This window comes from Diadema setosum, chromosome 3 (genome assembly GCF_964275005.1).
Source record: "Diadema setosum chromosome 3, eeDiaSeto1, whole genome shotgun sequence".
In the NCBI taxonomy this organism is placed as follows: Eukaryota; Metazoa; Echinodermata; class Echinoidea; order Diadematoida; family Diadematidae; genus Diadema; species Diadema setosum.
Window position 1 is genome coordinate 135,791 of NC_092687.1, and position 72,089 is coordinate 207,879.

The 72,089-nt window shown below is 37.3% G+C and overlaps 2 protein-coding genes across 3 annotated transcripts in view; both read right to left on the minus strand.

Annotated features, from left to right (window-relative positions):
* Positions 1-2,580, minus strand: part of LOC140226637 (uncharacterized) — a 5,700-nt gene extending 3,120 nt beyond the window's left edge. The window contains exon 1 of the mRNA XM_072307081.1: positions 1-2,580. This exon is cut by the window's left edge and continues 3,120 nt beyond it. Within this exon, the coding sequence (XP_072163182.1) occupies positions 1-2,580 (2,580 nt within the window).
* A 15,646-nt stretch (positions 2,581-18,226) lies between these two features.
* LOC140246956 (C3 and PZP-like alpha-2-macroglobulin domain-containing protein 8) lies at positions 18,227-58,172 on the minus strand. 2 transcript variants are annotated; one of them, XM_072326270.1, is made up of 6 exons: positions 58,138-58,172; positions 25,729-25,815; positions 23,480-23,664; positions 22,586-22,684; positions 21,653-21,826; positions 18,227-18,846 (listed from the first exon to the last, which is right to left on the minus strand). In XM_072326270.1, the coding sequence occupies exons 3-6, from the start codon at positions 23,571-23,573 to the stop codon at positions 18,545-18,547; spliced, it is 669 nt and encodes a 222-aa protein (XP_072182371.1). In that variant the 5' UTR covers positions 23,574-23,664; positions 25,729-25,815; positions 58,138-58,172; the 3' UTR covers positions 18,227-18,544. The 2 variants fall into 2 exon arrangements, with proteins under 2 accessions (XP_072182371.1, XP_072182370.1); XM_072326269.1 differs by having other exon boundaries at positions 23,480-23,671.
* Positions 58,173-72,089: the final 13,917 nt, after the last annotated feature.

Sequence of the window (72,089 nt, forward strand, 5' to 3'; positions counted from 1 at the left end):
CTGCCGATTATCTGGTAAGTGTGGGGGAGCGTGCTTCCATGGCAGACCTACTTCGTAATGACCTTTGGAGAAGTTCACAGTTGCGTCCATCGTAGCCTTGGCTCGCTGATCTTGAATGGACTCCCCTAGACTGTGGTTCCCTCCAACATCGTGGTCAAGCTGCCAGAACCTTTTCAGTTGGTGTTCAAGGGCATCATCTCCTTTGATGAAATTTGCTTGGTAGGAGGTTTGATCAGTAGAGGACTTCGTTGGCCCTAATACGGTCCACCCTAGGATTGTTTTCACTGCGTAGGGTTCCTTCCGGTTGCCGCGCCTTTGCTCCAGCATCCAGAAGGCCTCTGGCGTGTCTCCTCCTATCAGCAGTTGAACTTCCTCGCCTGTGATGTTGGGTAGTTCCAGCCCTTCTAGATGTCGCCAGCCTTTCAGGTCTTCCGGTGTTGGTATGCAGCTGGAAGATATGTTTAGGTTGCGTACCGTCCATACCTTTGGTAGTCGGATGCCTTCCCCGTCTTCGATGTTCTTCACTGTCAGCTTCACCTCAAGCCCTTTCTTCGCTGCTCCGGTGTTACCAACAGTAGACAGCTGGATATTTCTTTCCACTCCCTGTATGCCAAGCTGCCTGACCAGTTTTTCGTCACAGAGGGAGACATCGCTACCATCGTCTAGTAATGCCCATGTTCGGACCTCCCCACCATTACCACTAACCCTCACCGGTACTACGCGTAGACATACTTTCTTACGTGCCGAACTGGTACTGTGGCACTGACCGTCTTCTGGGGTTAGTTTAGCGCCGGCCCCAGTCGCTTCACTTGCCTCTGTCGAAGCCGTCCTTGCTTCAGTCGTGGTTACACTTTCGTGGTGTCCTTTGGCGGGTTTCTCTGTGTGACGATGTAACAACGTGTGGTGCCTCCATTTACAGCCGTCCACCTTGCAGTTGCTTTTCTGCTTGCAATTTGTCGCAAAGTGGAACGGCTTGAAGCAATTGTCACACAGCTTAGCGTCCCTCACTGTACGGAGTCGTTCGTCTCGTGACTTTTGTTTGAACTGTTTACATACGTCCAGGTTGTGCATTTGTGAACAGCAAGGGCATTTTGTTTGCAATCTTTGACCTTGAGGCTGGGCTTGCGTAGATAGTGCTGTGCGTCTGGTCGTACCTGTTTTGTGGTCCCTTTGGGTGGTACCCTTGCCGCTGCCGATATTTCGCCCAAACATGTTATTAGCGAGCTGAGCACATTCCTCTACGTAGTCGGCCATCATGTTGAAGGTCGGTGTTATCCCTCGCTTCATCATATTGTGAGCACGTTTTGCCCACTCTGTCTGCATGTAAACTGGCATGAGTTGTTGGATTTGGAGCAAGTTACCGGAACTATCCATGTCTGCACGATAACCCATGTGGGACAGGACCATCTCACACCTCCTCATAGCACGTGCTAGGTCCCAGAGCGCATTTCCATCATTAGGGCGTATTTGTTGACGATTCAACACCTTTTTCATGTGGGCAGTGGTCACTTGGAAGGATTGCCCGAACTGGTCATGTAGGATTTGTCTAGCCCTTTGATAGCCTTCAGAGCCGAGAAACGTACAATTTTCAATGCTTTCTCGTGCCTTACCAACACAAAACTGAATCAAGTACATCAATTTCACCTTATTGTCTACTGGCTTACATTCAATGGTGGCTTCAAATTTGTTCATGAAACCACAATAGTCAAGTGGGTTGCCGTCAAATTTTGTCACCTCTGGTTTGGGCATACTCATAGCCAAATCTACAACAGAAAAAACATCAGTAACTTTCGGCTCTGTACTTATTTTAGTTGCAACCTCATTAGAGCTTACATCTACTTGGTTACTTACGAACACAGGCGCATTTGTATTCAATTCTTTCTTAACACCTTTGCCTACAGATCGCGACACACTCACCTCACTTGCGGGTGATTCATTTTCAATCTCTTCTTGGAGGACACGTATCTCTACTTCGGCTTGCTGCATTTCATTTGCAGCCTCTATTGTCGCAAGTTCTTTTTCTATTTGCATTTGTTTCATTCTCAGTTCTTGCGTCTTCTTTACGTGTTCAACTTTAAGCCTAGCTTGCTCGGCCTTGATGCGGGCATCTCTCAGCATCGTGCTGGACGTCGTGCTCGTTGAACGCCGCGATGATCTGCTACTCCGGGATGCTGAAGACCTTAGCGACACGTTGTCATCATCTCCACGTGATCCCGGCTGCACCATCATCTCCTGTGCGCTCTCCTTCGCTTTCACCATCCAGCTCCGAAGCCTCGCGTCAAATTCTTCTTTGTTTCTTTGTCGCCCTTTAAAGTCGTCCATGGCGGAGTCAGCTTCCTGGCCAGTCAGTCTCTCGTGATATTCATAGAAGCGTTCCTCGTATGAATTGAATGTCTTGTCTAACTGGTCAGCCTTCTCAACAACGGTATCATAGTTATCCACGCTTAACATGCAGCTCTCTAGTTCCCTGAACTTCCTTGTGAGACTGCCAGCATAAGCGCGACACGACTGTTTCAGAGTCGTGACGTCATCATTATCACCACTTTCATTCGTAGCATCGGTTCGCGGAATGTTCTCCATAATCGCGTTTCCAAATCACAAGTTTCCAAGCATGAAATTTAAACGAATCGTGAGCGTATGATTTGGAATGGGATTTAAAGCAATCGTGAACTTAATGTAGCTTCTTCCTTCGTTTCCTTAAAGCTACATGAGGTATAATCGGAACGCACTCGATCATAATAAAACTTCGTAAACGTTCGGTCGTAAAGTTAACAGTCCAATTTATTCATCATTGAGTGTTATCACCGTTGACTGTGGCGAAACATCAGATAAACATCGTACAGCGTATGAGTTGGCGTAGAGTGAAGTGTAAAACATAGAGTGAAATGCGTAGATAACGTAGAGTTAACGTAGAGTGGCTATCGTAAAGTGGAACGACGAGTGGATAACGTGGAGTGGAGAGTGGTTCACTGAAATACAATAAATATACAGTCATGATGAGAATAATGATAAAGAAAACATATGCACATTATAAATGAACATAGATTTGCTACACTCCGGAATTCTATTCCATCCAGTATTCCATCAGTTATAATTAGCTATTACTTACTACTACATAATTAACTACTAGTACATTACTTATATATTCCTATGACCACTATTAACTGATAACATGTATGCATATCATACTTATACTACATCATAATATATACTTAATCTTGTATTTAATCCCAAACTATATCAGTACTAACTTTAATCCGAACACAACAGCTTAAACTACAGTGTGAACAAGCCTTCACTGCTCAGAAGGCCGTCCCCATGGCAACGCTATCAATTCTTGTCACTACGAAAATACAGGGCAGCGCAAACGCACCGTGAAACAAAGAACCTTCAATCTCTAGCCCTAAACACAATGTGCGTGGTACACACAAACAAGTCAAGAGAGGCTACAAATTCTACCTTTTCCTGAACTAACTTTCAACATTAAACACAGTGTTTGTACATAATATTATATACAGTGGCGAATGCTGAGGTAAATATTTCCTCCTCCCTCTACATTATCATCACACAGCAGCATTACTTTTACAACAGAAAACTTTGGCATACAGTTCACTACTGATGTGTCTTTCCCTGTCTTTCACAGCACTCTCTACAGCACACACACACACATACTCTCTCTCTCTCTCTCTCTCTCCGGAGAGTGCATCTCCAATGGGTCATCTACGTATTGGGTGTGCAGTGTACTTGACCGTACGTACACAATGTTTGCCAAACTTTCCCAAAGCTAGAAACTTCCTCAACTTTCTTGGGTCTATAGCTAACAAGTGACAGTTATATACATGGTTATACATTACACACAAATGCAAGCATTGAATATATAGTGAAATATTTGACATACCGATTGTTTGGCCTCTAGAAATCTCCAATTTTGCAGAACATTCCAAGACAGTGGTGGGATAAATGTGCTTTACCGTTGAACTTCCTTTGGCTTTGTGATGCCCTGCAAGGTGAAGCTTGGCATCTCCCTTCTGCCTTGGAGCTGATTTACATGTTTGCCCAAAGTCTTAGCCAATAGGTAAACTGTTGCTATGCCCCATCAAACTTGCTGGGGTGAAACTGACCAGCCACAGGTCATATCATTATCAGCTGGATTGTTACTAGGGGAAAGTGGGTTTCTTTGACCAACCAGTATTGTCTTAATTTTAATACATGCACATATTAATTAAACTGTCAAACTGATAGTCTTGATTTTCAGCACTTATGCCGCAACATATATATATATATATATATATATATATATATATATATATGAAGAGTTTCTTTGCAAAAACCGATAAGTCCATTTTTGAAGATTTTGAAGTAAGATCTCTATCATAAAGTACAAAAAAAATACCTTTTAAATGATATATTGGTCACTACATATAAAGATACATTTTTGAAGTTATGGTCTAAAGAAGCAAAAAATTTCTTATTATTCTCTTTATTTTTCTTGACCTTTAATCGCAAATATCTCCATTTGACAAATATGGACTTATCGGTTTTTGCAAACAAACTTTTCATATATATATATATATATACACACACATATGCACATAATATTTGTTATTTTTCCCTCAACCTCAAGACTAGTTTATTCAGGTTTCTTTATAAATAGAAATTTATGATGTTATATACGTGCCCATTTTTGCAACATTTACATTTACTCAAGAATAGTCGTGATCATTATAATAATGATGATGATAATAATAATAATAATAATGATAATACATATATGTGTGAATATATATATATATATATATACATATACATTATATATACACACACACACATATATATATATATATATATATATATATATATATATATATATATATATACATTAGGGAGCTGAATCTACAGCTCCCTAATGTATAAGTGATCTTGCCACACTTTGATATATATATATATATATATATATATATATATATATATATATATATAAAGTGTGGCAAGATCACTTATACATTAGGGAGCAGTAGATTCAGGTTTCTTTATAGGTAGAAATAATAATTTAGGTTTTATTGGGTCTTTACGGTTTCCTCGCATTCTACGTTATTCATAATCGCTTATATTTTTTCAATAATATGATAGGAATAACGTAGGATATACTATTTCATATGATTTCACATTCTATTTGATTTCAAGAGAAAAGTACACGACAGTGTGGTGTATTTACTACAACATAACCTTTTGCACTGCAAAAAGTCCTGTGTTTAATATGAAACACCGAGCTGGTGCTAAATTTTCGGTGCTCTCTTATTGTTTTACATTAACACCTCCGAGTGTCACATTGCAATATATAACTATATTAATAGTTATTAAGTTACTATTCTTCCCGTTGATTTTGATCATGAATTAGACGATTAAGAATTTCCGATAAAGAAGTAGATTAAAAAAAGAAAGGAAGGACTGGTGTGAACGCACTTACGCCACGGTAACACCAGTTGGTGTGGTCTTTTATTGAAACAGAGCGGGTGTTATAGTCGCCATCAGCATTAGGGTCCCATCACAACATACAGTCTTCGCCGGTGGGTATGGTCTTCTATTGACACTTGATCGGTGTTAGATCTAACATCCATGGTGTTAAATGTTTTTTGTAGTGTAACATTCATGTTACATTATCACACTTTGATCTTGCCACACTTTACCTACAGCAATGTTATTTGAGCAGGTTTTTAAATTCTCAGAAGCGTGCAATGAAAATTAAACAAACTAAAACACATTCGCAGTCTACCCGTCTGTTCGGAAAGTCAAATTTCCTGAAAATATTTCATATAAATAACTGTCAAACTGTTTGTTTCATTCATTCGTCAAGAAATAGTACGATACCATTTTTTATCATAATCTTTCAAAAGAAGAGGTAGATATACACTGTGCAAGACAGATTGAAAATCATACTAGATATGACTTTCCCAATGCACAATATCAAAGATTATATGCACCTTTTTTTGTGGAATAGTCTAAATATGTTATTATCAAAGCAATGTGATTAGATATGAAGAGATCCTTTCAAACTTGTGCTAACTCTACTTTAATGGTAGTGTAAGGAGAAAAATCTTTGCTTTTATTTAACCTTTGTTGTTTTCATGCAATGAATTGAATATTCCGTAGAAGTACCTCATGATAGGATTCCATTACATTTTCATTTCATTTTATTTCGTCATGGTACTGGACTAATTTTTCGGCCAGCCCGTGAATGAAAAGCAGATGCATAAAACACAATAAAATTACATAGTTGACATATAAACACTGAAACATGGAATAATACATGCATAAAAGTCACGCTCATACATAGAGAGAAAGGAGTAGAAAAAGAACAAGACAAACAAACAAAATATTAAAGGACATTCCACCTTTGTATACAAAGTGGGTTGAGTGAATGCAGCAAAATTAGTAGAATACATCAGTGAGAATTTGAGGAAAATCGGACAATCCGTTCAAAAGTTATGGGTTTTTTAAAATATCTGCATGTGCAGTCACTGCCCTGCCCTACTTTGGCAAAGGGAAGCAAGTGACATCGAATATAAATGCTACAAATGAAGAAAATATGTTTTGGGGTACGCCCTTCAACATGGAAATTTGTGATGAGAAAAAAAATGTCAGTATTCGTGCAAGTCATATGGTGATGCATTTAAGAGATTCGAAGAATTTTCATTTTCCCATAGGAACTGATTAATATGTTACTTGCTTCCTTTTGCCAAAGTATTATAGATGTGTAGCAAACATGAAAAATCTGGCAAAAGGAAGCATGTGATAATCATAATCATAAGGATGTCACTTGTTCCCTTTTTCCGAAGAATTGGATTGTGTGCAAATGTAAATAATTTGATCTGATTTTGATTTTGATTAGATTTAATTTATTTCTGCTTAATTCTGTTACATCAGATATGATTATGTACAAGTTTGGCAAAAGGAAACAAGTGACCGTCATATCATGAAGATGTAATTGAGTATTATGAATATAATAACGACCCAAGTCCATGGAAGTCCACTTCGAGTAAACTTAAAAACAACTTCATATCTCTTTTATTTGTCCAATAATATTCTATTCAATTGTGATGGGAAAGCAACATTGTATATACAAATTAGAACATATATTATTATGAAAATTAACATTTACATTAATTGTGGAGAGGGCATTTTGTGTGATGGACTTGGGTCGTTCTTTGAATCATATACATGATATTCTGCTATAGAGATAAGAGAAGGATGAGAAGGGGCGCTATGTCTATATGAATGTAAGAATGACCCAAGTCCTTCATTTTTACATTCATATAAGATTTAACTCATTAATTTCAGGAACTTCCGGGGGTAATTAGGATTTATCATTTATACACAAGATGAGTCTATGTATAGGCTACAATACTATTTCCCATGTCAAACTGAATTCGGCCAAAAACTGGACTTGGGTCGTTCTTATATTCAGGTTTTCAATTTGCTTCTTTGTGCAAACATGAAAAATCTGACAAAAGGAAGCAAGTGACAATCATATCATGAGTAGGTCCCTACAAATGTATGTTACTTCCTTCCTTTTGCCAAGTATTATAGATTTGTAGCAAACATAAAAAAAAATAAAAATGGCAAAAGGAAGCAAGTGATAATCATAATTATCATAAGGATGTCACTTGCTTCCTTTTGCTACCCAAATATCTCAGAAATGGGCCAAAATTGTAACTTTTGGATTTTTCAGTTAAATAGAGCATACCTCAAATATGTTAAATCAATAACCAAAAAAGGTCAATATCTATAGAAATGTCACTTGCTTCCTTTTGTCAAAGTAGGGCAGTACTACAATGTGTGATGTCACATGCGTACAATGTAAGGAAAATAAAAAGAGAATTTTACAAAACTTTACTTTTTAAATAAAGTACACATTTCTTCGACTTGTTGCTGACATATGTAAAGAGTAATCATTCCCTTTGTCTTCTAAAAGAGAGAAGTCGAGTGTTCTTTTGATATGGGAGAGAAAAGGAAGTTTTATGTTAAGTTTTCTTTATTCTTTCTTTTTATCGTTGTACACATGCGACATCACAAGCTATAGTAGTCTTCTTATCCAACCGTTAATGAGCAGATATTCGTAACTTTTGAACGGATTTTCCGATTTTCCTCAAACTGTCATTGATGTGTTCTACTAATATTGCTGTATTCACTCAACCCACATGTCTACATGAAGGTGAACTTGTCCTTTAGCATCAAAATGACAACAAAACAAAACAAAGAAACAAGCAAACAATCAAAACAAACCAGAGAAAAGAAAAAAAAATCCAATTAAACTCTTCTAAAACCTGAAAAGTTGGCAGTTAGAGAGAGAGAGAAAAAAAATACCGAATGATACCCCTCAGAAACCTGAAATGCTGGCAGTTGCGACAGAATTTACAAGATTCCTCTCCTTAATACAAATAACGTTTGTTGAAAACAAAACACAATAACTTTGCACAAGACCTTATATAATGACATAATACATAGTTCAAAAAAGAAAATAATTATGTTGAATTGTTTGGGTGCTTATAAGTTTGAAGTCACCTACTTTGCTTCTCTGCCGGTCGTCAATTATTGTAAGGAAAGAGAGGAAGAGGCATAGAAAAAAGGGAGAGAGAGGGAGAGAGAGAGAAAAAAAAATGAAAGCAAGCTGTGACTCTTTCATAGGCAATAAGGTCGTTAACCCACAAACAGTGAAAATTCCATGAAGTTTTATCAACATGAAATTGCAATGACATTTTCTTCACCTATTTCATTCATAACTTAACTGTATCCATGTTGATGTTTATTTTTTACTGTTTGCTTCACATTAAATGAATTAACACATAATCTTCCCCGTACGATTTTTTTTTCCTTTTCAATCACTATACAAGGGCAACTTAATTCTTCTTTTATTTTCTTTGAAAGTTTCTGGAACCCTATCGGTTAAAACGGGAAATAATCATTGCCAATGGCATGTTGCATGGTGTGGAACGCTGACTCTCCCTAGCGGAGAGACGGTTGCCTTGGTACCCAGGTTGATGCCAGATGAGGAGATGGCGATATTTCAGCTCCATCCTACGCTGAAAGGAACAAGGAATTACATCTTTTGTATCCCACGTAAGTCATATGCCGATCTGCATCACAAGGCACCTAAACGTGAAGTTTTATATCAAGCAGTTACACGATCTTCCTCAGCAGCTTAGGATTATCAATCATTAGTCAAAGACTTTACCGTTAAAAATGGTAAGGACTCAATTTAATCATTTATTTTCGACATAATACGCATGATTTGTCACATTACCACTCATTGCTTCATTTATTTTATCCTCTGAGCGATTACGATGGAATGGTGGAGAATATCTAACTGTAACTAGGTTTTGTAAAATGAAGCGCCTTGTGGATGAGCCGAATATGACGAAAGTGTGTATAGATAATTGAACTATTTTTAAATATGATTTGAATTAATAGTGTAATTGCGTTGTGTTTTTGTTTCCTTTTTTGTCATCTGTTTGTTACTCAATTCAGCCTGTGCGTCGGCCCCGTGTCAAAACGGTGGTACGTGTAACGAGACTGAAACTGGCTACAAGTGTGCATGTACAGATGATTATTTTGGACCACAATGTGGTATGTTTCTCCTCCTCTCTCCATCTTTCATTATATGCTTATTTTCTTCTATACTATTCTCTCCCATTGCGATTAGGGGACTTTTTAAATCAGACTCCACCAAGCGTTTGTTAATAAGATACAAAATGGTAAATAAAACATAAATGTTATTAAGTCTGCAGTTTACAAAAGCCTATATCATTACGTTAATCAGTACAAGTATGTATTCATAATTGTACATAACCGACCGTCTGATGACATTTTATGCCTTAAGAAAACAGTATCTCGGTCCTGTCCTTCATTGCCTATACACAGAACTTTTAGAAAACAAACTACAGTAATTACATTTTTCTTTTTTGGGGGGATTGTGAACTCCTGATGATATTCCCCTTGCTTTACAATCATAGCCTGCCCAGTGATTTACACTGAGGATTCTGGGGGACCACATAAGGAGCTCGCTTTTCTCGATGTCGAACTGTCTGGAAGTGTGCTGGTCGTCGATTTTGAGGTCAGCGCCAACCACGATGCGAATATTGCCTTGTCCAGTGAGAGCAAAAATCTACAAAAGATGTACCGCATTGGTAAGTGTAAACCGTTTTCTCTATATTTCTTTGGGCAAATAGTTTGCTTCTGCTTTGGTGAAGTCATGGGCGGGGCGAGCAGGCGCTTTTCTTCCATGACATAGCGAAAATACCTAATACAATCAAATAATAATAATCACAAAGTTTATCTCAATCGCCCTATTGAGAGTGATGACATCATGAAATCAAGATCTCGTGTTCATGAATGTTGATGAATGAAGAGAGAATACAGGGATATCTAATATACAGTCAGCATCAGAAAGGGCTATCGCGTGCAAAGTTTTGAGATTGCAGAGAAACGGAGGAATCAATTTCCATGAAAAAAAAAAAGGGTGGGTGCATTCATAAGCAATGTTCAAATATGGATATAGGGTGCAATAGCGTCTTTGTAGTTTTAACTTTTAATGATATACTGAAAATGAACATAAATCAAAATTGACACCATGATTATTGTAGAGGACATCGACGATACCCCCGATATCCCCGAAATTGCGATAGAGCCCTTATTGGTCTCATCCGACCATACATGCAAATGAGTGTGGAGCTCTAGAATTTAAAAAGGAATTAAAATAAGTACAAAATGAGAAGGTAATCCGTGATCACACGCAGATCGCCTAAATAAATGTGTTATCTTTAATAAATCATTATCTTCCATCCTTCACCCATCATACTTGTTAGTTTGTGTTGTTGAAGATGTACTTCCTCTTCTTTTATTTTCACACTCTGTGGAAGCAGTTATCGGCGCACACAAGAAACGGGTAATTGTACAGCGAGAATGTCCAACACCGTACTCAACTGCATGCACCGTCGACATAGCTGCATCTTTTTCCGACTCCGTTCTAACTGGCATTCCGACGTACGACCATTTCTGGTTGACCTTTGACGAGGGCCGTCTCATGATTGGTCGCCATGGCAACCAAGTCGCCTTCATCAACTGGACGGACCCGGATCCTTTTCCAGTCAACCACATCGGGGTGTGGACCGGGTGGACCTCAGAAGGATACTGGAAATTTCACTCGTTTTGCTGATATTTTCAAATCTATTGTGTGAATGCAATCACCATGATCAAAGGTCCTACATGTGTCCACATGTATCACAAAACCAACAACAAGCCGCAGGCTAAGATTGTACGTTCAAATCTATTTCACTCACAATAGCTTTAGTTCATATAGTTCAAAGTTTATATCATTTTTCGACAAAACATATGTGACCCGCTACCACAAAAGGATCCTAAAGTCGAGTTTGAAGTCACGTCATCAAAATTGCTCAAAACAATCAGATTTCTGTACTTGGCATGATTTTGTAGTCTAATGTTTTGTTCATCAACTGCCGACATTTCGAAGCTATTAGCAGAAATTAGCGTTTTTACTGGGCAATGATTTTCCGACTTTCAGTGTAAGAGAAACGTGTCCGAAGATTTGGATTTAGCGCCGCAGCTAGACTCCGCTCCTAGCAACGAGTGAGTGATCTTATTGGTCAGTGCGTGGCATCCTGATTACCGATTGGTCGTGCGTAGACCGCTGGCGCTAAGCTTGACTGAACATGGCGGAGGTCGCTAGGAGCGCGCCTTCAATTGTCAAGCGGTGAAAACTGTCTAGCCTCCCCAGCGTCGGAAGGACAACTTTGAAGGCGTTTTTCTCGAAACTCTGATTTCCTCAAACACTTGACATGCACTGATAAAATCATAAAGGAGACTTTGACCACCTTCGCAATCCACTGCGTCTACTACCATGGAACTCCCTCTTAGATGCTTCAAACACTGGTTTATGTTGCAATACATTCACTGATATTTTCCATTCTGCTGCGAAAGACGCGATTCCGTCAAATCTCGTTGTTCACCGTGGATCGCATCTGATCTTGCAAAACTGATACGAAAGAAGCATATGCTGTTCAGAATTGCTAAGAAAACAAAGAAAACTGTTGACTGGAATAATTATAAGTCTGTCGGTAATAAAGTCAAATCTGAAACTGGTAAAGCTTACTGGGCATATGTTATTAATAAACTGTTTGTATCTGATGATAACAGACGTAGCTTTTTTGCATTTGTACGTAGCCGTAAGCAGTCACCACCTCCTCCTTGGTTTCATCACAATGGCAAATTGATGACAAAGCCCAATTACATAGCTTCTGCATTCAGTTCTTACTTTTCTTCAGTCTTTGCTCATTCCACCTGTGACACCACCTCTTCCTGATGCTCCCCCATGTTCTCTTCCTATTCCAGAAGTCTCTCAAGTGTCTGTGTCCAGAGCTGAGGTTTATCGTGCACTTCTACAGCTGCGGAAAAACAAATCTCCGGGACCAGATGCCATTTTGTCTCTCATTCTAACTGAGGTAGCCATTGAGGATTCATATCCCTTAACCATTTTGTTTAATGCCTCCCTTTCCACAGGAAATGTACCAGCATAGTGGAAGCAGGCACACGTCACTCCCATTTTCAAGCATGGTGATCGCTCCTCAATAACTAACTACCGTCCAGTTGCACTCACATCTGTGTTGTGCAAGATGCTGGACGGCTTTGTTACCAAGGCAATTCAACACCACATTAAATACATATGGTCTGTTTAACATGCAGCAACGTGGCTTCGCCAAAGGACGGAGTTGTGTAACCCAACTTGTTAACGTTCTTCGTTCCTGGCAATCCATCCTTGATAGGCCCCGTCCACCACGTATAGATGCAGTGTTTTTGGACATGAATAAAAAGGCATTTGACAAAATGCCCGATCACATTTTTGCTTGCCAAGTTTGCAACTAATTTCAATATCCTTGGTTCCCTTTGGAAATGGATTTCTTCATTTCTGACTAACCGTACTCAAAAAAGTTCTCTTCCTTGGTCATGCTTCCTCCCGGACCTGACGTTTCTTCCGGTGTACCGCAGGGCAGTGTACTAGGTCCTCAATTGTTCAATCTTTTCATATAATCTTGACATATCTTCCTTTGTATCATCACATACTGCATTGTTTGAAGATGACATGGTTTTATTCAGACAGATTGACTCCTCAGAAGATGAAAACCAAGTTCAGGGGGACTTGGAGGCCTTGCTCCGTTGGTCTCGTTTGAATGGAATGTCCTTCAATCCTACCAAAAGCAAGGTCATGCACATTACCAGAAAACGCAAGTTTCACTCTCCGATTTATCACCTAGGTGATGTTCCACTTAGCTCAGAATCTATGTTTCGGTATCTTGGAGTAGTAATCAGCTCAAACTTAACCTGGAATTCTCATATTTCTTCAGTTGTCTCTCGTGCCAATCGTCTTTTCGGGTTCATTAGAACTATAGCCCGAGGGGCATCTACTAATGCCTTCTTTTCACTGTACAAAGCCTTGGTGTTGCCAATACTCGAGTATGGCATCCACGCTTGGTTTCCCACAACATCGTCTCAGTCCCTGATGATCGAACGCGTCCAACGGACTGCTACTCGAATAGCACTCAAACAAGTGCGAGGTGAAATGTCTTATGCAGAGCGTCTTGAGGTCCTTCATTGGTCTACCCTGTCCTCGAGGAGAGAATATCTTCTCTGTTCCTTGTCGGTTAAGTGTCTGTCTGGTGTTTGTAATTGTCCCAATCTTGCTGAGAACATAATGATCAATCCACGTCACTCAGAAACCTTAACTTTACGTCACCTTCCTTCTAGAACTCAAGCTTTCTTCTTCTCCCCCTCCCGTCTTCTTCCTAGAATATGGAACACACTGCCAGCAACCGTCAAGGACGCTGCTGTGCTTTCACCTCTTTCCTCTTTTCTAAACTCATTGAAATCAGCCATATTTTCCGTTCATAGAAATTTATTCCTTCGCCAATTTCTTTCTACATTCACATAGATCCTTTCTTCAGTCTTTAAGCATTTAGCTTGAAATTTGGAGCATGTGACCGCTGTGGTGCGTAGATGTGTAATTTTTTTTTTAATTATTGTTTAGCAATGTGTTACTATGGTAACAGTTTTTTGTTGTTGTTGTTTTTCTACCAAAAAGCATACAAAATTATTGTGGATTAGGCTCGCTCCCAGTTTTCGAGTATTTGGCTTGAAATTTGATACATGTGACCGTTACAGTACAAAGAATGATGTGCAAACGTAATTAATCGTTTGGTATTGTTGAATAGTGTGTTTCAATGATAATTGCTTATTTCGAACAAAAAACTCGGATAAGAGTATTGTGGATTTAGCTAGCTCACTGAGCTTTTGAGCGTTTTGGGGTATTGGTTTGAGATTTGGCACATGTGACCGCTGTAGTACATATGCACATGCGCAAATTTATTTATTCTTTTTCGTCATTGTTGAACAAAGTGTTGCCATGATATCAGTATGTTTTGGATGAGGATTATACAACAATTTTGGTTTGGCTAACTCTCTCAGTTTTTGTTTTTGTTTTTGTTTTGTTTTTGTTTTGTTTTTTTTAGTATTTGGTTTTGGATTTGATATGTGTGATCATTATATTACCTACATGTGAAAGATTTGATTCGATTTTTTTTTTATTGTTGGGAAATGTGTTTCATGGTAACTCCATATTTTGAATGATAATCATATGATAATGTGATTTTAGTTTATTTTTTCAGATTTTTGGGCAATTGATTTGAAATTCGGCATATGTGACTGTTATGATATGTGGGTGTTCAAAATTCATCATTGTAATTTTGTTCACGTTGAACATTGAGTTGTTGTGGTAACAGTATACAAATTATTGTTAGCTGAGTTTACATTCTCGGTATTTGATGGGGTATTAATCACATTGAGTAATAGCTTTAGTTTTAATTTGTACATATGTGCTTCATTTTTATTTTTATGCTGACGACAATGATGATTATGTTTAAAGAGGTTAGAGGCTTAGGGTTAGGGGTCGTGTGGAAATCCAGGAATCTCCTACATTTATGTTGACGTATTTTTTCAGTTTTTGAAATTAATGTATGAATATAAATGAAGTCAAGGGTTGGATGATTATATTGGAATTGTATAGTGTGTTTTATGATTTGAAGTTTGATAAGGATTATGGGTTGGGGATCAGGGGTTGAGTGATAATTTTTTAATTATTGTTAAATGTTTCTTAGGGGCAACATGTGTGGGTTCACATGCCTACGGGCAATAGTAAATGTATTTACTTTTATGTGCCCTGACCCTCATGTAGTCTCCATTCATTTCATTTTCATTTTGTGTAACGTGTACAGTACAGTGTATCCTTTGTAATGTTCATTCTGGTTTTTGTTTCATGTCTGTGATGTTAATGATATGTATCCTATATTCTTTACCTGGTCGAATAAGTAATAACAATGATAATAATAATCGATATCTCTGCAACCGAGTATTATTATGAGTTGTGTTATATATGAAATTAAAGTAGAAAAATACGGGAATATCATGCCATTTTCAGAAAATTGTCCTCCCCCGACTTTCGGATTCTTTTGTTGTAGTGGGACATGTTTAACTTCCTATGATAACAGAGAATAGGTAAACAGAACGTTGTGACATGAAGACTGTACAACAATATATATATATATATATATATATATATATATATATATATATATGAAGAGTTTGTTTGCAAAAACCGATAAGTCCATATTTGTCAAATGGAGATATTTGCGATTAAAGGTCAAGAAAAATAAAGAGAATAACAATTTTTGCTTCTTTTGACCATAAATTCAAAAATATACCTTTATATGTAGTGACCAATATATCATTTAAAAGGTATTATTTTGTACTCTATGACAGAGACCATACTTCAAAATCCTCAAAAATGGACTTATCGGTTTTTGCAAACAAACTCTTCATATATATACATATAGTTACGTGATATATATATATATATATATATATATATATATATATGTGACCCACTACAACAAAAGGGTCCTAAAGTCGCGCACTGTCGAAGCCGTGAAAATCGAGTTTGAAGTCAGACCATCAAAATTGGTCAAAACTTACGATTTTCTGATTTTGACATATTATTGTAGTCTGACATATATTCTATCATCTGTTGAAATTTTGAAGCAAAATGGTGAAAGGAAGGACCAAAAAAATAGCGTTTTTCAGGGCCATATTTTTTGGCGTTTCAACGAAGCAGAAACTGGTTCCAAAATTTGGATTGAGCGCCACAGATAGGCTCCGACCCTAACAACGACCAGAGTGATCTCATTGGTCAGTTTGCTGCTTGCCGTTAACCGAAGCGTGAAGCTCACACACTGCCCAGTCGACTGGTGTGTGCAGGGGGGGGGGGGTGCGCTATGCCCAGCCGCTTCTCCTGGCATCCTGGTCACTGATTGGTCGGTGAGGAGACCGCCGACGCTGTGCTTGAATGAGCATTTCGGGAGTTGCTAGGGCTTGCCTTCTATTGTCCGGAGGTGAAAACTGACTTGCGTGTCCCTTGATCGCGATTGATCGCTTGATCGCGCTTGATCGCAAGGAAAACTTTTAGGGTGCTTTTCTCGAAACAGTGATTTCCCAGACGTCTCGACATGCTCTCTTTTAAACATCGATATCTCCGCAGCCAATTATTTTCATAAGATGTGTTATATATCAATTTTAAAGCAAAAAGATTAGGAAATTATGCATTGCAATTTTCAAATAATTGACCTCGCCCGACATTAGGATCATTTTGTTGTAGCGGGTCATATATATATATATATATATATATATATAATTATATACATACATATATATGAACCAGCATCACAAAACTAACAAAGAGTTGTCAGACGTGCATTTATAGCATAATGGCAGATTCTGAAAAGGCGGATTCTCAGCTTCATGATGTATATCTTAATACGATTGAATTAATCTAGCCTAAATAGCCTAAATAATGATAAGAATCACAATTTGAAAAAAAAAGAATACTAAGAAAAGAGGGGCAGAAGTTTCACTTCTAATGACGTGCTAAATCACACCAAACTTCACTTTGTGCGATTTCTAGAATCAAACCAAGGACGTAAACCTCTTCAGCAAACACAATGAAGAGATGATTGCATTAAGTTGCTAATGTTCTTACTTCTCCGGACAATTCTATCCATGAAACCAACTTCCAAAGCAGTACAATCATCCAGATTTCAAGAGTTGCATCCTATTTAATCATACCAAGAAGCGTTTTAGAAAAAAAAAGAAGAAAAAAAAAACAATTTCCAATATATTCATGATCCAAAGTATAAGGATTAGTCAGACGAAGATTTGTTCTTTCATAGATAATGAAATATGAAAAATGACAAGTCTGACCCTTTTCACCTATTTTGAGTCCTCACTCAAAACAGTTATTTTTTCGTTTTTTTTTTTTTGTGGCTTTGTGATGCACAGTCGAAGGCATGTTGAACTTGAATATTTATGAATTTCGACGAAAATGTCTGTCTTACGTCTGATTTCGTTGCAAGGGTTTTTATTGGTTATTTTCCTTTCTCTTTAATTCCATATATTATTTAAGCCATCTGGGATGCGATTTGTCCCTCACTTCAGGCTCTGAAGAATTCCATTGCAAAACGAAGGTAATCCACTGTTTACAATGTATGCTACTTATTAAATCTCCAAATAGAAAAAAAAAAAGTTTAGACAATAACGTGCACTATTTCTAACAATAACTTTATTATTAGAGGAAATTGATAACTTTATATTAAGAGGAAATTAATAACTTTATTATTAGAGGAAATTTAGCAAGTTGAAAGAGATTTTATTTTCCAATGGTTAGCTTAATTTGAAATGAATATGGCGTTACAACCGTTTCGCAGTCATGGCATCTTTCACATCCATCGCGGATATAAACTCAACTCGATTATCTATTCAATGCCAAGATCCTTTTCATCACACATCAAAAACAGATTGGTAAGTTCAGAACAGTTTCGAATCTTTCACGTTTTTCACATTTTCACCGATATTCAGATCGACTTTCCCATTCACAACACACACATTCACAAACTAAATCTATTTCAAGTCATTTGTTATACGTGGACCCACGGAAGACAAGAAGGACAGTATAATTTGCTCTATAGCGTCTTTAATGTGCGTGACATTGTCTTGATTATTCACAAACACGCCCAGAAAATTTGCACGATTTGGACACATAATTACCTTTGTCACTAAAAATGTTCCAGCAAAAAAAGAAAAGAAAAAAACAATGCGTGTTTTTTTTTTTCCTTGTACGAATCGTACTAACTTTAATTGAAGGTAGGCTTGTTATCTCTCGTCCGTTGACTAATCGCTGTTTTTCACAACATTAATCTATGTTTTCCTTGCAAAATATTCCGTGGATAGATAGATGAAACGTTACTAGAATGTGTAGAGTTAAACAAAAAAAAAATCTTCACTCTAACTTACAAAAAGATAAGGAAATAATTGCTGGGTATCACTGTGCTAAAACCTTTCCCAAAAGGTGCCGAGTATAAGACCATCCATGTCAACAAAGCGATTTAAACTTCCAGTAACCGTCAGAGCCCCATCCCGTCCAGACCCCTGCGAACTGTATAGGGAGAGGGTTTGGGTCTGTCCATTTCATGAAGGGAACAGAGTTGCCATAGCGACCGACCTCGATACACCCGCCGTTGAATGTCACCCAGAAGTGGTCGTATGCCGGCATCGTTGTTAGCTTGGCTTCAATCGCAGTCGTTGAAGCAGCAGTAGAACATGCGAAATCGTCACCGATAGCTGATGAGCAATCTCGCTGGACGAAGAAAATCGTGTTTCCGCCTGCTCCAAAAACTATATTTTGCATTCAATATCCGGGAAAAAAAAAAGAATTTCATGAAGGACAAGGTCACCGTTCATGTACATAACTGTTGGCAAATTGCAGTGATGTTAGTACAAGACATTTGTGACAGTTGAAGGAACTGCTCGTAAATCAACCCACTGGCTTCAAAATAAAAAAGGTCTGATTTGAGTACAAATTGATTGACACCTTTTGATGACGGAGTCTTTCTGCGCATGTATGCATTGCATCACAAAGCCAACAGAAAGTCGCAACAGTTAATTTTACGTAAGGATTGAAATTTATATATATATATATATATATATATATATATATACATAAAAGTAAAAACAGGTCAACAAAGTCGATCTTAATTTTTTTTTTTTTTTTTTTTTTTTTTTTTTTTTTTTTTTTTAAGAGCTACCAGTATTCTTCGTCTACATTATTCTTAACTTTGGGAAGATAAAATTAAGTTGAAATATGTTTCTGGCAGAAGTGTGACTCAGGCGCGGTGGAGCACCCCAATTATCTCGCAGAAATCCATCGGCAGCCGAGCCTCATTTGCATAAAGTAAACAACATGTACTCGCGTAGTTGAGAAAAAGTAAACAACTTCTCAAGCTAATAACAATTTCAGGAAACCTATTTTCGGATTAAAATTGAGTTAGTTTGAATTTGAAAACATGTCCGAATATGCACATATAACATATTAAAGGATTTGACAATGATAAAATGTGAAATTTTAGCGAAAACCTGGCGAGGAAAATTACCAAAAATATGCCTCGAAAATCATCCTAAAATTCACGAAGTGTGATTGCGGAACAAAAGCGCCATTCAAACAAAGTACACCGAAATTTATTTATCTGCTTGCATTTTAAATTTCATACCATAATATTCCCGGCCATGGTTGTGTCGGAAAAAAACAGAAGGTGATGTCAAAAATGACACGAACGCAAAGCGTACAGGTCGGTCCCATGTATAATTAATCGCGTCACTGTGGCGTTGCATGTCACAGCACACACAACGCATTGCTGCATGCAGCGTGCGCGGCAGCAGCTCAGCAATCACCGCCGTGCGACACTCAGCAAAATTGACTGCGTCACATGCAAACCAACAATGAGCACGAAATCCTGAATCTCACGTACCACGCATGCCCAATATTACGGGAAAAGAAATGACGTCATTTTCTAATTGTTTCGCCGACTACAATTTTCTATTCCAAACCCTGTAGAAACAAGTTGATTTCTCAAAAAGTACAGGTGGTACAAAGCGAAAACTTTCACCATATATGGATTGAGGCCTGATGAACTTATATTGCCAGTTTCGGACACATTGGAGCCCGGCCATAGTCCAGTCGGAAAAAAACAGAGAGCATGTTTTGCGAGAGGTGATTTTCAAAACGCTTTAATATCTCAGGTTCTAGTGCAGCAAATTTCATAATTTTTTCATCAAAAGGAAGGTTTTTAAAAAATTAGATAGTGTGGGAAGTTTGAGTTTACTAGCGGCACGCATAGCGGCACAAGGAGAAGGTAAAGATTTGACTTTTTCATGCACACAGTTTCGGGCAGCCGTGGATGCCCGTTGGAAATTCAAATAGAACGGGGCGATAATGAGATGCAAATTGGGGTGCTCCACCGCGCCTGGACTAGGTATGTCCAAGAAGCCACTTTTCATTTCTTAAAAATCATTTGCACACTCTTCACTTTTAACTCTAAAAAAAAATTAAATGAAAAATGTTCCCGCTTTGAAACTTTACAGTAACCAATGGACAGAATGTGTTGATATAGCATGATCAAGACCGCTTGATCAAATAATTCCTTCACTGCTGTCGATGCAGTGGATAGCGTTTCGAAATGTTAAGTGTCGATTTGAATGAGTTATCGTTTTATAGTTTAGGGTCTATTCTCTCAATGTTTGTGACCGTGCATCACAAAACCAACAAAAGGTCGCACCCCTTGATTTTACATGAGAACTCAAAAGATATTAAACGTGTCAAGCAAGTAATTTTTTTTTTTCATATTTTCTGAACGAGTTATTCTTCTTCTCCAAATGAGAGGGAAAATGAAAGGGAAAGTGTGTTTTGAACAATTTTTCTACAACTTTTTTTTTTTTTGGTACAGTAGTGAGATCAGTGTCTTGGAGGGTCCTTATCATATCTTGAAATTCATTTTCACACTCTTCATTTTCAAAACTGCTTGGAAAGTTGGCATTTATAATGAACAGAATGTGTTTATAGAGCATGGTCAATTTCAGCTTAATCTTAGCTTAACTAATATCCATGCGTGATGATATTTTTGTTGGTTTTGTGATGCAGTGTCATTGATTATGTACGAATATTGTGATCAGTTCAGTTCAGTTTATTTAAACCAAATCAAACATAACAAAAGTACAAGACGTAATCTGCAAAAGTTCAGAATGATACATTTGGGACCCCAGTGAAGCACAGCTTGTGGTCGGGGCCCCTTTACACAATATACTACAGTATATGGCAAGGTGTAACATATTTACATGGAGTATAACATATGTACAAATTATACAACATAATAAATGCAGACAAGTACACGTATACCACTTCCCCCATACACAACACATTACACACACTCACACACACACACACACACACACACACATGCATGCACACTTCACACATGGCTACCTCATCTCATTTTCTACATTCATATGTTGTTTTCGTTTTTACTGGTGATGAACGGCTTCATGTCCTTAGGCGTAATTAAGTTATGATACACACACACACACACACACACACACACACACACACAAAGGGAAACAAGACAAATGGAATGGGGTCGATTAGTAATACCTAATCGGTACATAAATCTCTCCGCCGCGTTTATACCGGACAGGGCGAGGTGTGCGTCGTGGTTAGCGCTGACCTCAAACTCCACGCGAGATGTACTTCCGGTCAGGTCGATACCCGGAAATAAGAAATACCTCAGAGGAGATCCCCCATCCGGCGTGTATATAAGCGGGCATGCTACATTTTGCAAGTCAAGTTGATAGGTGAATACACTTTTAATAACTTCACTTACTAAATTGACGTCAAGGTAAAATCAAGAAGAGCAATGCATGCAAGGCTTAAAGACAATATAAAGTTTTGGTACCTCAAAAGTTTCCCTGAATTTCCTTGTCTTAGTTTGTGTTTCAGGTTAAAGTACCTTTCATATAACTAACACTGTGAAACTTACTCGCCCCAAAGTGCTCTCATGTCTTAGTAATCATGCAATAATGGTTTCGTACCAAACTAAGACTAAAACTAAGACAAGGAAATTCAGGGAAACTTTTGAGGTACCCAAACTTTATATTATCTTTAAACATTCACAAAGTAACTAAGTCAATTGACTGACAGAGACAGACAGGAGGAATCAAGAAAATTATTGGACAATAATGATGTATCTCAATAGAAACTATTTTCAATTAACGAAATTACTACGTACAAGGGTAATCCAATCAATTTGTATGCAGTTGTTCTTTAAAATGTACTTTCTCATTTTGATAGAGATAAATCTGATTTGGGGTTTGACGAGTAGTGACCTTTAGGTGGCGCCGGATATTGACAAGGTCGAGGGACTGGCTTGGGAAACTTCATTCCTTCTGTGTCCTTGGTGTTATAATTGCAGCTGATCAAGAACGCAGTGACAATTGAAATATACCATTAGTATTCGGTGTACTTTTTGTACAACTTCTCGGTGAATTGAAAAAAAAAAAGAAAAAAAAAAGATGGTGAACAACGTACAGCATTGGGGTCCGTAGTAGTCAGTGGTGCACATACACTCGTAGCCGGTTTCGGTTTCCATACACGATCCGCGATTCTGACATGGCGCCGAGGTACAGGCTTATGTCGGCCGACAGAAGCAAACAAACAAACAAAATCACAGATAATATCACACGGGAACAACAACTAAAACAGCAAAAACAATATCTGTATTATTGAAGTCATCATGTCATTTATTTCCATAGCTTTTGCTTGACGTGAAAACGATGCGAAAGCTCTGCTGTAGATTGATTTCTGCAGAATATTTAAAAATCAAAATAATGAATCTACTTTGCTAAAACATGTTTAATGAAGTGACAGTACATCTTTGAAAATGATGCGTTGAATGTTCATATCTGATTTCTAATACATAACTAAGTGTTACCGGTTTCTTCTGCGACAGACAATATACGCCTGCAATGAAAATATGAGTTGTCCCTTATTTACCATAAGACAACGTCTGCAAAAACAGTAAGTGTTTTCTGGCTTAACATAACATCCTTATAAATGATGTACGTCTCCTGTATCTAACTTGATACTCGGAGCAGATAAGCAGACACTCGACTCAAAATAAAAGGGACAACACTTATTTATGCTGAGTAGAAAACAACGACATCTACAAACTCCCCCATCCAGAGGAATAAGTGTTCATATACTCGGGGTTCACCCTGCTCCGTTGTTTATTTATATGCCAGAGGATCATACTTGGAATTTCAGGCAAGAATCTTTTGTTGACGCGAACAACTTCTTCTTTTAAATATATACATAGTCTCGGCAATATTTCGATTAACGAACATCATGACTTCAATAGCATTTTTTTTTTCTTACAGTTATAACGTGTCATTAGATTTAGAAGTACACGTGAATGGAATTTACCTGGAACTACGCAGATGTACCGTCTTTTCCCCATCAACATTGGATGATCAATCACCTTAGCGATGTCTGCATCCTGCATCAACTTATAAACCATGGCAACCGTCTCCCCGCTAGGTAGAGTATGAGTTCCGCAGCTGATGCTAGCAGCCGGACAAGTTTCCCCACAATCCGAAATCGGTGAGACCCTTGAGACTTGCCAAAAAAAATAATAATAAAAGTGATATGCCCTAATCACTAATAAATATGTCAAATTTGCCCTCACTGAAGCTGCTAGGCAAAGGTTGCAAGGAAACTGATTACTGTACTTCCACAAAGAGGTTTAAATTTTTGAAATAACAATTATGATGTTTAATAGTGGTGTGATGTCTATACATTGTAGATGATCTTATATAACGTTCGTACCTTTTCCATCATGTTAACCGGGCGGAAAATCATTCACACCATCAGAAGTATACTAACTTCCCTTTCGTGTCAGTCAGTGTCAATTTTGCAGTCAGTAATTGAAGAGTTTGTTCGCAAAAACCGATAAGTCCATTTTGGAAGATTTTGAAGTACGGTCTCTGTCATAAAGTAAAAACTAATACCTTTTAAATGATATATCGGTCACTACATATAAAGGTACATTTTTAAAGTTATGGTCAAAAGAAACACATTTTTTCTTATTATTCTCTTTATTTTTCTTGACCATTAATCGCAAATATCTCCATTTGGCAAATATTTTTTTTTTTTTGCAAACAGACTCTTCAATTAATGTCTACCGCGTTTACTGAGTGCACAGAGCTTTAAAGAGATCGCATAATTTTGGTTGAGACCTAATTTCATTTGTCTAACATTTTTGAAGAATTAATGAGAAACCTCTTATGAAATATGAAAGAGCATGTAATTCCATAAGGAATTATTCAACTTTCATTTGATGAAAAATTGGCTCCGAAGTGGCTGAGATATCCAAAAAACATAGCGATTCTTATAAAGTGTGGGACCCACCATTTATTACGATTGCTTTGTTTTACTTTGCTTTTGGCTGTTTCAGTCATTCCAAACCCGATTTTCATGAAATATACTTTGAATTCCTCTTAAAAGGGTATGCTCTCTACTATTTCGTAAGTGTTTCCTTGGTTTCTCGCAAAAAAAAAAAAAACAATATAATAAAAAATAAAAGTCCAGTTCTCATCTCCACCAATACTGTAACATCCTTTAACTATTAAAGGACCTGAGAATTCATAGATTGAACATTTTTAGCAGTGTTAATGTACTTTCAGCAAAATAACACCAACCAGCATTATTTCATTGAAATCACTTCAAAAAAAAAAAAAAAGTGGGTACTATCCCATAACATAGAAAATATATAATTACTAAATTTGAATACAGTGACTTTAATGCACATGTAGGGAGATATTTTAATGCGAAATGTTAGAATTATCATTGATTTCACACTTACGTGAAAGCTTCTTATCAACAACAACGCCTAAAAGAAAAAAACGTTGAAAGAAAACTGATGTTTGTTTGTTTTTTTTAGGGGAGGAGCACCAAATGCACGGGGAATCTATGTATGGAGTTGCTTAGAAGCATATGTGCGGTCTCTTTAATATTCATGGCTAGAAACCCGCAGTATAACTTCCTTGAGCTCGTCATTCACTGTTCTCGTCCAGATATTTTGGGTCAGAATGAGAGTAAAATAGATTGGAGTCATCTAAATATCAGTACCTGAGGATCTTGTCAGTAGCCATTGGAAATCATTGATAATTAGAACTATGAATAGTTATGAGGAGAGCAAGCTTCCTTGCGAAACACAATATTCGAGAATATTCAAGAATCAAGGCTGTTGACATCTTCACACTGGGTGGTAGTAATAGTAATAGTAGTAGTAGTAGTAGTAGTAGTAGTAGTAGTAGAAGTAGTAGTAGAGATGGTGGTAGTAGTAGTGATAGTGATAATATAGTAGTACTAATGGTAGTAGTAGTAGTAGTAGTAGTAGTAGTAGTAGTAGTAGTAGCAGCAGTAGTAGTAATAGTAGTAGTAGTAGTAGTAGTAGTAGTAGTAGTAGTAGTAGTAGTAGAAGTGGTAGTAGTAGTGGTAGTAGTGGTGGTAGTAGTAGTGGTAGTAATAGTAGTAGTAGTGGTAGTAGTTGTGGGCCTATTAGTTACAATGCCTCAAATTCGAATATGCTCCTATAATTATATTAATGTTCATTACCGACAATTGACACATTGTTAATAAGTCACTGTGGAGTAAATGCCATTCTAACTCACCAAAAATAATGGCAGCCAGTGTATTCAGAAGGCTAGGTTGTATGGTTCGCTTCATCGCTCGGCCAATGTAGACAACGTAACACTAGTCTTAAAAGGCAGACAAAAGCAAAGAAAAAGAAACACCGAGGCACTAAATGTTGTCAAATCGAATAAGCGCTTATGGTAGATCCGTAGGAATAAAAGAACACAGGAACAATTTATGTGGAGAAACAAAAAAAAAAAAAAAACAGAGCAATAGGATTTTTGGCTTCTATAAAATACTCGTCTTTCAACACAGATTTCGGGCTTTCACGTATCCGATATGTGCGATCTCGTGTACGTCTGTACGTGGAATGGTGATAATATATGACATTTCTGTATTCCTAAGCACGATCTATATTTAGGGGAAAAAAAAAACACCACACACACACACACACACACACACACAGCAAAGGCCTTACAGGGACAGATTGTCGATCTGCCAATACACTGCCCAGCAGTTTCTGCCTTTCATAAAGTGGTATTGATTTATTTGATATTTAATTTTGTCCGCTGCCTACAAGGTCATAAATACGCGCGTTTTTACAATTTGTTGTTGTTGTTTTTTGGTTTCATTTTTTATTTATAGGTAATATTATTCATTGAAATATAAAGAAATGACGATGTCGTGACATTTTCAGGAAAGGTCATATACGTTTGGCTCAACTTTTGTCATGATTCTTATGACGTTTTATCAACCGTATTAATTTTTTCAAGGATGCCTCCAAAATTATAGTACATATTATTTTCACCCATTGCTTTTGCGGATCTATGTGCTTTCCGTACTGCATCTAGCTATTCATGTTCTGACTTTAGCCGTTGGTTTGTGTGTCTGTAAGTGTGTGTGTGTGTGTGTGTGTGTGTGTGTGAGCTTGATATCTGCCAGTTAATAGATCTCTTTGATTATGGAAGAGTGGAACGTGGAACATTCTCAACATCTTGATAGTAGACAAATGTATTAATATTTTCTTAGAGATTTACAAAATCCATACATTTTGCAGGAATATAAGTGCAGTACTTTTTTTTTGTTTAGTGAAAGAGAAAGCCAAGAAATATTTCTATGTGTGTGTGTGTGTGAGAGCTTGTCAGTCAATAAATCTCTTTGATAACGGAAGAGTGAAGTCTGTAGAACATTCTCGACATCTTGATATGAAACAAATTTATCAATATTTTCTTAGAGATTTACAACATGAATATATTTGGTAGAAATATTGAGGCACCCTTTTCTTGTTGAGTGATAAAGAACTCCAAGAAATATTTTTGAAGCCGAGAAGTTCAACGCTTATCAACAAATACAAGGAGTTTCAGTTTACGTAATTGCCTTGGGAGGTGTATACAAAGGAACAGCTTTGAAATTTACTGTAATTTTGTAACAGATGAATAATGTTTCTTTTGACATTTTGAACCAGAATCAGAACCAGAAACATTTATTCATTTATTCATTTTTTTAATTGCAAACAGTTAACTGATGTTGACATTTGTGACGGAGGTTTCTGCGTTTTGTGTTTTTTGTTTGTTTGTTTGTTTTTTAACAGAGGAAATAAAAGAATTGAATTGGCGGATTTCTTCTTTTAATTCTGATAGAGAGATATGTTCCAATAGCTTCATAATTTTGTTGAAATACACACACAACACACACACACACACACACACACACACACACACACACACACATATATATATATATATATATATATATATATATATATATGTATATTATTTACCAAACATGTTATTTAAGGTCATTATGGAACATTTAGAGGAGGCATCACTCCCATCTCAATAGCAGGAAAAACGCAGGTCCAGTATTTATGCATTTGTTTGTTTGTTTGCTTTCCTTGCTTGCTTGTTTGTATGTTGTGTGTAGAATCCCCAGTTGTGAAGTGAATGTTATACCCCACACTCGGAGAGGTTGTAGCGGTGGCCAGAATACTGTAGCACGCGCTTCATTTAGGAATCCTGTTTGAAATTCCAGTGTTCACAGGGGACATTATGTCAATGTCAAGATGGACAGAAGTCAAATGTGAAATTTGGCATGGTCAATGCAAGGTCAATTCGGAACAAATCCTGCTCCCTCGTTGACTGTGTCCCGAACGAGAAATTTGATCTTTTTGTTATAACCGAGACATGGTTGAAAGATACTGTTGATGCCCACAGGGCTGAAGTGACCCTACCAGGCTATAAGCTTCTCTATCATCCTCGGCCACCCCGACCTGGTGGTGGCAAAGCCCTCTTGGCTAGAGATGGAATACAAGTGATGACGAGTGAGCTGAAACCTTACCAATCCTTTGAATATTCGGAATGGAGCATCAAGTATGAATCTGTCCGCCTTTTTTCAGTCATTTATAGGCCACCCTCCGCTCCTCACAAGGTATCACACTGAATCACCCAACTTCCAAGATGCTGGCCACACTTGGTAATTAAGCATTTTCATCGGCTGCTCCCAAACTGTGGAATCAACTACCCAAAACTCTCCACAACCAACAATCTGCCATCACTTTCAAAAAAAAAAAAATATCTAAATACTCACTTGTTCCATTAATATCAATAATCCGCTAGTTTGTTTCTGTTTTTGTGTTGAGAAACTTATTCGTTAACTGGCTGAAAAAATAGTCTATGCGAGGGATGACATGAAACTCAAATCCAACCCAACTATTTCAATACCAAAATTTAAATAGGCATACAGTTATATCAGACAATAAAGGATGTCCATGTTTCATCAAAATCGATCATAAAAATGACAAAAGAAAAAGCTTTGAGTAGTAAGGGCTCCTCAGCAGTCATACTTTACAATAAGGGAAGGTACTATAGCCTCACCGTCATCCGATTTCTTGCTGCTTCAGAGTCAATGGCAATACATCGTTTATGCTGCTTTCTCTAGCTCTAGTTTTGAGGTAACCTAGCAACGAGGAATCTTGAATTTGATATAGCGGTTGTAGCTGCTGAATTATAGACCGGAAACGTGACTTGCAAGACGTGTTGTTAACAAGGAAACGGGCGAGGGAAACCTCGGATATGAAGAGTTTGTTCGCAAATACCGATATGTCCATTTTGTTCAATTCTTTTAAATCACAATTTTTCGTTACGCTCTGTTGGTGTAGAACGCGAATGATGTAGAGATCATATATGAATGTCGGTTACCTACGTAATAGAAGGTTTAATTTTTAGAAATCTACACAAAGGGAAATACATTGAAATTCTGTACTCTTCAATGTGTTTTGCGGCAAAAAACCGGTAAGTCCACCGTTCGTAGTATAAAACAGATCCGTTGCAAGTCTAGCACACACACATTGGTTTTGGGATGGAGATGTGCAAGACATTTTATTCTTGTCAAATGTATTGGAAACATTATCACTGAATGGCTTTTGTTATTCGAGGTACTTCCGCATTTTTCGAGCAATGATCATGAAATCTGGCTCGAACATTGGCCCTTGGTAAATGTAGAAGTCACATTTTTTCGTGGCTCAAAAACTGCGTTGCCATGGTAACAGCATATTACGGCGATTGATCGGGAAAATATTAGGGATCGAAAAAGTTTCTCATTTTTCAAGCAAAATGCTTACGAAGCTTGGTACACAAATATTAGTGTCGGGAATAAGATGTGCAAGACACTTTTTTCGAATGGGTTGGAAACCGCGTTGCCATGATAACAACACATTATGGTAATAATATGCAAACGGCATGTATGACAATAATTTGGGAAAATAGTGTGGATCGCAGAATTTCCTCAGTTTCTCAAGCAAAATGCTCACGAACTTTGGTAAACACACATTGGTGTTGTCAATGGAGGTGGTGAAGACGTTTTTTTTTTTTTTTTATGTGTTGGAAACTGCGTTGCTATGGCAACCAAATATCATGAAAATAAATCAGGACAAAATAATTGGATCAAAGTACTTAATCATGTTTTGTAGCAATGCTCATGCAATTCGGCACACATGCTGTTCTTTGGAACAAGGGAAGCAGGACACCATGTTTTGAATCCCATTACCATAAATTATCAACGGTATAATTATTTCATTTCTTGCGCTCCCGTTTTCGTCCCGGGTTGGACGAAAGCTGGGTAGCCTCTAGAAGCTTATCGTCATACACGATTATTTAGATCAGCACGCAGTAGCCGCGACGCTGGCACTGCAGCCTGCATGCTTATAGCGGAATCCGTATCGTGCGTGTATGTAATCCTACATAGTTACTTTACAGCATGCATAACACAGCATAATCAATGAAATCACCTGACACATATACGGTATACACGGTATGCTGATTTATTAATCTGGACTTATCGGCTTATGCAACAAAACGAGAAGTGGACTTATCGATTTTTGCAGCAAAACACTGATTTTATACTGAAATAGTCCGAGTTATATTGCGTTTTGTTATAAACTGATTATATCTTAAGATTGGTCCCACAATTCCTTAAATCACAGTAAACAATGTCGATTGATTTTCATGAAAAATGGACTTATCGGTATTTGCAAAGAAACTCTTCATACCAATCAACCTTGACAATCAAGGAAGGGGCAAAATATACGAAATATAAATAGGCAAAGATATAATACATACCAATATCCCCCCCCCCAAAAAAAAAAACCAGATAAACAGGCAAAACGAATACATCCCACATTATCAACCGTACAAACAACACGAACACTTAACCACTATGAGGATTTTATCGTTATACTATCAAATCGTCCAATCATTCATGAGTAATCGATATAACAGGAGCTTCTATACCTCTTTTAGTTTGAAATCGAAATGATTAATTTTCTTTAGCATTGGCTACAATATGACACATAATCATAGCATGCATTTTCCTGTAACCAGAACGAATATAACATCCATCAAAGATACGGTAATCCCTTCTATAGCTCAACAAAGCAAAGCATGAAATTCCACGTCGATATTTTTTTTCAAGGGTCATTTAACAAAGTTACTTCGTCTTTTAGATATCGACTTCATTTGACGAACACCCTCCAAAAAAAAGAAATAAGAAATAATCGTCATATGGAGAAATGTTAACATCCTTATCCGTGGCCGCGTACATTAACATAAGCACCAAGTACATGGTATTTTACACACGCGTTGCATCAGTCTGACTTACGAGTTTCAAAACAAAATAAATAAAGGCTATTATCTTTACTTTTTACCTAAATAAAGTTATCATAAAAAAGAAATATAATAAAACTACACTTAGTGCATCGCAAAAAATGTCTTTGAAGGTATCCTAATATATTAATCTAGAAATATTTTCTTCTTTTTTGAGCAGCTTCGGTCTCTTAGCTCAAGTAAATAGCATAATGTATCGCTTTTTGAATTTAACCTCTCGTTAGGTATATCTATTATGTGTCTTTAATGTGTATTCGACTTTATCTTTCCAATTGCATTTCATTGTATTTCATTTGTATTTAACTCCTTTGTCATTTGATTATTTGTTTTTTTCCCTGTAACACACACGTTATGTAGTTTGATTTGATTCAAGAAGCAGAATAAATACGAACGAAAGAAATAACGTTGTACATTTTTTAACCAGTAGCTCGAACAATGACCTGGTAATTTTGTGTTATATTTTTCAGAAATTATTTTAAGAGTAATAGCAAAGAAATTGGAATTTACTTACGTACAGTTTGTGGTAGACCGTCACACCACAAGTTCATTTCTTGTAGACACAAACTCACGCGTTTTAGCTTAGGGTATGCAAGATCTGGGAGCGTAGCCGCGATACAAATTCACATGTGTGTGGAAACCAAACGTGTCTCTTTGCGAAGCGAAGACGTGGTGTTGGTGAAAAAAAAAATAACAAGAAAAAAAAACGTACTGTACTAGTGTCAATGCGATGAGTGGGATGCGATATCCTCAAATACATTAAAAAAATAAAATCCTCTGAAGTATATCTTCATTTTCATTCTATTTTATTTAATTTCCGACGAAAGAACACAATATGACAATTGCATATAAACAAAATAATGCACAATGTTACTTTGCTCATACAATGAGACAATAAATATACTTTGGATGAAGAAATGCATGGACACAATGTAACTGAATCATAACAAAGAAAATGTCGGAAATGAAGGGAACTGCTAAAAAGCCAAGCTTGTAGAATGCAGTCCCGCCGTGAATAGTGAATTGTAGTAGTAATCAAACGAAACGATTTGACATATTCCTCGTGAAGTAGAACATAAAACAAGTACGCACACAAACGCACCCACAGACAGAAAAAAAGCAGCTCTCTTACATACGCGCGGAAAGAATAAACAGGAGGTCAAAGGCCAGAAAGGGACAGGAGAGGACAGAGGAAGGAGTAAAGGAGGAAGAGGTCAAGGGTCAATAAGCCAAGGCACATGAGACTGGTCTTACCGAGATGTGGACTATAATAACAGTTAGACCTCGATTATCCGGCCATGTCGGGACCGGCGCTCATCCGGATAAGCGAATTGGCCGGAAATGGGAGACACAATGTTAATGTATATAACTGCTGTCCAAGCTGTGGTCCCAGTGCACTGGCAGCTAGGCAGGTAGCGTACCCCGCAACGGTGCTGTAATCTATGCTAGGCTGCGCAAAATTGTAGTCCCTTCTTCACAAAGATAAAGTATATCTTTATGTGAAAACCATACATGTTTACCTCATTATTGAGAAACCTATCATGCACATCTTATGAAATTAGTGAAATAGATCCATGAAATTCACTGTTTTCTCTCAATTTTCGGATGAAAAAAAAAAAGTCCTTCACTGCGTGAGTGCGTCCGGATAATACACAGCGCCCCCAGGCATAGTGGATACGACTCCAGACTCCCGATCGGAGGACCAGAGTTCGAATCCCGCCCAGTGCTTACGTCCTTGGACAAGATGATTTTACCCACTCTGTCCCTCTCGACCAAGGTGTATAAATGGGTACCTGGCAACGCTAGGGTAATAATAATAGCAGGGCCCTCTGGTAGAGCAGTGGCAACACTGAAGAGGCTACCCTGGGTAAATAAGACATTATTATTATTATTATTATTATCATTATTATTATTATTATTATCATTATTTTCGGATAAAAGGAGACCGGATAATCGAGGTCGAACTGTATAAATAATGTATTATAACGGTTATGAAATAAATTAAAGTTAAAGACGTTAAAGCAAGGAATTAGCAGCTTTCAAAAATTCAAATTCCCATTGATACAAGAATTAATTAAAGTTGTCTTTAATTGAAGGGTAAAGGTGTTAAAACTTAGAACTTCTTTATGTTGCTATCAAGGGAATTTCAGAATTTAGGTCCGGCGAAAGAGAAACTAGATTTTATAAAAATCGTCCTAGATATTAGGGTTACGTTTCAGTAAATTGTCATGCGGATTTTTGTTTATGTTGTTGTTGTTGTTGTTGTTGTTGTTGTTGTGGTTGTGGTTGTGGTAGTTGTTATTCCTCTTTAAAGGGATTATTCAGTTTTGCTTGAGATGCATTGGGCTTCAGGTTTCCATTTTTTAATGATATAATAAGAAACCATTTGTAAAACCTCTTATCAAATATGAAAGAGCACACGATTCTAGGATCAATTCAAAGTTCGATTGATGAAAGTTGGTTTTAAGATGGCTGAAAAGTAACAAAAAAGTCTTCATTAAAGGTGGAACCCACATTTCATTAGGTCCACTTTGTTCTTTTTGGATGTCTCAGCCATTTTATCAGATAAACTTTAACTTCCTCTTTAATAGAATTTCGTGTCCTTCAAAAGTTCAAAAATGGTTTATAATTCTCTTGCATATAGTTACAAATCTGAGTCACCCATCTCAACCAAAACTATACCATCATTCAATTATTTCTCGAGGGCAATAATTGGACACTCAACGGTATATGGATTGTCTTGGAGGAAACAATATTATGTCTTGTTACTTGCAATGCCCTCGACCAATAAAAGAGAAAGAAATAGCTTGTAAGGGATGTAATAGCCTCTGGTTTCTATTCTGTCATAGTGCACATTTCGCTGATAAACTGATTGTTCTGTAATCTGTATATAGGACTCTGCAATGTGTGTGTATGTGTGTGTGTGTGTGTGTGTGTGTGTTCATGTGTGTATACATGGGGACTGTAATCATGTACTGGTTTAGCAGTCAGGAATCTCTCGATTTGGGGGGGGGGGGTTATCTTGGAAACTCGAGATAGAGCGTAGCGTGACGTAATCGCCGAAGATTCCTACGCTTAGCAAGACTGTACAAAGTGAATGGCAATGGCTTTTTTGTCTGACAAAAGCCTTTGAAAAGAAATCTTATATAAAAAGCCAACACGGAGGGTTGGGTCTGTACGTCCTCTGCACCAAGTACATGATTAACTTCCTATCCCTTCACCGCAGTGCGCTGCATAGTTTCGCGTTGTTGCTGAGCGACAATCCACCGATTCCTCGAGAGGGAACAACATGCCTACTTGAAGGAGCTCATCAAGTTAGATAGCTTGTGCAGTTGTTATTAAACTCTTCATAGTGTGCACACTTTACCAATGGTGATTCTAGTCTATGCTCTAACACTAAACACAAACACACACACGCAGATACATGTGCACTAAGCTACTCTATGAGTCAATTGATATTACAGGCAGATAATCTACTGTTTCGTATTAGGCGTATTCTTTGATTTTGATTATGATGTCTAGAAACTTAGTGTTTGTACAATAGATATAGTCTGGTATAGTCTAGTATAACGTCAATTTCTTGCGGTGTCCCCCAGGGTTCTCTTCTTGGCCCGCTTTTATTCATCCTGTACATCAACGATCTCCAAAATTCGTCACAGTTTCTTTCTTTTATTTGTTTCGCTGATGATACAAATTTATTTCTGTCTCATCGTAATCCCACTACCCTTGTAAACATAATGAATAATGAATTGAAATCTGTTCAGTCCTGGATTTACGCTAACAAGTTATCATTAAATGTTGATAAAACACATTATATGTTATTTAGCAATTCTCTGCAAGTTATTCCTGATCATGTTAAGATTAATGATGTTAATCTAACCCGAGTAGATAGTACCAAGTTTTTAGGACTTTACATCGATAGCGACCTCTCCCGGAAAACTCATTTTAATTTTTTAAGCAAAATTTTGTCACGAAACACAGGAATCCTAAACAAACTAAAACATTTTTTGCCCAACCATATTTTGCAGATTGTATATTCAACCATGATTTCCCCATATCTTAACTATGGAATTCTTGCGTGGGGTAACGCATCCAAATACTTGCTGGATTCGCTTTTTCTTCTTCAAAAGCGAGCGATCAGAACTATTAATCATGCTGGGTATTTATCTCACACAAACGCCTTATTTCTGAAAAATAAGATTTTAAAATTGATAGACTTGTTTTATTATAACTTAGGTATTTTTATGTATAAATTTTCCTCAAAAGATCTTCCTGATGTTTTTTTTTTACAGATGTTCATAAGAAACAATTCTGTCCACCACTATCCAACTCGCCAGAGTGACGCTTATCACCTTCCACGTACTCGAACAATTTTCGCCAAAACACAATTATGTATACAGGTCCAAAATATTGGAATGATCTCCCAACAGAAGTCAAAAGTTGTTTGTCATTATCATCCTTTAAGCGTAAACTCAGACAGCATGTATTGAATAGCTACAACACACAAGTGCACTAACATTCCTTTTTATTATGCTCATGGCTGTTCTGTTATACTACTCGGTTGTTGCCATGTGAACAGACTTATGCATATATACATTTAGTTACATGCTCTCTCAAATTCCTGCCCATCGGTGTTTTTCCTTCCACTTCTAGTAAGACCTTCGGTCGTGTCGCATAGCGTCCATAGTTTCCCCTTCTTTCTTTCTTTCTTTTTTTTTTCATGCGGCATTGCAGCTGGCTGCGTATATCACATATAGGAATTGCAATTGTTCATGTTTTCCATTTTTCGAATCTTTCTCCGTGTCTAGGGAAGCCGGAATGTTTAAACCCTAACATTATGTCGTATTCACAATATCACTCCCATGTCAAAATTGCTATTAGAGCAACTGCTATAGTGTACAGCATGTGGTTACTTGTTCTCATTTTATCACACACATACATATAATATATATGTGAGAAGAATCTTCTCTACCCCCGAATATTAATAGTCATTCTCTTTTGTTTATCCTTACTTTTGGTCTTTAATTTTTCCCGTGCTCCTCATCCTGTACCCCACACTAGGCTTTTGTTGGGACCTACACTCAACAAGTTTTGCTTTTTAGTAGGTTCCATCTATTTCTCTTTGCATCCTTTACTTTGATTGAAAATGACACATCGACCGCTATGTATTACGTTTGTATTCCTATTTCTCTATGTATGTATCCAAGCTGGACATTTTGTATTATCATATTTTGTTATATCATGTATTCTTCACCGAGAAATAAGAAAATAAATTGAAATTGAAATTGAAATTGAAATAGTAGAATCTCTATACATCAGTGCAAATCAATCCAAGTTTACAAGTATTTATGATGATAATATACTATGACAGAGATGACTGATAACTTCCTCTACTTTGTTTGTTTTGTTTGTTTGTTGTTTTTTTTTTTCAGTGATTACTTTTACCTTTAGACGCAGGCACCTAATGCCATAGGTGATCAATGCTTGTATTAAAGTAAAGTGAACTGCACTGACTTCAGTGTATTTCTTTTGTATTTTAGTGTAATGTCAAACATTTCATTTATATGTATATATCTATATATATATATATATATATATATATATATATATATATACATTATATATATATATTATATATATTATATATATTTTATATATATAGATGTATATATATATATATATATATATATATACTATATATTATATATATTTTATATTATATATATATATATATATATATATATATATATAGGTCCTACAACTTTGGTGATAAAGAAGCTCTTTACTGATTCAAAATATATTATAATGATGTTTTACCTGTTCCGTGAGGAATCAAACCAAGTTTACATTATTGGAGGGGAAAATATGATATGTAAAGTATAATCAAACAAAAGTTATAGTGATTGTATGATATCATCAGTTTCCTCTGTAGAAATAGTGTCAATATGTTCATATCACTGTATGAAAATAAGCAAAATTCAAAATATCATAACTTTCTTAATTTACGTCTGATTTTAATGAACTTTTTTTATTTTGCTTTATTCATTCAAATCAACTCACGGACTGTTTAGGTAGGACTTGACCTTTGAATTTGATTTCATTCTGAAAAAAAAAAAAAAAATCTTGGCAGATATCATTTCTGCAGAGTACAACGACTTTTAACCTTACAGTCTGCTCTTTCAGAATCTGCCCTTAGAAGTGCGTGTACCAACAGTACCACTTTCTGCACTTCTGCTCAACTAAAGTAATGAGCTGATAAATAGGAGGAAATAAAAACTTGTATTATATCTTCGTTTGACACATCAACATTTTTTTTTATTCATTGTTTATGTACAGAAGTACATGTGTACACTTTGATAGTGTATTACGTGTTTTTTTTTTTCTCTTCCTTCGAGTTCTCCTATTTGTCTGTGGTATGTATCCTTAAGTCTTTAATCCTTGATGTGATGATCTCGTTTCCACGGTTTTATCTTTAGTTTTATTTATTTGGGGACCTGTTCTTCTTCTTCTTGACAAAGGTACAAGTGTATTTACTTTCCTTGTTCAATTTGATCGGATTGTATAGTCGAAACGATGTAAACATCTTTCTTTTTTTGGTCATCATCTGTTGTTTAGGACGAGGTGGTGAGCGCTGCATTGATGCTGCTGGACGTGGTGAATCAAGATTGGGAGTCGTATGAGAAGAAGTTGGTTTACATGTTGCTTTTCGAGATTTTCGAGATGCAACATTTGGTGAGTGTCTTGGCGTAAACGTCGATGGTTTAGGTATGCGAGTTGTGAGAGGCTCAACATGTGGTGAGTGCCAAAGCGTAGAAGTTGCTGGTTGTGGCGTGCAACATTTGTGAGTTGCGACACGTGGTGAGTGCACTGGCGTAGATGTCCCTATATGTGATGTGGCTGATTTGTGTGTTGGTGACTCTCTTGGGGTACGTGGTGGACATGTTGAACCGCATATGCTGATCATCCGCGCCAAGTCATCTTCAAGATCTGGGGAAATGGTGTCACAGGGTACACTATTCCTATGGTGCACTGGAACTTTTATCGAAGGTACAAATTTCACACTATTTACTTTATTTTGGGGGGATTCCTTATATTGTTTGATCCATTGTGGGTTGAAAAAGGCTGAATGGCACATTGTGTTCCCAAGTACTAGCATGTCACACTGCGATACTCATCACGAATGTAGATATACACATCACAGCCTGGGAGGACAGATAATTCATAGGCTTTGTTCAGCAAACTCCTTTTTCGTCGAGACTTTGTCTTTTTACTAAGATTTAATGACTCTTGGACGTGAAGCTGCTTGCGCGCATGCCTGTTTCTGACATAAAAAAACACAGAAAACTGTGTAAATTTCTGACATAAAAAGTTGATGACTTCACAATTATTTGACGTCTGTCGTATGGGCGAGGGATGGGGCCCGCAGTCCCCCATTTGTACATACGTTCGGACTGACAAAGAAAATAAACTTATTATCGTAAATGTTTCAACCATTTCATCCCGAACTAACACATATGACTCTATTTCTTCAACATTACACACGTTGCACGGGCTGCCAGTCAAAAATAGGTTAGTATAATAAGTTACTTATAATCATTACATATAAATGTCAAGATCAGTTAGCTCCTCATTATTTGCACCAGCTCCTCCAGGAATATCAACCTTCCCGAAAACTTCGCTCAAACACCAAACAATTGTTAACCCGTTCCATACTGAATTCTTAAATCCCCATAGACTTAAAACACATGTAACTAGGTTCCCGTAGGGAACAGGTTAAAACCGTTTAATGAAGCAACTAAGTAATATGGTCAACAATCATTTCAACATTCAATACCTCAACTTTGGAATCAGCGCGGTCGTGATTTGGCAAAAAGGTGTATGTCTGAAAAATATCATGTTTTTGGTTTTTACCATTTGGGGGGTTTTCGATGCCGAAATTTTCATGTGACCAACTTTCATAAGTCATCGATGCTTTGTTTCCGAGATACTTGGGGCTATCTCTGTATTATTTTATCAATTTTCCTGCTTTTGATTAGGCAAAAGGGTGTATCTTTACATACACCCTTGACGTACAATAACGTACCAGGATAGAGAACTACATGATTTGGCAAAAGGGTGTATCTCTAGATACACCTCTAACCGTGCACGCTGGGGAGAGCTTAAAGATTTGGCAGATAGGTGTATCTTTAGATACATCCATCTGCCGAATGAATCATGAATTATAGTTGCGAAGTATGATACGGCAGAAAGGTGTATCTTTTATACTCTGTGTATATTATATGCAAATGTACTCTGTTATACGTGCTGCAGCTGCTGGCATGTATGTGTACCGTTTCACCGGTCGGTGCGGTGGCGGGCCATGCTCCTGACTCAAACTGGCAGCCCGTTGCACTGCAGAAGTTTCTTCTTGTTGCTAGTCGGTGAGTAGATAGAACCTAATATCTAGAAGTTCAGATCTAAGGTTTGTCCTAGACTTCTATGGCCACTTCTATGCCATTAGATGCGCAGATTCGTAAAATCTAGCATTTCTGTTGAAATGACAGCTTTTCCGGCAAGTGTGGCTGTGGGATGAGAGTTCTCTACGCTTCAAAATGACAGTGATACCTGCACTGTCCGTGCTGTGCAGTGCATGTAGAAGCCTGTACATAGTGTAATGGTGTGCTGTGTGACTGTAAGGTCGGCTACCCATTACGCTATGCGTATGGGGCTGTTACCTAACAGACATTTAGTGGCAGTTACACACAAAGGTCTAGATAAAGATGTGTTCGGCCTGTCTTTGGAAATGATACTTGGATGTACTGCTCAAAGTGCTCAGTGGATGCAAACAGTTAAATGGTCCTACCTGAATTTTCACATTTATTGAATTTATTGCAAAAATTGGGAGCAGCATGATAACTGCGTTTTTAAGAACAGATACATGATGTGCAAACAACTGCCTTTTTGTTTGCTAAAGCATTCAGTAGAGAAAACAAACGAACCTTTTGTCGAAAAAAGGGGCACAAAGCTAAAGCTAATATAATGAATCATCTCATTGGAAGTAGAAGTTTTTGAAAAAAGGGAGGAGAAGGAAGAAGAAAAATTCTTCAGCTGTAATCCTTAACCATGCATATCCATGAGACCATGTTTTGTTAATATTCAGACTCTAGGGTGAGTTGTAATTTGCGCACATTTTTCTATGTTTGATGAACAAGTTGTGCATCCTGATATTTTTCTTTATTGTTATTTTTTAAATCTTTTTGTAATAATGAAGTAAAGATTGTCAAGAGTTAATATTTGATTAGAAATGGTCTCACATACACCCTTCTCCCTACAAAATATCTGGTATATTTTGTTATCGATTAATTTGGCAAAAAGGTGTATCTCTATACATACACCTTTTTGCCAACTTAAATGCACGATTTCTCACGGTGCATGAGAAGATACACCTTTTTGCCAAAATAGCGTGGGTCGCAGTCCCTGTAAACGTGATTTGGCAAAAAGGTGTATGTCTCTAATCATGCTAAAAGTGCTAATTCTGAAGTATTCTTTAAAGTTAGATGCAAGAAAATTATCAGGAAATGAAATTTGAAGTGTATACTAAATCATGGAATTGAATCCCTGAGCGTTGCACAGTTTAGGTGGCTTCTACGGTCAAGGAAACTGCCAAAACTTTAAAGTCGATTTTCTCGGCTTTGTAGTCGCTGTAAAACGGCAGACATACACCTTTTTGCCAAATCACGACCGAGCTCTCTAATGTTATCAGAGAAAGTTCATCATTAGATCAGTACAATCCTTTATTGCAGTTTATTTGTTTGTGAAGTAACTGTCAGAGTTCTGTAAATTGGTTAATGATGTGTTTCAGGTCGATATATGTAATTTTCTTCTTTTGTTTTTGTGTGTTCTTTCACATGTATCTGTCTTTTCTCAATTCTAAAAGCGCTTAGAGAATTGAATGTAATTTGCGCTCTATAAAGTGGTTTATTATTATTATTCCATGGGTTTTCAAGGTAATAAAAACAGAATCCCTGGCCTGCTGGAGTAGGAGTCATTTAGCGCCATGACTTTGTTTGGTTGCCCTCCCTCTTCAATAATTATCAATAATTCAGTAAATCAATCTTAAAACGGATCCTCTGTTTCCGAAGTACTACCGCTACCACTAATACACATCTACTACTGCTGCTACTACTACTGCTCTACTACTACTTTTACCTTTGCCAACATCACTACTACTACTAGTACTACTACTGCTACAATGTACTATAACCACTACCGTGAGCCTACTACAAATCTGCGAGGTCAATTTATATCATCTATACGTGACGCCGCCAACAATACCACTTCTATCACAGCATGCACATGACCGTTCGACTAAACCATTATTAGATCTTTATCATGTTCACTTGTACAGTGTATTACTTAATGTATCACAACTTCTATGGCGGTTTAAGAGATTGATGAGAAAACATAATATTACAACGACTATAGTACGTGATCCCAGTACTTTTTGGTGTACTGTTTGGAGATGTGATATCAGTCTCCATTTGGGCTTCATATACTTGCACATACTTCTCCCTCTTTTTCACTTTTGGCATGATGGCAAGTCCAACGTGTGCATGGTATTGCACTTACCCTTTTGCAGTTAACTGAAAACCGCGGTGAAAGGGAATGATTAATTTGCAATTTTGGATAAAGTGCAATGCAATCAAAATGATTACTGAAGTCTGTAAATGATGGGTCGACACTTCACGTTCATTTTATTCAAAATCAGCGCGATATAATATCATATTTTATATAGAGAAAACATTATACATTGAGGTTATATGAAAGGAGCAGATACGTTTTAAGTTTGGATTTGACTGTTTCTGCAGATGACAGTTGCCTTAAAGGTAGGGGTTACCTTTTACAGACCTCCCAAAATGCAGCAAAACATTAAATATGAACCTCAGGGGACTTGTTTAGGCCACTGCTGAGAAATTTGGAAGTCAACAATCATGTACAATTTGAATAATGCACAAAACTGAACTACTCAGTAGTTCTGCTATTTGTCAGCCACACTTAAGCCTTTTTGTTGCAGTCTTCTGTATTTTTTATCTATAAACACAAATCTAAAAGTATAAGAGCTGATGTAATAACATTATAGAGTGTGTGGCAAGAATGTCATATAGATATGTTTGTAAGTTTTGATGAACTTTCTTCACAAAATGTACATGATGGACACACATGCAGTGCATGGGTCTGCAAAGGTAGCCTAGTAATGTACTGGAATTTACGGTGAGCCCCGAAAAAAATTCAATTCAAAATCTAACGGTCATAATAATGTACTAAATGTTACCTTCAACTTTCAATACTTTATGGGAGTTTCTAAAATGATACTCTCTTCAACATACCACTGTATTTATACAACTCTTCATTTGAGGCGTGGAAATGGGATTCCCTACCTCTAACTGAATAATTAACTGATTCCACGTTTGTTTGTTTGTTTGTTTTTTCATCATAAGAGAAAAAGCACGATCACCCCATCCATGTTTTACTCTGATGTTTGGAATAACAACGCACCAGTATTCTGATGACGAACGTGTAGACGTCGTGGAGGATTGGAACTTGGGAATTGAGTCAGTTAGGTAAACAGGCGAAAAAGAATGATCTGAATGAATGACAACATTTTGAAAAATATTTTTCGTTTCTACGGGTAGCCACTGTAAAGAACAGAGATTTTGTGAATAATGGATTCAAACTTATTAGTAAAAGTTAACAACCGGGCGACAGAATTTTGCAACCATTGAAGTTTTGTATTTTTTTTTTTGTCTTGATTTCTTTTAAGACTACACAGCAATAAACAAAGAAAAAAAACAACAACAACCGAGAAGAAACCAAATCATGAATGAATATCTCAGCTGCAGATTTAGACAAATATTTCGTTGAAACTTCAGTTATGCAACTGATATAAAACAGTGGGGAGCAGATATAGTGGATAAGACTCCCAACTCCCGATCGGAGGACCCGAGTTCAAACCCCGCCCAGTGTTTACGTCCTTGGACAAGATGTTTTTACCCACTATGCCCTCTCTACCCAGGTGTATGAATGGGTACCTGGCAACGCTGGAGTAATAATGATAGCAGGGCCCTCAGTAGAGCAGTGACAACACTGAAGCTTTAGGCTACCCTGGGTAAATAAGAACTATTATTATCATTATTATTATTACTATTATTATTACTAATATTATTATGAAATAATAATCATAATTATTATTATTAAATAATAATAATTATTATTATCATAATCATTATTACTATTATTATCTTTATTATTATTATTACTATTATCATTTCGCTGAATTTGGGCTATATGGCTTCCGAATGACATTTCCTGATCAAATATAATACATATATTATGGGCTGTTTTCGATAGATATAGAAAGGCCACCGATGTGAACATGGCATGGTTGGCAATCGACTATACTTAGCATTATGCTTTGAATCCAATAACGAAAAACTCGTAGTTATCATCATTTAGTTTTAGGCTATTGGATGCAAGTCAGATTTTCGGGTCTTGCAAACATGCTTTAAGTTTTGCAATGGCGGATGACAATGAAGTCACAGTAGGTTTAAAAGACAGATAAAGATATATATCATCTCCAAAACACTTCTTCAGTTTATGAGATCACGTGTGCACAACAATGTAAAGAAAATTCAACATACTGTCACTTTTCTCCCGTATAATGAAAGAGCACTAATTTCTTTACCTCTTTCAGAAAGCAGGGGAATTATACTACCCTTAAAGGGAAGATAAACCCCGAGAACAATGTGGATTGAGTGAAAGCAGCAACATCAGTAGAACACATCAGTGAAAGTTTGAAGAAAATCGGACAATCGATGCAAAAGTTATGAATTTTTAAAGTTTTGATGTTGGAACCGCTGGATGAGGAGACTACTAGAGGTTATGACGTATGAGTGGACAACAATACCAAGAAAATATAAAGAAAATTCTGCAAAAATCCATTTTTCATGAAAATTACAAATTCCATCAACTTGATATTGATATATGTTAAGGGTAGCAATTATTCTCCCTGCTTTGTGAAAGAGGTTGGTCCATTGTTTTTTCATAATTCTAGAAAAGTGAATTTTTGTTGAATTTCCTTTATATTTTCTTTGTATTGTTGTCCACTCATACGTCATATCCTCTAGTAGTCTCCTCATCCAGCGGTTCCAACACCAAAACTTTAAAAATTCATAACTTTTGCATCGATTGTCCGATTTTCCTCAAACTTTCACTGATGTGTTCTACTAATGTTGCTGCTTTCACTCAATCCACATTGTTCCTGGGGTTTATCTTCCCTTTAACCATAGGTCAGTAACAAGTTGATGAAATGTGAAATATTCATTAAAAAATATTTGTTGACGTTTTTCTTTTATTTTCTTGAAATTGTTGTCCAAACATGACGTTAAAACTTATAGTCTTCTTTCCCAGTCAATATACCAATATCAAAACATTAAGAATCCATTACTCTGCATCAGTTGCCCAATTTTCCTCAAACTTTCACTGATGTGTTATACCTACTGTTGTTGCCTTTATTTAATCCACACTGCTCGTCTAGTTTGGTTTCCTTTAAAAAAAAATTGCGCGCTCAACCTGATCACCATGAGCGAGGTGTTCTATTAGGGGAGATCGCTGTTTTCCTGTGAAGTAAAACATTTTCCACTTTGTGTAATTTCTCTGTGTCTTTGCCACAATTCGTATGTGTTCAGATGATAAACTTAGCTTTCTTCATCAAGGCATTTACACATCGCTTTTGAGCATGATGCATCTGCTTGTTAATCTCCAGTTTTGTAGAACTTGATTTTCATTCTAACTGCTTGTTGTTAGAATGAAAATATTCATGGGGTATACCATTCGGTATTGAGGTGAATTGTGACCTTTGCAAGAGTCGTTAGTCAGGTGCAAAAGAACCCAGAGTACAGTAGCGGGTAACGTGTTGTAGACCTAGAAATATTCACTGCACTATATATATATATGTATATATATATATATATATATATATATATGTGTGTGTGTGTGTGTTTGTGTGCGTGTGTGTGTTGGTGTGTGTGTGAGTGTGTGTGTGTTTGTGTGTGTTGTTAGTATTGTTGATTTAATAATAATACTAATTATTATTATTATTATCATTATTATTATTATTATTATTATTATTATTATTATTATTATTATTATCATCATTATTATTGGTGTTATTATTATAAACAGAAGAACCAGCTGATATACGTGGCTTAACATTACTATGAGTATCAGCAAAAAAACAAAAACAAAAAACAAAAAAACAAAAAATCCTGTGGGTTTACTGATTTGAAAATCCGTCTAATTACTATTTTTTTTTTTTAAAATACAACGTTTAGGAAGGTTCATTCACACATTATTGCGGAATGATCAGATAATTATACATTCCACAACGCCAGTATGTTGTATTATAAAGTGCTACAGTGTCGTCTTCATGAGTTATAAGCAGATCTAATACATGACCTTGATAATGAGTTATCTCATTTATAATGTGTAATCATGTTTCAGACTGACGATTTCAAGGAATAGCTTTGCATTTGAAGTTGATGAGTCCATTTGGTATTTTGAAAACACCTCCAATCAGCAAGTTTGACGAGCAGAGAAGCTATCCATGAAAAACACTAGAAAACTTATCCAAAAAAGCCTGGTAGGCAGTGACATGTGGAAAAGGCATGCTTTAGGGTAGCCTTTTACTCTTAATATTGACATGTTTTTATCATTCTTGATACTTTGAAGTATACTACTAGTAAATGTGGCTGTATAACAGCAGGGCAAAAGAGTCAGAAGTAAAGACTAACAATAAACAGACACCCCATTCATTCCTTCCATTATACCGTACGGCATCATCATACTTATTATCACTAAGTAGTGAATGTAAAGAAATGAAGACCTTGCAGCTCATTCAAGTTCAACAGTGTACGTGAGAAATGCCAGGATGCAGCTAACAGCTCTTTCAAATTAACGTAAAAGGCCTGCATGAGCGCACAAAACACGAACCTTAACATACATGAAGTTATGACTCATGTACAATTCGGAGGTGATACAAACCCAAAATATAATTTGCTGACGTTCAGCCAAATCCTAAAAATTACTTAACACAAAAATGGTCAGGAGATTCACAAAGCACCTACTGGCGCAGTGATACACAAGATTCATTCAATGGCCAGGTGCCCTTTAAGAAGGCACACTGCTTTGGTCATGAGGACTGATAGCTGCTGAACATTATGCAGTAAACTTGGACAAGCTGACATAGATATCTCTAATAAACAGTTCGTTTCGAACGATGGAGATATTATAACTAATGAATTAATCCCCCTCCCCCATTATGGTCATGTAATGTATTGAACTAGTAAATGCATATGAAGGATATTATCCGCAGAACTTCACGCGTCATATGATAATATATTAGTGTTACTTGTTTATGAGTGTTAGCCACTGTTAATCAGTGACGATGGGTGATCTACTCCCATTTCGTCTTATACTATAGCCATAATAGTCTCAACCATGGTAGCTGTTTTGTCTGTAACCAGTTCGTCTAATGACCATTTTAGTCCAATTGCCTCATTACCAGTTGATCTTCTTCCAGATGGGCTATGCCCACCACTTCCTCTAATAACAATGGTTTATAGAAAAAATGGGGGGAAAATCAAGGAGACAAAACTGCAATTAGACTATCTCACTATTAGACGAAACTGTAATTAGCCAAACTGGGCATTTGACGAAATTGATATAGTAGACCGAGAGAGTTTAGGCGTAATGGTGTTCGACGAACTGGAAAGTAGACCATCTGATAGTAGACCACGTGGCAAAAGATCAATCGACCTGGGAGAGAGGGTTAGATGGAGTGAGGAGGGGAAGATTGGTGGCGTATTTGGCGGTCTACTATAGAGGGATCAAGAACAAAGAGAAAAGGAGGGATCGAGGAGGGTGGGGGAGGGGGCACATTCACGGGTGACCGTACGCAGACCGCATGAACACATAGAACTGTGAGGAAGCACTTCGTTGTACACTCACAGTATCGCACGTTTGCGTCGTTCACACTCACAATCGGGACTGGTACGAGGATTTCTAAACTTTAACCCTATAAAGCCCAAGGGGGGCACATTGTGCCCCCCCCCCCCACCAGATTTTCGTTTGCCACTCCTTCGCCCTTAATCCGATTTCAACCAAATTTGGTGACTTTTCCTACTATCTCATTGCAAACATTTTGATATATAATTTAACTATATTCGATGTTGCTCGTTGCCATGGCAACCATAAACTGCCAACCATGTCAGTCAGATTTTGCATTTTTTATTTCTGTTCCCATTTCATTTAACAGCATTGCAGTGTATGAAATGGATGTTTCTAGGCTGAAATCTGTTGAAGGAGCAAAATTTGAAGTAATTATGGTCCTGGAAAGTTTTTCATTTATTATTTTCTTTGTTTTTATGTGACAAAGCCATAAAACAATGGATATATTAGAGATAATTGAAAACAATGATATTTTCTAAAGATTGCCCTTATATTTTGAGTCATTTTGATTCCTTCACCCAAGTTACGCCTCTAATATCATTAATGTATCATATCATCAATATGCAATCTCAAAATTCCAGTATTATGCAAATATGAAATGTCATAACTATACATGTACCCATCCCAAACATTTCATCTCAGGTCTCATAATATACCATTAGGTTGGTATGAATAGCGCCCCCATGTGGTGACCTTCAGAAATTTCAACCATAACAAATAATAAAAGTCCACTTGCTTATTATTTGTTGCAAATATGAAAATGTTTGGTCTGTAATAAGACATAATGGGGATAAAAAAATTATACAGAACAATCATGTTTTTAGCATATTTCCTATGCATTTCTTTATATTTTGGTAATGGGTGACCTTGTGAAAATTAAAATGTACGGTCATGTAGAGTATGAGTTATTCTACCAGCGTGCCAAATATTGGTTGGAAGCTCCCAACCAGAGTTTTTATGCAACGGATTTTACATTCTTAGGGGGTGTTGCAAGAAAGTCGAGTTGCGATTAATTGCAAATATGTATTGCAACTTTGCAATAGATAGATCGATAGCAACTTGCAATCAATAAGCCTTTTCGCAGTCTCGACTGCGCATGCGCGACATTTTCTTGTCTCCAATTTTTTTGGAGATAAACAAGCCTGAGCGAGGCGACCTGACCGTGCGGAGTGTGCATCTTCACTCGTACTCGTACTCCGTACTACTAGAATCGCTGGATTTCCTTCATTTCTATCGCTATTTTGTTACTAACGAATGTCAGTAGTTTCATTGGCAAATATCTAAGCCCTAATATGTATTGTTAGTCTCGTTTAAAATGTATTTTTCCTACGATGCTTTCAACGAAATTTCACCAGTTAGTTAAAACATAACACATTTTATCACAAGTGGGACTGTGATATAACTACGATTAGAATATTTCCGAGCCGTGCCGTGTGACAAAACACAACTGAAATCGTGATTGAAATACCGAAATCTTATTCCATATTTACCATCCGAGCTAAGTAGGTATTGCAGACAAATTTTTAACGGGAGAATGTCATTCAATTTCAATGAAAAATTGTTCAAAATGAAAAAAAAAAATATTGTAATTTTGCTCTCTGCTCGTAATCCTGTCTTGAGCTTGGTACGCTAGTACATGGAGCATCGTTCAGTATAGCCATTCAACAATCTCAAAATAGCTCACTGGCGGCCAAAATCGTACACCTTCTTTTTCTGAAATCCAGTTATCAATCTCAACAAGGGGATCTGGATTTTTTTCCCCTCCAATGTTCAAAAGTTCTGCGTACTGCTCCGATCTCAATCTGTCTTCTTCCACTTCTGTCTGTTTCACTTTGAATCCAAGTTGTATGGTAAGGGTACCACCTATCGGCAGGGTACCTTGGCATCGGCACCCCCTGCGTATCATGGCTGTTTGCGTATAGTAGTAGCTATGAAAACAATAAAAACTCATAAACAACTAAAAAACCAAACTAAACAGTTTCAATTACACATCCGCTCAGTAACGACGGCTCTGAAATTCACGTGTATTATACCTATGGAGGGAGGAGGTGCCGATCGCTAGGTACCCTTTTAAGCTGCGCGAAGAAAACGGACAGCATGCACTAAAATTGCGCTATTTTATAACGGAGATTCATAATCAACGAGACGGTCACGACATTCAAAACTGCAGTATTTATGGCATATTTGAGGTAAGAATTAGGCGAATTTGTTTTACATTTTTGGAATAAACAAGCTACAACTTAGTCCTTAGGGTGACGATAGGTGGTACCCTCAATCATACAGCACTGAATACGAGAGCCTGTAGTTCGGCTTTTCTACCCACGGTTTTCAGTCCTCTTTCGCGAAGAAATATCTGTAATTCCTTCACAGTGAACTGTTGAATTTGTTCAAGACTAAACTGAACATCGTCTCCAGCCATTTTGAGTCATATAAAGGGGTCTAATATCCAATATTTTGCGAGTTTAATGAGCAAAACTATCAGGGCAGCGTGACTCGGTACACTCGGTCAGTGTGTATTGTACTCCGTTACGCATGGCAACGCTCTTTGTTTATCTCCAGCGATCCGCGAGTCTATCCCACAATGCACCGCGGCGCTGAGATAGCGAAATGGCTTATTGCAAGTTGCTGTTGCAAGAAGGGAGCTTGCAATTAAATGCAAGATGCAATTGATTGCAAGCTCCCTTTGCTGTACTTTGTATCTATAAAAGCAATTACTGGCAAGACAAGCCTAGCCAATTTGTCCATTTCTCAATGCATTTTGCATGCATAAGATGTTCCATACCTGCTTAATGAGCTGGTAGCTCAATGTGTTGTGTCTCTCCTGTGATGGAGGTTTGCTATGCGATCGTTGGGGATTCGAAACAGAGTAAGTTACAAAAATTGTCGATTTTCATCCCATTATTTACTCATTGTGTCATGTATTTAAAAGAGCTAGTTTCTTAGACTTACTTCTTATAAGAATTTTCTTGAAAAATGGGAAAATGTGTTTCCTATAACTGACAGAGTTGTGGCCGTCGCGACCACTCATTGGGCACACAGTACATCAATTATAGTCCCACACATAGCTTTTTGTATAGCATTTTTTTTTTTTGCATTGGCAAGCTCCTATAGGCCAGCTGAAAAAAAAAAAGTCGATGTTAACTAGACTTTCTGAAAGTACTCTATAAAAGTGTGAAAGTTCATTATCCAAATCCTACTTTCAAGCAGGATTAGGATTGAACTATCGGTAGAGTGCTGGTGAATGCTATATAAGCCTATATTATGGCGATGAATAGGTGCTAGGCCTACGCTACGCTTTACAGTACACAATTTACGTAGCCTATAATAATATGGAGAGTTTGTTTGCAAAAACCGATAAGTCCATTTTTGAAGATTTTGAAGTACGGTCTCTGTCATAAAGTACAAAATAATACCTTTTAAATGATATATTGGTCACTATATATAAAGGTATATTTTTGAAGTTATGGTCAAAAGAAGCAAACATTTTCTTATTATTCCCTTTATTTTTCTTGACCTTTAATCGCAAATATCTCCATTTGACAAATATGGACTTATCGGTTTTTGCAAACAAACTCTTCATATAGTCTACTCAACACTGTATAGGCCCTACTCTTCGTCTCTAGGACTAGAGTCTAGACTATAGTAGTTCGGTAGGCCTACCATCTAGATTTTACATAGCCTAGGCCTACCCCCTTGGCCTCATTCCCCTCCTGTACATATGGGCTAGTTATTTTGCAGTGATACTGTCCATGTGACGCAAAAGCTTGCTGAATTTTTGAATTGATGTGTAAATTTACTTTTGATACTCGATTAGACTGGCCTCTAGATGTGGTCTATAGGCCTCTAGTCTGTAGGCTATGGGCCTATTTGTGATTTGGGCTAGTTTCTAGACCTAGGTAGGGGTTTAGATCTAGGTAGAGGTTCTAGTAGAAGTTCTACTTTTGCAGGTCTTTAAGAAAGTTCAGAGTTGGCCCCAGGGTACGTGCTCCACGATTTCACTATTTTAGTCCAACGCCCAAATGGTTAGAACTAATCAACCCTATCAACCGTATCCGCAACCCCAACACAGACGTGCCGTTATTGATATTGGTGTAGGCCTTCAGCGCCCTGGGGTTAGTCTAAAACCTTCTTTGAGCAGGGAGGTGGAATCAAAGAGGTTGGAAAACCTCTTTGGGTGGAATAGACCTTGCTTTTTTAGGTGGTTCTGTTCTGGAATTTGGACGGATCAATTGAAATCATGCAATTTAGTGTTGACTTGCTGGATCAATAAAAAGCTAGGATTTAAAACGAACAAGGGCCAAGTGCATCTGTTTGGGTAACGATACGTAGTACTTATACACAGCCCAGGGCCCCAGTCGCTGTACTTTGCACCGCATCTGGTTGGGCTACTGTTTGGGGGGGGGGGGAATTGAACCATAATCTATAGCAAGTAGGCCTACCTACAAGTAATCAGAGTTGCAATGATAGTACTGTAGTGTAAGTGTATCAAACAGTGCCAGTAAGTTTTGTAATACAGTGTGTAAATATAGGTCTATAGTCGCCAAGTCTGAAATTTCAGACAAAAAGCGTACGGATAAGATGAGCAAACTGACTGTAGGATATCCAAGCAGAAATATTTACATGTGTCGGTGCTTTTGTTGAAAACAAGTGGTTGAAGGTGTATATGAAAGCTACCTAGGCCTGGAATTCAAGTGATTTACTTGATGGAGTCATTATGAGTACCTGGTACAACAATTCTTAATGCTCTTTTTGTTTTAGGGGAAAAACAAATAGGCCTTGTTAGAATGCATTGAAACAAAAGGTATTTATGGACACTTACCAATTTGATACCAGAATTTGCATAGTACTCTACTACTTACAAGGTGTGTGCCACCCTACAGTGTAGTTGTATGTAACCCCGTAGGCCTACCCAAGCCCCAAGTCACAGTGACCTCCGGATTTGGGAGATGAGGAATCAGTTGAGAGAGCTTGCAATAGGCAGGACACATGAGAGCCTAAATGGATATGTGGTTTGCAATGTATTATACAGCACTAAAATATTGTATTATGTCTGCATATGAATATGAGTGGGAGCTGATGGATTGATGGGCAGTCAACAGTCAACCGTGCCTAAGTCGATTTAATTTGGACTAAAGAAATATATTCTGCTTCAAGAAAATTCAACTTATGAAGATTAAGATTAATAGAATATAAAGAGGATGTGAAAAGACCTACACTTTGGTGATTATTTGACTTTTATATGCAAGATGAATGACTGTATAGAGGAATAATCTGTTAGAGAAGGGAGGATATAAAAGCAGTTCAAAGACTGTTCCAACATTATTGTAATATCAAGAAAAAAGTGCCTACTTCTAAACATCAATGTCCATTTTGTTCCTACATTGTTTGGTTGTAATTTTGCAAATTCTCATTGCTCTTTTGTACTTCCGCACAATGAGACAATTTTATCTGTTCTATCAACAGGGAAAGGAAGAAAAAGAAGAGAAAAACCATGTTTCTTCAAGACCGGGACTCACACCAGCATGAGAATTCCAGCCACTGCACATAGATGGTAAGTGAATATTGTACATTGTACGATAATTTCTAGTTAAGAGAGAGAGAATGAAATGTGTAGAACCTCTCAGCTTGAAATGTGAATAGATTGATTTATTGGAATCTGTCATTATTGTTTTAGGATAAATTCTGATGTGATGTCTCATTTGAGGATACTTGTACAATGACTTCATCCTACTGAACAAGAAAATGTACAGCATGGCATAGTAATGAGTAAAGAAGACTTCGCGGCAGTTCATTCAAGATTATTAGCAAAAATGATGCATTGAAATTTACATAACACAAATTTACCCATAATGAAAGGAATGTTTTGTACAGCAATGGCTTGCATTATGTTTGATAGAGAGTTTAGACATTCAAATCTCTTCATCATGCCCCCTGAAAACTGAAAATGCTCTACATATCCTGACAGTAGTATTCAGGCCTTCATGATTCAGGTACATTGTATTATTTTGGCGCATGAAGTTGCATGTAATACATATTCTTCAGTATATTACTGATTGTTTGAAATTTCCCTCATTTTCAAATGAAAATGTTGGCACCATCATACCTTTACGCAAACACCTTTTGAATGTCCACAAATTAACTTTGTGAGTGCAGTGTTTCCATTTTTATTTCCCATTTCTTATTTCTTCAATATTTCTTGTGTCATGTATAGGTATAACTTCTGTGAATCAAGGGGAATGGCAGCTGAGGGCAGACAGGCCAAACTTGAAGTCAGGAGACGGTATACACTGCAGAGGATGAGCAGCTCGCTGTCAACAATGAGGAAAAGTGCGAACAAAACAAGGAAGTGATTTTTTAAACACATTTCATCAGGCGAGGTTATCACTCTTAGAAAACAAGGGACACGCGAAGCATGCAGTGTTTCAGAGCTGCAACAAGTGCATGGGCAGTAATAATCTCGGCTGCATCACATGCATCCAAGTGTGTTAGCTACAATAACAGCACGTTGTGCTTTTCGAAGATATTGAAGAGTGCTCTGGATATTTCGCCCCTGTCACTTATTCTGTGTGAGTCATTTATTCTGCAGTATTAGCACTGATAATGGGACACATCATCATCCTCTTACTGAACCAGTGTTCAAGAAGTTACATGTAACATCCAAAACCCTCCACGTAGAGATTGGCAGAAAACATATTGCAGAGCCCTGTTTTGTTCTTTTCCATGGGAAGACATGTTCAGTCCATGATGTGAGTATGTGTATATGCAGGGAGGTGACTCACCTCCGCTCCCTGCCATGGTATATGTATGTACACTGTAAAGCACCAATATGGTTTGTTACTCTGAAGGCTCGTAAGTCTCAGCCATATTCCATTTCAGGCTATCAAACCTTTAGAATAAGGAACATTCAAAATAACAAACAGTTGTAATAAAGGACATCTTCGAACTCAAAACTGCCTAGGTATATTTTGAGACAGTTCATGTTTCTTGGTGATGAAAAAGTTCTTTAATAAGTACTGGTTGAAATCATGGTGATCTTGATCTTGTGTACAGTTGTGTAGCACCACCTGGGGGCAGATGATCCTGTGCTGTGGCAAGATGGCACAGAATTTGATTTCTCAGCAATTGATCCACTTATTTGTATTGCATTCATGGGTCCTGGGATGGTTCTCACTAGAAGGCTAGAAGGTAGTTACGAGATATGTATGAAACCATATTTTCTAACAAGCTGCATCTGTTTCACGCTAGCACAAAAGATCAGTAGATACTGCTGTGGGCCAATTTGCAGATTACATTACTAATCAGTTTTACAAAGTTACATGTATACAGTGAACGCAATGGTGAATCTTTTTTGGTTAATATGTTGTTTCCCAGTTGACATTGTGATATTGTAGCATAATTGTACACATTTCTAGTGCATTTGCATACATTTTTTGGCAAAAAATTAACAGCTCTGCAAGTCGGAACTATTTTTCGCTGTAACATTTGGTTAACATAAACTTAATAAAGACATGTTTGTATGAGTAGATCACAGCACAAGTATACAAATGCAGGTAAGTTACATGCATAGATAAGCTAACTTTATGCGTGGTTGTCTTGATATTCAGTAATGTATTAGTACCTCTATGACCATGCATGCTTATAAGATATCATGAGTGCATGACAGTGGGGAACACACACATGATTATTAACTATTCAGTCATAGATGTGGGTTAATGTTGAGCTCAGTTGATGGTATGATCTGGGATAGATAGGGTTTATGCAATGGGAAGAGAAACTTGGTGTAATTCAGATGTGAGTGCATGATGTTATGAAGATGTTCATGTCATACACTACATATATATGTGTTCAGTCGTGCTGAACTGCAGAGAAGACATAAGGTATAGAATACAGATTTCAATGTGGAAGCTTTGACACATTTAGTGATAGGCCTACATGTCCTTGGAAGAGAGCATGTGAAGTAATCCTATTTATGAGGATAGCTACAGGTAGTTGACTGAAGGGTTTCCAGCAGACTGTCAACCAGTTTGCAATTAAGCATGCTACAAAGAATGTTCATTTAATTTATCAGTTTTAAGTATAAATGAATCTGATTATTGATTTAAAAAAAAAACCCATAAAAACAAATTAAAAAATCACAAGCAAGGGATTAACGAAAACATTACTCTTTGCTCACTGTTTTAATGGAGTCAATCACACAGTGAATAGGGAGCTATGTATTGAGCAACATACAAGAAACAAACAATCAGCAGTAATGAATTATTGAATCTAGTAATTATTCCAGTAGTTTAATGTTACATATATCATAATAATATGTAACACTTTGATTTACTCACCCCTTCTCATTTTGTAGGTGTAACTAGTGTTTCATATTATGAGGATTGTATACTAAGTACACGGGCAATTGGCTCTTCTGTACTCAGCAAGGTGTGCATTCTTATTAACTGCCTTTTCATACTCGTAGTATGCTTCTCTTTTGCACATTTCTCTGTACTATCATTCATTATAATATGAACATTTCTTTCAATATGAGAGCAACAAGAAAAGAGGTACAATGTAGGGGTCCTACATATCTGTGAAAGTGCACGCTGTCTTGTTCAGCGAGACAGTGTGTTTTTTGTCTCCATCATGTCTTGTCATCAATTGCCCAGCATCATCTGATATGGGGCAAATGGTGGGGAGGGGGGGTTGGATGAGGAGCAAGCTTAATTTGCGATACTGTACGCGCCATATATTTAACAAGTATTTATCAAGACTGAGACAAATTGTGCAAGTAGTTCAATTCATGATTGTGGGGTACAAAGTACTGAATGTAGAAATATAATTATGTTTGCAAATGCACCCTAATGTCAGTGTCAGAGTTGATATTTTTGTGTGTCTTCAAATTCATGGATACATGTAGCAGCTGTCTTGGGAAATTCATGAAGATATATACCTTGCAGAATATTGCGCATATACAGTAGGTTGATTTTAGTGTGGTATGGTGTATATCATGTAATGCATCATATTCACACTTTACGTCATTAAAAAAAAAAATGTCATTCTAGTGCTTACAGCTGCTTTAATAAATACTTGAAGTGCACCTTTAAAGTACCATCCTGACATGCGCCAAAATTTCTTCTGAATTTCCTGAAAACTGCAGGTGAATTTAAATCTGCATTTTTAAACTTGAGTTTACGGTCAGAATGCACTGTTTCCATAACAACAGAATTTCAACTATACTCTTGTTAAATGTGTCCATCACAAATTTGCACTGACCTTGCTATGTGTGTTTGTGTGTCTGTCTGTCTGTGTGTATACATAAGTGTAGTACCTCGTGAGTACCTGGTGAATTTGACTACAGGTACTTCCACAGTTATTGTGGAAGTAGTTCACTCAAAAAGATTTCAAGAAAATATGCAGTAACCATGGCAACACGTCACATACAAACAGAAAGAGTGTCTTACATAACTACACCTTTTGATCATTACACGCCCTACATACTGAATTTGAAATAAATAAACTAATAGTTGGTTCAGCAATGTTTTGGGTAGTTACCATGGCAACGCTTTCCCCGACAGACACAAAAAACATGTCTTGCATATCTACATCTCAATGTCATTATGTACACCAAATTTGATTTCAGTTTCTTCAAAATAGTGAAAGAAGTTCAAATCTTAAGATTTTCAAGAAAATATGCCGTTACCATGGCAACGCTTGTTGCGTACAAATACAATTAAGTGTGTCTTGCATAATTGCACCTATAGATCATTATACATTCCAAATTTGAAACGAATTGCTGAAATACTATGAAAGTAGTTCACAAGGTTTTTGGAAAATTGTGATTACCATGGCAACGCTTTCTCTGACAAACACAAAAACATGTCTTACACGTCTACACCTCAATGTCATCATGTACACCAAATTTGAGTTCCATTGCTTTAAAACTCGAAATAGTTTAACCCCACATGATTTTCAAAGAAAAAATTGCCGTTACCATGGCAACGCCCTGTCAGGTACAAACACAAAGTGTGTCCTGCATAACTACATTTATAGATCATTATACATACCAAATTGGAAACAATTTTGAAATGTAAACAATTTTGAAAAAAAAAATAAAAAAAAGATAAATGAAATTTTGAAATTTGCTTAAATACTGTGAAAGCAGTTCACTCCACAACGTTTTGGGAAATTTGTGGTTACCATGGCAACGCTTTATCCGACAAACACAAAAAACATGTCTTGCACATCTACACCTCAATGTCATTATGTACACCAAATTTGAGGTCAAGTGCCTCAAAATTGTGGAAGGAGTTCACTCCACAAGATTTTCAAGAAAATATGCCGTTACCATGGCAACGCCTTGTCGGGTACAAACACAAAGGCCCGTATTCTGCTAAAAACTTAGACCCGAGTTTAAACCTACGCCTGGGTCTAAAGTGGGTTTTGGGGGTTTAAACCTGGGTTTAAACCACCAGTTTAGACCCAGGTTTAAACCTAGGTTTAATTTGTATTCTACTAATTCCAGCTGTGGTCTAAATAGGGTTTAAATTAAACCTACCCAGGAGGAGTTTTATTTCCGAGTTTAAATCGAGTCTATTAGTATTACGATGACTGGTAAGGGTACCAGCACACAGATCAACGCTAATGGCACAAAACGAGTGGCTGGCTAGATACAGCAGCAGCTGCCTGCAGCTGGCTTGCCGGCCACACGCGTGTACACACGAGATACGCCTAAGATACTACGTACTAGATCTAACGTTAGCTAGTATACATACTCGTACACTTAGAAGAGACTCGAGATCTAAATGTTAGAAATACTAGTCCTAATACTCCCTGTACTAATAAGTATACGTTAGTCTAGACTTTACGATGAAAATAACCTGAAGACTAGACCAAGAACTCAATGTAGGACTAGAGGGTAGAGCCTGAGGTCGATTTGGCATAGGCTAGTGTAAGATAGACTAGATCGAGAACCTAGATCGTAGGACTAACGTTAGGACTAGGAGTAGGGTCCTACTAACGTTAGTAGAACCTATTCGAATAGCTAGAGTACATTATTGTAACGTGAGGACTAACGTTAACAGTGTTAGATCTATTTAAAGTTAGGTTAGTGTGGTACAGTAGGCAAAATCTAACCAGTTAACTTAGGTCTATTACTTCTATCGAGATAGGGTTGATATAGGCCTAGATCTATTTCTAAATTTTAGAATGGTTTCCATTTTTATAAACTGACAATCTTAAGAGAAAAGCTTTTATTCAATTTCCTACCTCAAAGTCCTGGTTTGATCAATCGCCAATCCATTCCGAACTCACGATTCAATCGACATAAAAAGCCATGTCCCATCCAGCGCACACAGCAACCGTGCCGCCGGCCGGCGCGGCGCGATGGCTCTGCTGGTACTGAGCATTCAAAGCTAGCTAGCCATCGCCAGGATCTAGGAATACTGTACGAGCTGAAATAGCGCTACGATACGCTTACCATTGTATCCTGTGATGTGCGTCGCACACGTACACAAACTGTACAGTAATGTACAGTGCTTCACGAGTCGTCGCAAGCAAAAATACAGCATGCCCTTATTCGACATAAATACCCGTAAAAACTATTCAAAATCCAAGAAATTCACGCTCATGTGGCTGATACACTGCCAATAACGAATTTAAGTGGATTTGTGGAGAGAAAAGTACTCAGAGAGGGAGAATTTCTTCTTCCATAGAGGGCACCATGGTGGCTTGACCCAAGACTATTTCGGGTTTAATTTAAACCCGAAATAGACTTGGGTTTAACTAAACCTCGCTAGCAGAATACAAAATTAAACCTCGGGTCTAGCTAAACCATAGGTGAGTCTAAAATGGGTTTAAACCTTGGTCTACAGTAGAATACGGGCCAAAGTGTTTCTTACATAACTACATGTAAAGATCATTATACACATAAAATTTGAAATGAATTACTCAAATACTGTGGCAGTAGTTTACTCCACAAGGTTTTTGGGAAATTGTGGTTACCATGGCAACGCTTTCTCCGATAAAGACCAAAAAACGTCTTGCACATCTTCACTTCGATGTCATCATGTAACCCAAGTTTCATCAAAATTGCTTCAAAACTGTAGATGGAGTTCCCGACGCAAGATTTCCAACGGACTGCCCGACCGACCACATGCTGATTCATATACTAGTATACTGAGTAACCCCTTATACACTTTGTGTATGTTAAAAAAAAGTATCTCACACAATCATACATTACATACAAATGTAATTTATACGGAATATTTTCTTCTTATTTCTTACAAGAAATGATCAAATTTGGAGATTTGTCCCCCAGCATCTATATAAGCAGCCGCAATTATGACATTTGTGATCTATTGCAAATCGATTGCAAATTTTGCAACTACCCCTGAATCTATTGCAAAGTTGCAATTGATTAGCAATTGATTGCAGAGATGCAATTGATTTGCAATCAATTGCATCTTTCTTGCAACAGAATTGATTGCAAATTTTCAATGGATTTCAGGATTTGCAATAGATTTTGGGGAGTTGCAATCACTTGCAACTTTCTTGCAACACCCCCTTAGATTAGCAACCTTAAAAAATTCAGGTTGGGCAAATCCCAACCAGAATTTTCTAAGGTTGCTAAAAAAGTTTTATGCAACGGGACCCAGATCTCGGCCATCGACCGTGCGATCGCGACGAAAATTGGCACACACACTGCCTACGATGTAATCTAAAGTACCACGAAGTTAATTCTTCAACAAAATTATCACGTATGCTAAATTATGCTAATTTATGCATCATGATGCATGAAATGAGACAATTTGGTATAAATCACTAAAAGCTCAAAATGGGCACATTTTTGTTAAAATAAAGTGTCTTGAGCAAATATAAGGACAAAAAAATTAAAATTGTGCCATCAGAAATAATTCTTAAGTATTTCATTGTTTTTTGAATATCTTATGTATTTCGACTTTATGTTTTTCATTGTTTTTTCGATGAAACTTGTCCGCGACATTTTTCCGAACAAGAAAACATGTTATTAATTGATTTTAATCCATAAAACCCCAAAATAATCGTGCTTTTATGAAATTTGCCTGTTAGCACAGTTTGCATTTAAATTGTACACAAATTCACGTTTTCGAGCAATTTTTGGTCTGACATGCACGTACATATTTAGGCACAACTTCGAAACCGTGTCAAAAGATGCGGGAGACTCGAAAGAAAAAAGTCATGAAACGTCGCGGCGATAGCTTTTCGCGTTAGCGATATATCGCGCGGAACGTCGAGGATCGAGCCCCCCCCCCCCCCCCCCCCCCGGCCTAGTTAGGGTTAAGAGGTAATTCCGTTTGTTATCACACAAAGATTATTACATAAACAACAATTAAAAAGCTCTACCTCTTTCTGTAATTTCCCTTTGTCCTGTAATGAATTCCTATGCATCTTCTCTTTACTTAGATTGATTGATTGATTGATTGATTGATTGATTGATTGATTGATTGATTGATTGATTGATTGATTAAAAGGTCTTTATTCAAATAAAATCTGAGTCGGCGACTAAAAGTCGAATTACACAGATATACAGAGATTATATAGCAAAACAGATAAAAAATAAATTAATAACATAATCATAATACATAAAAAATTACATTACATTCAAACATTCTGTATACACAACTAATACAGTTTCAACGCTACAGATTGGCATGTAAATACAAAAAGTAAAAAAAAAGAAAGAATGCTCATTTTATAAACAGTAACGGTACACTTCTATTTTTTTCACAAAAAAAAAGAAAGGGAAAAAACACTCAGGGCTACACAACACATTGTCGAAAAGAAAGAAAAAAAATGTAAACTCTTCTAAGATATAAAATTGAGTACAAGAGTTTGCAGTGAGGTTGGAAAGACGCGTCAACAACCTACACTATACATTCCACAAATACTTTTTATTTATCCCAACTCTCCCGTCTTATATTTTACACCTTTTCCCCATTGATCCGGCAGCTCGTTAACATCCTCTAAAGACCCGCATAAAACCAAGAATCGGTCAGACAACAAGACATGCAGTGTGACATGTTCATGCAACTCTGCTGTAATGTATTATCAAGACTCCGTTCTTGTACAGGAGACAACACCTCGGCTGGATGGCCCTAGTCTTTTGAGATCATCTCTCTCAGAAAACCATTGTCTCCAACAAATGAAGAGTTTGTTCGCAAAAGCTGATAAGTCCATATTTGCCAAATGGAGATATTTGTGATTAAAGCCCAAGCAAAGTTCTGGTATGCCTGCAAAAGTTGTCAAATTTTGCTCCAAAATGTGAACGTATGCCTAGGAAATGTGCGGAATAACGGTGTAATAACAAGATATTCGATGGGTAAGGACGAAAATGGGAAATATTAACCAAAAACATTCAGTCTCGGAACTTACCCGAACGGGGTCAGGCTAGACTCGGACTCGGGGATAACTCGGCCTCGCTTTGCTTGACGGCGGGATGAGTTGTACTGGTTTTCCCTCTGGATTGTACAGTACTATGCATACGGCCGGGAGCGGCCTGTATAAACTACATTGTAGCGTTCTGGCTACTCGCAGTAATGGTCCGAGTTGTTACAACACGCGCATCAAAAACCTCTTTGGCGCGCATGCAAAATTAGTGTGCGCCTCTCAAGCACCTCTAAAAACAATCAAAGACAATTGATAAACAACAACAAAAACTTCAAAGACCGCGCGTCTCAGCAACTGAGGTGATGTGCGTATACTAGTAGGCTTGAGGACCGCGCGCTGTCCATTTGTTTTGTACAGGATTAGCACGCACTTTCCTGTCTGCTCAGTAAGGCCTCGTTTGGTACCCGTAGTATTATAGAGTACTGATGAACATGGCGATCACGAACTGTGTGTGAATTGTCTGAAATAGGGTCGAGTTTTCCCTGAGACCGAGTTAGTCTGGAGCCTTCTGGAATAAAAGTCGGTCTACCGACTTTTATTATTTTTCTCCAAATACTCCAAAACGACTCATCATTCCGGCAAACCGCGTCAGCCAGGTAAGTTTCTTTGTAGACTCTTTCGATATATTGCAAGCAAATATGAAATGGTGCCAGACGGGTTCTCAAGCCCTTACCAGAACTTAGTTTTCACTTTAAAGGTCAAGAAAGATAAAGAGAATTATAAGAAAAAAATTGCTTCTTTTGACCATAACTTCAAAAATGTACCTTTATATGTAATGACCAATATCATTTAAAAGGTATTATTTTGTACTTTATGACAGAGACCTTACTTCAAAATCTTCAAAAATAAACTTATCGGTTTTTGCGAACAAACTCTTCAAATATTCCAAAAGTCGTCGAAGGCTTTTCTCTTCAATAATTAATGTTCAATCGTGTTGATGGCTATGTATGTTTGATATTGTTCGGAAGCGCTGTAATTCACGCTCACTAGTTGTTATGAGCCTTGTTAGTAGTGCCATTGCATTTTGTTCTATTCTATTCTATTGTCTTATGTTTTACATTTATGTAGTTCACGATGGGAAGACTTCACTTGTTTTGTTTGCAGTTCCCAGATGTCAAGTTTATGTTATCTTTGAAACCCTCTGCATCTCATTGTGATAACCAGTTGAGACAGCGGGTCGACATAAAGACATAGCAGCTTCACTGACAACCGATATCGTTTTCGCATCTAGTCCATGAAACCATTTTTATCTTTGTATTACTATGTTTACTATTTGAATATTGTCAATATATATAAAGGAACAGCTCATTTATTGAAACCCTATACTTTGGCCACATGCTTTTCAATTTAATTTGCAGGACTTTCTAGAGCGTTGATTGTCTTAATTCATAACTGATCTTTAAATTGGCAACACGTTATATGAGATAAAAGTTTGCGTGGATCAAATTAAGTCAAGTGGTTACATCTAGTTATATCTCATGTTTGCCGATTGAACGAGGAAGGATCGTAATTTCTCTTCTAAAATCACTATACTGCAGAATTTGATGAATTCAAAGGGGATCGATTTCTTCCACAAAATAATTACCTAGATTAAGCCAAACCAGAACTATTGTCGACACATGAAGTGAAAGATATACGTAAATTCAACGATGTTGTAATTTTTGCCCTTATCATGTACTGCACTCTCTGGATAAAAACCTTCCAGACGTTAGTTTATGGACAACATATAAAAGGGTTCTTTTTTTTTTCTATTGTGAAAAAAAAAAAAGAAAACTAATCTTTCCTAGGCATATATTATGGAAAAAAAAAAAAAAAGATCACTTAACAAAGTCCAGCGGAAGACATGCACAGTGATTCTTTGCCTTTAAAGACTAACTCGTAGCGGGATACCAAGTAATGAGAAAACTCCCCTGACTCAGATGCACATGTATTTAAAGAGCTTTATTGCAAAATGAGCTAAGCGATATCTTTAAACATTTCAAAGTAAATCCATAATCAAATAGAGAAAATTAAACCTTTCCACTAATACTACACTGTCTTGTGACAAAACAATGAATATTCTAGAAGTTGTGATTAAAAATATCCTGTATTTTCTTATGATTTGCATTGTTTTGAACAGCTTTAATCACGAATGTCTACACTTAATAAGAGTGGAGTTAGGTGGTTTTGGGATAAGCTCTCCATTTCGAAAGTCCATTTTAACAATATTCGTTTCATCTATGTCCACACAATCATATAAACTTGTCTAAAGTCAACCGTTCGATTCACTCAGGGGCAATGCTTTTGTCAGAAGACTATCAAAAGTGATTCAATCCCAAACCAGATCGTGGGAGAAGGGGAAGGGGTTTTATGTTTTGTGCGAGGATGAGGGAGAACTCTTAGACTCAGTGGGAGAATGATGGAGGCATGACTGCTTAGCGTTGGAGTCAGAATGCAATTCTCCTTCTTTATTCACTGTTCCCCAATATATTCTTCCAACACATTTACACTTGATACATCATGTTTACAAAACATGTCCCGGTGATTTTCCGGTGTTGTTTGCTATACACATCGCTTACATCTTGAGATGAGGTGAAGACAAATAACAGAGGGAGCGGAAAGGAAGTGGGAATAGAAAGTGGCTGTTAGCATATCAGAAGATTAGATGATGATCTTGATGAGAGAAAGAAACCAGGGGAACTAATAAGGAGCTTGACTGTGCAAGATTGGCTGTGAGATGGATGACTGTGGAATGAATGAGACATCCTGTTCACTGCTACACCATGTAGACATAATATGTCTTGTACAGACACAATAAGGGAGTTAACGAGATCTAATATCTATTATAGTCAGTCTATCCTGGCCATCCAGAAATCGACTGCTCAAAACTTTGCCACCATTGTGATGATGGTTGATACATACCTGGGAGAACACAGATTATTTCTTTCTCTTGCTCAACGCCGAAACGTTCCGCCATATTCCAGCTTCCTGGCTTGACAAGAATAATTTGCGTATCATGTCAACCCTCTCCCCCCTCTTGACGAAGAACGTTGGACACAATGTAGTCTGCTCCTCAGTTGACAATACCTGAAAAACTTCCATTGACAATTCGTCGGTCGCATTACGAACCGGCGAATGTTCGAATTTGGGTCAATTTTTCAAAATTCACTTTTTTCCATTTTTTGAATGTCCATACCAAACTCTATCCATCCCCAAAATATCAAATCGCAAAATTCACGAAAACATGTATTTTTGGTAGTGACGAATTTTCAAAATGTCCAAATGCTGCAATTTGTGACATTACGAACCGGCAAATGTTCGTATACGCCGGTTCGTAAAATCCCTGTTCAGACGGAACACACGTGAGGTATGTGGGGCGAATCGAGGAGCTTGCGAGGCCGCGAGCGAGGGCTCGTCATCACTATCAGTCCCATGCACTCGGAATTGTGCTGGTATGTAACTACTAGGTGCATTTTGTTGCTCATTTGTTATTTAATCTTCTGTTTAAAAACAAAAGTAATGATAATCGGGGCAGGTTAATGTGTAATCATAAAATATTACATCAGAGAAGTAGAATTGCTCGACATTATCATGTAAAAGTAGTTGTAGATGTTGTAGTTGTAGATCCTACACAGTCGTACACCTAGCCACCATTTTTGTCGAAGGTGGTCCTTGATTATTCTTGGTCAGAGATAAAGCAATCCTCCCATACAACCCGGATGCATTGTTTTTTAAACTAAAGCATAGTAGATATCTATAAACTGAAAAAAAAAATATCGTGTAGCAATTGCAAATACCCAGGTAGAACTGAAAATAGGCCCAAAGTAATAAATGATTATCATTGTTTTCAAAGATTCATGTTGTTGCATTAAAAAAAAAATAGTATTTAGGCCCTAAGTAAGAATGAAATTGCATGATGAGACTGTTTAGCGTCAGTGTTAAGTCAGTTATAGTTACATATAGCTTCCTTAAGCATGCAAGAATAGCTGCTCTGGCCTTTACTGTCTAACTAAAATCCTGCATAAACAGTAAATTTATAGGCTAGATCGAGGTTGTATTCACCGGTATGTTACTTATTTTGATTACCGGGACAGATATCAATGAACTTTCAGAAAAATTAAACGAAGTTGATTACCGGTACCGGTACTCACAGTTTTTTTTAACACTCATGTACCGGTACAAGTATAAGCCTATATCCAGGGATTTTTATTCTATATAAGTTACTGCGGTATCCTATTTGTGCCCTGATAACACTGACATGATTTTCCTTATTTATATCTTGGGGATAATTCTAGGAGCAGCAGGCCACTACAAGCAGGAGCCGAGTCCCCACAAACAAAGGCAGCACCGCTATCATTACAACTGTAGCAGCTAGCATCCCAGGAACATCAGCAGCACCTCTCGGCGCAGGAGCAGCATTAGCAGAGCCTGTAAAGTGCAACTGTAGCAGCTGAACTTCTCCATACAATTGTAGTCGCGAAGCCTCTATGTACTACAGTAGGCCTACCGACAGTACTATTGCAACAGAGCGTCTACGTATGCTACTGTAAAACTCTACATTTGTAGCAGCATGATCCTAACTTTCAACTGTAGCAGCTGAGCCTTTCAGACTGTAGCAGCAGAGCCTCTACGTACAACCGCAGAGAGTAGTGGTGATGAGGATGTTTTTCCTTCTGCCTATAATGGTAAGTTTGATTCGTAACAAGTGATTATGGTACCGGTACTTGTGGACCATAAAGTGTACCGGGAACCAGGTATTCACAAACATTTCTCAGTTTACGGTGAATGGAATAGGTCATTTATTACTTTCAGTGGAATAGATGATTGAACAATACCATGTCATTTGACAGAAATCACTGTTTTGATATCTGGAATGTACTAGGTAATGTAGTCATACCTTTTCTGTAATGTCGATCTTATCTAACTCTACTGTCAAGTATCTTATGCAGATATTAACCTGGTGAGGACAGGCTCATGTTGATATTACAAGCTCTTCCCTAGGCACCTGCTTGAGCATACTTGGGGGAAGTTTCTAATGGCCTTACTGTAATTATTTCATACATGTATATCAATGTTGACTGCTACTCAATGTATTAAAAGAGAAAAAAAACAAGCACTAACACTTCTGTGTATAAGATTGTTAGGTTTTTATGTGAAAGACATCACATTTCTAATCAAAGAATGTGTAGCAGTTATCATTATTTACCTTTGCCAACCCCAAGGTGTAAAAGCTCGACCAATAGCACATGAATTACTATGCCCTTCAGAGATCAGCAGACTTTGATGACAATTTTTTTTTGCATTTCAAATAGGTATGCTGGCTGTAGCTATTTTCATTTTGTCTCACAAAATGTTGTAGGTGATTGCCTGTAAAGAATTTCCTTATGTTACTTTGTTTTTTCTTCTGAAATTGTGCTTTAGCTGTAAGAAATACTCTTCTTCACATTTTTCAAACCTGCAGGTACTTGTAATGTTTTATCACATAGTGTATGACACAACTGTCAAATTTCTCACTGAAATTGTCCATACAATTTTGTGTGTTTTTGAACCACCGTAGGCATAGATGTTCTTGTCAAGTGGAAGAGGGATGGTTCTATGAATCCTGTCAGCTCAAGTGACCTCTATCATGCTCAACGGACCAAACCGAAACAAGGTTCCTGCGTACATATGAGAAGTGAAAATGGCTGGTGGAAAGGGAGGGTGCTTCAAGTCTTCAACATGCCCATGGATGGACGTAGGATGTCAGATGACGAGGGCATTCCTCTTTCTGCCTAAGGTAATTTGAATACATAGTTACTGATTTGTTCTACATCAATAAGTTTATCAAGATATATTATGTCTTTTTTCATTTTAAAATGATGTAGAGATTTTTATGCATAGTATCATGTAGGTACAATGTACTTTCATTGCATTACCATTTCAATATAAATGTTCAATTCTGTGTAATGAATAAAACAAATGTCGTAATTGCAGTTTGTAATGACTGTAGGATGCTGAAGACTGTTAGCTCTCCACTTCCTTTCTTTAAAAGTCTGATATTGATTATTACTTACAATTTATTATGTCAACGTCTCTTCTCAGTCCCAAAACAAAATCAATTACTGATAATTTGCTTTATGTGCATGTAATACACTGTAGATTCTAGTGTCCATGATAGATGTTTGCAAGTATATCTAGTATAAATCTTGTTGATTCTACCCACAGGATTGTCACATAATTTTTTTCATTGATGCATTGTTTACAACTTCCCCAGCAGTATCGTTACTTGCGACAGCAGTAGCAGAGCCTCAACGTCGATTTGTGACAGCTGAATCCCCAGAAACATCAGCAGCACCGCTTGAAGCAGCAGCAGCAGCAGCAGCAGCAGCGGAGCCTGTACATACAGCCCTAGCAGCTGAGCCTCTAAGTACGACAACAGTGGTAGAGCCTCTACTTACAACTGTAGCAACTGAGCCTCTACTTACCACTGTAGCAGCAGAGCCTCTACTTGCAACTTTAGCATCTGCACTTCCAGGAACATTAGCAACACTGCTAGAAGCAGCAGCAGCAACAGAAGCAGAGCCTCTACAAACAACTGTGGTGTCCGCATTCTAAGAAACAACGCAGCAATGTTACCTTTGAAGCTGAAGGTAATTCAACTGGAGTTGAGAAGTTCAGGGCATTGTATAACTGTTGTTTGTATTTCTTGCATTATCTGTCTGTGTGGTGCAAATTCCTAAAAAAAGCAATTATGAGCCAAAACTTAATTTTCCAATAACAAATGTAAAATAATTTAAACATGTGATAAATACTTTGATTATCTTTTTTTTTTCTTTTATCCTTCACTCTTGCAAGAAAAAGTTTGTGGCAGGCAACCTGTAAAATTTAAAGAAAATAGTTTGTCTTCTGCAAAGAATAGTTTTAAAAAATCAGTAAATGAAATAACAATTATTCAACCAGACTTGGCAGTTTCATCAAATTATGTATTTGTTTTCCTTGCATTAGGTGTACCTGATTTCAATTTGAAAGCAGACTAAGTCCTCCACTCTTATTTCAGATTACAAAGAATACTGAACCTTGCTGGATGATGGAAAACTGTTAAATCTCGAGAAAGCAATGTCCCTGTCAGACATTGAAGAACCGATTTTGATGGTAACCGGACACAGGAAAGCAATAGAAAACTGTTTGTGAAGTGTAATGGAAGTACAGCATATTCATATTATGCTGTATGTATTCTATACTGCCCTTTATCTAGTCTTGTTGGTATACATCTGGTTGTATTTACATTATTATATGTAGTGCACTAACTGTTGACCAACTTTCCTAAAATAAAGACCATTTAGGCAAACTATTGTACATGTTTCTTGTAAGGAAAGGAAAGGGAATTATTGGTGAATTTCTTGCTCATAGTGCCTTGTACAAATATAGACTTGATGCATGATCAAGTTTGTAATACTTTCTGGTAATTATTTTATCTTCAGTGTTACATATTTGCTACATGCTTTCAATAATTTCAACACAGTTTCACACAAATCGACCAATTTTTATCACTTCGGGAGGACCTTATTCAAATATAAAAGAAACAATAGAAATAAAGTGTAGTGTTCCAGTATGTATTCCATTTATTGTCTCTTCATTGCAAATTTGGAAACTACTGCCATTGAGGCTTTTGAGGGAGTGGAAGATAGATGTCAGTGCAAAGCCAGAAGATTTTCATGTGGAAGAATATGTAGGTACTGACATCAGTTCTATTCCTGATAGATCTTCAGTTGTCATGAAAAAATTAATGGAATCTAAAACAGAATTGTCAAAAAAAAGCTGAACAGTGGGGAAGCCTACAAAAAGTCAGAAATATTTGTAGATGGTAGAACACATTTTAACCATCAAAGATGTGATTTAACACGTAACCATATCAATCTTTTGGCTATGATTGCCTCAGTGAAAATGGCAGAATGTCTATCAGACAATATTATCATGCCTTGAAAATTCTGGTCCTAGAAAGAGAATGGCTAGCCAGACATGTTATTAACATGTTGTCATGTTGTCCCCCATCCTAAGGACAGCAAAAAGAGACAAATGACGTACACTACTCTCCTCCCAGCAGTCCAGTAGTTGGCAGACTGTTAAAGTTTGTAGACTCATGTTTATAAACACATTGGGTATCACTTTCATTAATTCAACCCTGGGCAAAATTACCTTGTGAAGTGTGAGGAGAATGGTACACTTGATCATGTTATTGCACTATTTGTGACTAACACGCGTACTACTGTAATACATTAAAGTCAAGGAAATGCAGAACTTCTCACCAATTTACATGTCAGATTACCTCGTGAAGTGTTGGGAGAATTTTGTATTTTGTACATGTTATTGCACCACTTTTATAGTGGTCAGAACACAATTCTGAAATGCAACAAATGCCTAACTTCTCATTCCAAGTGAGATTACATAGTGAAGTATCATGGAGAATGTCACAGTTATTTTGTATCAATTGTAATTTAATGTATTGTAATAATAGTGTGCAATGTAATTATTGTGAGCTGTCGAAAATGCAAAAAAAAAAAATCACTCTCTGAATTTACAGGTTATATCTGGAAGTTTGAGGAGAATGCTTTGTTTTGTAGTTACTGTATGTAATTATGAACACACATGTGGAATGGTGCATTTTGAATTAATAAAATGCAGAATTCTTCACAAACTTGGGGACTGGTGAATAGAAAACAAAAAAAAAAGAACAAAAGAAAAAAAAAGAGGAGTGAGAGAGACACAGATACCTAGAATTGGGGGAACAAGGTGATTATGACTGCTTTGTAAGAGGGTATGTGTGTGTGTGTGTTTGTTCGAGTGTGTGTACTGGTATGTGCATGTATAGTGTGTGTTTGTGTATGTTTGTGTTTGCATGGGTGTAATTATATTCTGTCAATAATGAATTTACACTTTTTTATAGACAGTGACTACCAGGCGCACTTTTAGTACTCATCCAGTAGTCATTAAAAACCCATTGCACAGTTTGATAACATTACTGGCATCAACAATTAATGTGTCAGAAAGTAGGTTGTGTGTGTGGGTTCGAGTGTGTTTACTGGTATATGTGCGTGTATGTGTGTTTGTGTATGTTTGTGTTTGTATGGGTGTAATTATATTCTCTCAATACTGATAATGACTTAACACGTGTAATATTTATAGATAGTGAGTGACTACCTGGCACGCTTTAATAGAACGGTACTCATCCAATCAAAAACCCATTGCACAGTTTGATAACATTACTCGCATCAACAATTAATGTGTAAAAGTACAGGTAGGTTGTATAGTTTGAGAAAATAACTGTGGTGTTTGTTACACTTTCCTAATATCCATGATTATGATACAACTAACATGAATGAACATGAATGAATCACAATCCCACTACCTAGAGCGGCGAATGTATACATTACACTGTGCGCGTACCACCTAAGTGTGTGGAATGTGTGATGATACGCGCCATTTTATGTTACATTTGCCGGTTCGTAATGCGCACTCGCTACGTCCACACGTATTGAGCATGGGCTTTACGAACCGGCAAATGTATACATTTGCCGGTTCGTAATGCCCTCTCTTTAGTACGCGATGTACGTAAAACGCTGAAATGGGGGGTTTTACGAACCGGCAAACGCACTTTGCATCACTACCACAGAGCCCCAGGTGCAGCTACAAAATAATATTTAGTATCAGACAAAGCAGAAAATTCCGCTTTCATCACTCTCTTAATATCATCATCAATGTGCGGTTATAAGACACGTTTTTATACGTTTAAAGAAGTCCCGATTCTTTAAACGCGATTATCTCATAATCGTGTTTCCGCGCAAATTCGAACATTCGCCGGTTCGTAATGCGACCGACGAATTTAAAGAACAAGGGGCAAACTATTGACTGAAACGTTGAGTAAATCAAAACGTTTATTTTGTCTCGTATCCCTAATAAATGTAATTGTGACCCGCTACAGTTCGAAGAAGGTCAGTTTTCTGAAAATGGAATGTTATTATTCCCTTAATCTTAGCTTTAAATTGCACATGAAACATGACTCAGAAACGTATTCGGTAGATATATGGATGTTTTTACGAGACCATATTGAGTGGTCAAGGAAGACAGCGTTTCGAGAAAACCGTCTTTTGATATTCCTTTCCGACGCAATCGTGAATAAAGGGGGGTAAGACAATAATCAACTCTTGACAATGGGGAGGTCTGCCATAGCAATCTCTAAAGATGTTCATTCAAGCTTGGCGCCGACTTTCTACCAACCAGTAACAAAGATGCCATGCACTGACCAATAAGATCACTCCCTCAATAGCAGGGGCGGAGTTATCTGTGGCGTTAAATCCAAATTGTTCGGACATGTTTCTGTTCCTTTGAAAGTCGGAAAACCATGGCCCAGAAAAACACCAATTTGTTGCCTTTCCTTTGGTGATCTAGCTTCGACATTTCGGCAGATGACAGACGAAACATATGACCAGAACATTATGCAAACAAAATGAGATTCGTTTTGACTCTTTTGATGTTCTGAACTCAAATTTGATTTTCACGTCTCAACCGTCAGCGACTTTAGGATCACTGTGTTGTCATAGTATGTCACACCATTCTCTGTGAAAACTATTAAAATCAGGGGGTGCACGTCACGAGACCGACGCCCATCGCCCATGAGTCATACAGGCCACAAACTACACAGCCCACGAGTCATACAGCCCATTTGTTCGACACCAAACTGGGCCCACGACACCGGCACATTATGAGCCCCGTGGTTATATCCGTCAAACTCGTGGGTGTTGGTCTCGTGGGATGACCCATTAATAGTTTGGTTACTA

Bases quoted from the DNA above. Each gene is read 5' to 3' on its own strand.
- LOC140246956 (XM_072326269.1), bottom strand. From the start codon at position 25,783: ATGAAGCGAACCATACAACCTAGCCTTCTGAATACACTGGCTGCCATT. The intron at 21,827-22,585 runs GTACGTTGTTCA...TGCAAAATGTAG, and splicing joins CTACTACGGACCCCAATGCT to CATGCCCGCTTATATACACG. The intron at 18,847-21,652 runs GTATTACTAATC...TGCAAAATATAG, and splicing joins GAGATTTATGTACCGATTAG to TTTTTGGAGCAGGCGGAAAC.